Here is a 72,089-nt window from a genome sequence, read left to right as displayed (position 1 = left end):
TGATGTGCCACTGTGGAAACAGGAAGTGATAACCTTGACCATGATGAAAATTGTCACTTGGAATTGACCATGGGATAAAACTTGAGTCACGACAGCTTGAGGTAAATTCCATACCTGTCAACTTCCCTTGTTAGCCAACGACAATGTTACGATTGTCACGGCAAACCAGCAAAAGTAATCATCAGTCGTATATATATATATATATTTTTTTTATCGCTACGTACGGTCGAATTGATAAAAGCAGAATGTGCGCATGCGCGGTAAAATGTTTGCATTTCCGCTGGTAGCGTTTTTTATCATTTCAAAAAACGGACGCCGTATTACAATTTTTATACGGGAATTGTAATAATTTATAAGGGCACGTATTATGTTGAAGTTTACACATTCACCGTGTTAAAACCGTGAGCACCGCTGTGTTTGAATTTGACACAAATCGGCATAATGTTGGCTAATTAGCAATCGTCATTAGCCGCGAACGCTAACACGGCTTTACGTTTGTTTCAAACCAGGACGACGGTAATGGTTGCAGAGAGGCGTGTGAATTTAAAGAAATTTCAAATGAAGAGGGAACATCGACATCTCATCTGACTTTCTTGCAATCCAATCAAGCCAGCGCCATTTGCTAAGCAGTTTTGCCAAAGTCGCATGTAAATGACGTCACACACACACACACACACATGATTGACCATGCCCCCTGCCGTAATGGACACAGAAGGTGAGTACAAAAGACAGCCTATTTTGTATTACTAATGAACTTTCTTCAGTCTATTCTAATTTCCTTTATTGTCACGATTTTAACCTTCCTCCTTTGGTACTGGCAAAAGTGGCGCATTGGTTGTCGTGGAAAGATGTTTTTTTGTTCTACTTAATACAATATCTTGGCTGATGAAGCCCAATAAACTCGCTGCACTATTTCAAAAGATGTTTCCCTGTCTTCCTTTTGACGTGATTCATCTTCTTTTATGTCTTTTATGTCGGTCACAGTTGGGCGGTGTCGTTCTTCACGGTGGCAGGTTGACTTGTTAAAATAATTCTGTCGGATTTCTGAAACAAGAATTACTTCTTTTCCATCTGTTCGCTTGTGCCGCATTGTCCGTGAAAAGCGGGCCTCCGTCTGTTCTCTGGAGAATTGCGCCCTACTAATTGTTTCTTTCAGACATGTTTATCATGCAAGTTGCCCTCCTTCTTCTTCTCCTCACAAAATTACAGAGGCACAACACATAGGAGCAGAGGTGCTTTGTTAATAATAGCCCATCATCGTCAGTTGAAAGATTTTGTGAGTTGGAACAGTCCCTCACGTCTAATTAAGTCTTTTGAAATTGATTGGATCTACAAATGTTTTACCATCCAACTTTTTGTTGTCGTTAGCGATGATGCAATCACTTCTCACGTTTCGATTGTATGCCGGCGTCCTTGAATTTGCAACAAAAGCAGCTCGGCACAGTAACGTATCATGGAGTCAAAAGGAATTGATGAGGTGGATCCGACAGTCAAAGTCAAATCCACAATTTGTCTCTATGAGACAATCTGTCTCTATGAGACATGAACGCATTAACCGCATAATTGTTTTACATTTTTTTTTATTGCAGGACCAATAATGGCAGAGAAGCAACAAATTGTAACCGGTGAACCAGAAATTGGTGCCCAGCAAAATATGAGCAATGCAATTGTTCAATACTGATGACCAACAATGAAGGTAAGTGGAGAACACATCTGTCTCACAGTTTAAAAGTCTGGGTTCCAATATTTTCAATATCTTGGCTTACGAACTTAATTGGTTCCCGGACAGAGTGTGTAAGATGAAAAGGGTGTATCCCAAAAAATAATTTCCCATAAGATACCATTAAAATGAGAATAATCCGTTCCCAGGTCCCCATAAAACATAAGTTTCTACTTTCTAATCCTTAAAACTACACAAAATATACCTTATTTTATGTATAATAAATATGCTATGGCATTATAATTAAATAAATAAACTGTATTGTATAATAAAGTGGTTTTATTGACCTTTGTGGTGGTTGTTGATGGCTTGATGGAATGGTATGGCCAGTTTCATCAGCATTAAACACTTGATGAGGAACATAGCCTTCTTCTTTCACCATCTTGAGGAATGATCCCTTGTAGGTGCTTTCTCAGCTATAATTTTACCTTGTCCCTCATCAATTGTGTTCTGTTTAGCTGGGTTGATAGCTTTTTGCATCAAGTGTGCAGATGGCTTGTGCGGGTTATTTGTGGAGCCTGACGGATGGGTTATTTTAACCTTCCATTCTACACTCTGCTTTTGAACGATCAAAGTTGAAACGAGTCCAAATGTCACTGTTTTCTATCCATTTTATCACTCTCTCGTTGTCGTCTGCCTGTCTCTGTAATGTTTCACCCCCACCCCATCACTGCTGCGTTCTTGACTAATCACGTGGCTTTAACCGAAGACTGGGGGCGGGGAATAGAGGACAAAAACAGTTGGCTGCCATTTTGTTGTTAGGGCTGGTTCGCGAACGACACATCACTCATTGTGGCATCTTCGTGTGTATCTTGAAAAATAGTTCGTATGCCAAGGTAAAATGTTCATAAATGTAACGTTCGTAATACCGAACATTTCGTAAGCCAAGGGGTTCGTAAACCGAGGTATCACTGTATTGTAAACAAAGAAGGAGACAATTGTTATCTGACTGCATACAAAAAAAAAACAAGTCCGGTTCCGATGGGTCGACTTTAATTGCATCCCAACCCAACCCTGGCTCCGGATGTATGCTCGTTTTCTTTCAATGAGTTCCGCCCTATGGTGATCAGTAAGCAGGAAATTACATTAGACTGTCGACTGACCCCTGACACTTGGTGGCAGGTCACTTTTTCATCTCCCGCAATTGCCTCCGAGCGCCAAACACTTAAGCTATTAACCTTGTTTTAGTTTGAACAACCTGGATGGATAACCCTTTTTCTTATAATGGCTTTCCTTTCCTTCATTGTATTTTTTTTTATTTTAAGTTATGACTGTTTAGCCTTTCCTTTAATGGTCTACGTAGAACAGGAGAGAGATTTAAAAGTCCCTCGGAGACAGGTATGTACTGAAAAAGCCAAAGTGGACCAAATGGCTTTATTTGAGTGTCATTCAGTCAAAGATGGCCGATAGCAGTGATTTGGCATATTGAGAAGAAGAAAAAAAAATCAACGTTGCCGTCTTAACTTGGATTGTTTTTATTTGTGGGGACAACTGGAACAAGCGCTGTTGTTAAGCGCCGACTCCAAATATTTACACTCTTTTGACAAATGCTCTCACCGGTATAATTTATAATTGTGGGCTGCTTTATTTAAATTTTTCCCCCTTCATCAAACACAGTACCTGAAAAAAATGAATCATTAGGGATGTTGGAAAAATGACCCCAAGCATTTACGCATTGATGAATGTGTGAATGCCAAATGTCTTGCTTTGTAATTGATATGAAGGTGTAACAATCCCAAGTCGTAAATCAATCTTTGAGGATTGCTACGTCGCGCCCCGTCGGCATGAATAACCAAATCCGTTCGCTCGCATATTGATTGCAATCGGTTTTGCATATGTTTAAAGGACAACCGACATCAGTTTTTTGTCTCCTAACTGACATCAGAAAAACGTTTTATAAAATACCCAAAACACGCAGTATGATATTTTTCCAAAATCTACAAAAAATTGAGCTGCGAATTGGGCATTTTCAGAAAGTCCCGCCCCCAGTTCGTGACATCACGCCAAGACGTCTTGCATTGCTGGAGAATCAAAACAATGGCTTCAGATTTGGAGAATATGCTTTCTTGTTACACATCCAGTTATGAATATGATTCAAATAGTTCTGAAGAAGAAAGCATACATGTTTGAAATCAATTAAAGAATTTGTTCCGTGCCATTTTGAGGCAACATTGGTGGGAAATGTATCACCCAATAAGAGGCAGAAAGTGGCGTCCAAGCTCCTCTGAGGAATGAATCAGCCCATTTCCACTTCCATGGAGCTTGGTCGCCCTCTTCTGCCTCTTTTTGGTGCAACACGAAGTTTTCAGACCAAACAAGTACGCAAAATACATTGACGTGATGGAAGGACTGCTAAAACATGTCTTTTTTTTTCGGTCAGGGACGTTCCTTCAGTGACGTCACGTACGGACTCGTCACCAACTCAAAAACAAGACTTCCTGAATATTTAGCGCGAGTCTTAAAACGTAAAATCTAGCTATATGCGGTGGAATCTTTGTCAAATACGCTCAGCAGAAGTCATTTGAAGCCATTTTTGCAAATTATGGACACAACTTGTCCGGAGACGTCGGTTGTCCTTTAAGCATTGATAAAGCTACCAGAGCAATTCAATTGTTTTGTCCGGTCAATCTTTATTTGCATCCATTTTCTTCAATGTTTCAACCGGTAAAGGCTGTAAGGCAAACGTGTGAATTTGACACTGACAACTGGAGGGAATAGGAAAGAAACATTTTCTGCTCTCGAGAGTGCGGCGAGCCTATTTGGGGAAGCTATTTTGCGCAAATAAAAACTGATGCAGATTTAGTATGAAGGCGGGCATCGGCTGTGTAATTTTTGTTTATTTATTTCTTCACTCATGCATTTATTTAGTTATTTATTTTATTTCCATTTATTTATTTCCATTTATTTATTTATGCATTTATTTATTTATGCATTTATTCACCATTCATTTGTTTATATGTGTGGGCGGTGTCTATTTATGTATGTATTTTTATTTATTTGTTTATTTAGTTTTCATTTATTTATTTATTTGATTTTATTTTGGCGGGGGAGAGGGTGTCGTTAAAGGTCCATGTGGTTTGAGATAATCCGAAACTCTGATTTCCCCCCAAAACGTTATGATAGAGTCAAAAAGGTTCAGTTGTCAAGCAGATTTGTTTCCGTTTTGGCATATCTGACAGTAAGTTAGTTAACACCATATATTTCTCAGTTCCATCCTCACCAAGATGGATGTCTGTAAATTGAGAAAATCAGGTCGCCTGTCAATCAAACGTACAATAAGCGATTCGTATCCATTTTCCGGAAACAGTAAAAACCATATGCAATGAGGTTCTTTCTTTGTGAACCAGCCAATGCAGACAAACGAGGTAAAGTCATCTGGGCCGTTCAAACTATGACCAAACGGCCTCACTCTTTCTCTGTCTGTAACCCGATCCCCCACTGCTGCGTTCTAGACCAATCACGTGGCTTTAACCGACGACTGGGGGTGGGGAATAGAGGACAAAAAAACAGGCTCATTCACAAACGACACATCACTCATTGTGGCAGCTTTGTGTGTATCCCGAAATATAGTTCGTAAGCCAAGGTAAAATTGTACTTCACAATTTGTCTTTTGGTCTGAGAACGCTGTTTTTTTTTGGTCCTTTTAGCGTCTGCTACATGGGAATTGTTGATAGAGCAGGTGTGTGCTTTGTACAATACTAATTCAACTTGGCTACAACAACTATGTGTCCTGATTTCACATGCCGCCTGCGAGCCAAACCGTGTTTACCTCACCGGGGGATTGCAGCGCCGAGGCGAGCCATCTTCACTCTGACTCCTGATGCGTTTACGGTGGAGGGGGCGGGGAGGTGAGCCCGTACATTTTGGTGCATTACTGTCCACTGATTTAAAATGATCCTCGCAGCTTGTGGACCATGCGGTGTGAATACTGATTGGAGGGAATATAGACCCTTTGGATGAGGCTTCTTTATTACTTATTTACTTTTGTGAACATGCCCTTTATTACTTCCTGTCCTTTTTCTGAACCCGGCAATTTAAAGGCAGTCCTACAAAAATACTTTGCGGAGGCTGGATTTATCTAATTCTGAAAAATGCTTGTCATTGAACCAACATCACTTTTGGGGTGAGGATAACCTGTAAATGCATTTCTGGTTTACTCTTTAAGCCTTTTATGCACCAAAAATGATAATTCCAAAAGCTGTAGTGAGAAATTGTTAAAATGTGATTAAATCACAGGGTATGCTTCAATTCTTTTATGCCAAATTTTAAACCGAAAAAGAACATTTTGGGTGTGTATTGAGCAAAAATGCTACATTTTATAATAATAATAATAATTTTCATTTCTAATTGCCTTTAAAAATTCTCAAGGTCACTTTACAATCACAGGATCTGTTTTTTTGTGGGTGAGCAACGGCAGCCACACGGGCCAGCGTTCACTCACGCTGGAAGTTACTCAAATAGATAAAAATCTATATAGCTAATAGATAGGTAACAGCTAGCTAGCTATATAACTAATAGATATACAGATCGATAGCTTGCTAGCCAGCTAGAAAGCTAGCCAGCCGCATTCATTCACCCAAAGTGAGCATAAAACGCTACTCACCCGCAGAAAAAATATCCTGTGACTGTAAAGGCGCTTATAAATAAAATGTATTATTATTATTATTATTATTATTATTACTATTGTTACTGTTGTTATTATTATTATTAATACTATTGTTATTTTTATTTTTATTGTTTTTATCATCATTATTATTATTATTATTATTATTATTTTAAATAGTGTATTTTTGGATTATGGTGTGCTAAACTCATTCACTGCCAGACGATGTACAAAAATGTGTCCACTCCAGTGCCAGGGTTTTTGTCATTGTCACTCGAAATCCAGGACCCACAGAATATTGAGTTTTAGGATGAAATAAAAATGTTCTCAAAGAAAATCAATCGGCAGGTTCAATCCTCACCGATGAAAGACTTTATCTTCCAATAGGAAACATAACATGTCACAGGAAACTGATGCTTGAAATGTGACAGCTGAAGCAATAGGAGACTTGTAATTGACCCCTGTGGTACGCCATATTACATTTTGGCTATCATTTTTTTTCATGAGGTAATTCACAGGATTCATATTCTCACATTCATATTCTCACAGGAGTCTGGGTACAAATTACACATGTCAATCAAAGTGGAGGTGACAGTCGGTGGTGGTCTTTTGGGGGGGGAGGCATTGACTTTGAATTCCATCTATTCTCCTTGTTGTGAAGCGGGTCCATCTTTCTAGAACTAGCACAACATATCTGCTTCACAACATGCAGTACAACAAAAAATATAAATCGCCCATAATGTCCGACAAGAAGAACAAACACAAAAATGCAATGATGTTTTGCATCATGTGATTACTCCCCCCCCTCCAGCAGTCGAGATGGAATAGGAAATGATTCTCCTACCATTAACAGACGTTCTGCCCGAGGCGTCAGGCCGAGACTGTTTGCTCACAGAAAAGCCAAATGCTCTTCTTTGTTTTTTTTTTTCTCCCCCGCATCGCAATTCAGCTGAAGAGCTCACAAAGGAGCAACAAATGCCCCCCTCCCTCATCCCCAGCTCCCGTATTGCCCTCTCTGCGGAGTTACAACCGTATCTACTTGCGCACTTTCACTCCACCGTGATCTCTTTACTTGTCAGTGGCTCAGTAAAGCCCATCTGCAGTATCTTCATCTAGATGGCTGCGGTTGGTCTCGTCGTGCTGTCGCCGATCCTCGTTCGCTCCCCTGCCGACGCGCTGAAAGGAACTTGATGTCGCTCAGAGAAACGACTCGCTTGCGATGGATGTTTCATGTTTTTTTTGTTTTGTTTTTTTTCAGAGAATCAGTGCGCTCCATCATCAGAGGTTTGATCCGCATGTTTGCTTACATAAAAAATACATACATAAATAAATACACAAATAAATGCACAAATAATTACGTAAATACATATGTAAATAAATAAACAAATAAGTAGGTAATTAAATAAATATGTAAATAAATAAATATGTAAGTAAATATGTAAATAAATAAATAAGAAATAAGTAAATAAATAAGAAGTAAGTAATTAAATATGTAAATACATAAGTAAATATGTACGTAAATAAATAAGTAGATAAGTAGGTAAGTAAATAAATAAGTAAGTAAATAAATCAGTAAATAAATAAATACATAAGTAAAAAAGTAAGTAAATAAATAAACAAATTAACAAATAAATAAATAAGTAATTACATAAGTAAATAAGTAAGTAAATAAATATGTAAGTAAATAAGTAAATAATTAAGTAAATAAATACAGTAAAGTCTCGTTATATCGATATCGGATATATCGATAGTCCCGGTTATATCGATACTATTTCTATGCGCACGCACTGAGAAAATTACATGCAAACAGGGTCGGATATATCGATAGTCCCGGTTATATCGATATTTTTTCGGACTCCCTTGAATATCGATATAACGAGACTTTACTGTAAGTAAATAAATATGTAAGTAATTAAATACGTAAGTAAAAATTTATTTTGTTATGCTTAGAATATCTTGTTTTCTATCCTTTCACTCCCACCCCAACCCTCTTCAACCCTCTTTTGCTGTGGACTGCAAATTTCGCCATTGCGGGACGAATAAAGGTATTCTGATTCTGATTAAATAAGTCAGTAAATAAATAAACAAATCAACAAATACATAAGTAAATAAATACGCAAGTAAATAAATAAGTCAGTAAATAAATCAACAAATACATAAATAAATAATAGGTTGAATTCACCTCATAATCAGCAGCCACATGCCAAGAAAAGACAACATGAAATATTGGCCGTCTCCCAACAATTCGCCTTTTGTTGACTTTATCACGTTCCTCTTCAGCTATGGCCATCTGGCCGACATGCCTCCAGCAGTGAAAATGCGAACCAGAACAACGTTTACAATCACAGGCTGAACTTCGGCCGCATCACGAGCCGCAAATGAGCCTTGACTGTCGGATGTTAACGACGTGAACGTAATTTCAAAACAATGAGAGTTTGGAATCGCCTTGCCGGCAATTTACATTAGGCTAATAATAATACATTTCATTTGTTATAGCTAGCTGGCTAGCTAATACGTAGATAGCTAATAGATATCTAGAATAGAGAGCTAGAAAGTACCTAACTCACTTAGATAGCTAGCTGGCCAACCAGATAGCTAATAGATAGCAAATAGCTAGATAGCTAGTGTTCGGGCCATTATTAATAATAATAATACATTTAATTTATAAGCACCTTTAAAAACTCTCAATGTCGCTCTACAGTCACAGGGTACATTTTTTTGCGGGTGAGCAGCGGCAGCCGCACGTCCCAGCATTCACTCAACCCGGAAGTAACTCAAATAGATATAAAGCTAGCTAGCTAATACGTCGATAGCTAATATATATCTAGATAGAAAGCTAGAAAGTCAAATGGCTAATAACTAACTAGTCACTTAGATAGCTAGTTAGCTAGCCAGCCAGATAGCAAACAGATAGCTAATAGATATCTAGATGGAAAGCTAGAAAGTCAAATGGCTAATAACTAACTAGTCACTTAGATAGCTAGTTAGCTAGCCAGCCAGATATCAAACAGCTAGCTAATAGATAGCAACTAGCTAGATAGCTAGTGTTAGGGCCTTTCAAAACTCTCAAGGTCACTTTACAGTCCCAGGATGAAGTTTTTCTGCGGGTGAGCAGTGGCAGCCACACGCGCCAGCGTTCACTCAACACTGAAGTAACTCAAATAGATAGAAAGCTAGCTAATAGATAGCCAATAGCCAGCGAGCTAGATAGTTTTCCAGTGAGCTAGATAGCTATATAGTTTTCCAGTCAGCTAGATAGCTATATAGCTAGCCAGATAGCTAGATAGCTATTAATAAAGCAGGTGACAGCTAGCTAGTTAGCTAACAATTATACATCTAAAAGGAAACACGCTGGATGGCGATATTTGTTTGTTGTGTTGTTTTTTCTTGTAGTTGAACACAGCTATTTTTAGCACAATATTTCTTAATCATAAACAAAAAAGATGTCTTCCAAATCAAAGTTTGAGCTCATCTACTAAAACCCACTTGAGTGTTTTTGCTGATAATTCTCTATATTCTCTTTACAGCAAGGCAGCATTACACATTGTCTTTGTTTTATTACTGAAAATATCCATAACAGCCACTTACAGGCTGAATCTCTTTGCCAGGAATGGCACGTTCAACGATAAAACTAGCGTTAATCTCATGAATGGAAAAAAGCCTTTATTTGCCCATGCCGATAAATGACAGGAGCATCGCACAGTGGTATTAAAAAAGGATTTTTTTTTTCCCTCCCCTTTCTCCCGAGAGACTGTAGTCTTGCCCGGAAATCCCCCGTTATGCTGATGAGAGATTTATAATGCAATAGCTCATATAATGGGCTGATCCTTAGTGACTTATCCGAAATCCTGAATTCATCTTCTTTTATTGCTGGCCACTTTGCAACCCACCCCCCACTTATATATCCCCCCCTTGTGGCTGCTTGCCATCAAGTGTCCTCAAGGTGCCTGCCGCTTGTCAATTCCTCCTCACGTTGTGACCTGCACCATTCAATTGGTATCCACATTTTAATTCATTCACTGCCAGACCATGTGCAAAAATGTTTCCACTCCAGTGCCAGGGTTTTTGTCATTTTCACTTAAATTCCAGGACCCACAGAATACTGAGTCATAGGACGACATAAACATTCACGCGGCGTCCAAAACGTTAGACTCTCTACTTTCATCAGAAAAAATTGATAACTCCTGAATGATATGGGTCTGGAGTTATATGAGCTTGAAATGAGGGCGGCTGCCCAAAATACAATGCAATACATACATACTGTATTATTTTATATATCGCTTTAAAAACAGCTGAAGCTGCAACAAAGCGCTAACAATGAAAATTTGCCAGAGGCCATGACCAACGCTTTATCAGCATCCAAACAACAACAAAAAACGAAACCCGAACAAATTTGGGAATGGCACTCTATGTCATATTTTCAATTCCCAAATAAATTATTGATATAACAATAACAATAATAATAATAATAATAATAATAATAATAAAACATTTCATTTATAAGTGCCTATCAAAACTCTCAAGGTCACTTTGCAGTCACAGGACAAACTTTCCTGTGGCTGAGCAGCGGCAGCCACACACGGCAGTGTTCACTCACGCCGGAAGTAAGTCAAATAGATAGCAAAGTCAGCTTTATTGTCAAATATGCTAATATACATGACATGCAGCACAGATGAAATTACTGTCCTCTCGGACCCAACGTGCAAGGCACTTATAATGACTTTAACAAACATAATAAACACGAAAACGCTAATTTAGCTTGCTAGCAAATAGATAGTTAATAGCTAACGAATAGATAGCTAATACCTAGCGAATAGATAGCTAATAGCTAGCGAATAGATCGCTAAGAGCGAGCTAGCTATATAGCTAATAGATACAGTAGCTAGCTAAATAGCTATATAACCAGCTAGTGAATAGCAGTAAATGAGTTAATTAAGTCCAAGATAAATATGTTGCGGTATCCTTGCCGCCAATCTGTCCTCTGTGACAATGTTTCTCCTCCGAACACTTTTTTTTTTTAAGTTTTAACTTATTATTTTTTTCTTTCTTTCACCTAACATCTCAAATTCGAATTGTATGGATGACATCATCACATGCAGGCGATACGCCGACATACACGTCTACGCGATTCAACATTGACTGGCATTCATGAGCTTGAGATAAAGCCCTTTCAACCTCATTACAAGATGGAATTTCCATGAACTAATCGTTTTTATGCATTCTATCTGCCTGATACAATTTCATAGTTCTTTGCATGACTGGTATTTTTCTCATTTTTCATCATGGCATATCCCTGACTCAACTTTTAAATGAGGCCACGCGCAACTTATTAATGGTGATTCAGCAACTACGTGTGGGATAATTATACATCGTCCGCGATATTAATCTCATTTGTCAGATTTGCCCCTACTTTAGCGAAAGCTAATGCACTTGGGAAGTGTGGAACTTTTCGGACGGCATTCACACCGGTTTGGGGTGGGGGTATTGTTTTATGTATTTATCCATTCATTTATTTATTTGATCATTTATTTATCTATTTATTCATGTACAGTAAAGTCTCGTTATATCGATATCGGATATATCGATAGTCCCGGTTATATCGATACTATTTCTATGCACGCACGGAGAAAATTACATGCAAACAGGGTCGGATATATCGATAGTCCCGGTTATATCGATATTTTTTCGGACTCCCTTGAATATCGATATAACGAGACTTTACTGTATTTGATTATCATTTTTTTAATGTCGCACAAAACCGGGTTAGATGGACGACACTGATTCGCTGTGGCGACCCCTGAATGGAAAAGGCAAACAGAAAATAAGATTTTTTTATTGTAGCGCTTCATATTGCAAAAAAAAAAAAAAAAAACTTATAATGCAAGTGGAACGTATCCGTGAAGTCGAACTTACAATGCTCAAATGTTTTAAAATATTTTTTTTGTGCTGGAACTGGCCAGTTTTCTTATTTACGGTCTTTATTAGCAGTGTCTGAAACTCATGACAAAAAGTTAGCGGACACCCGGGCAGACAACTCTGAAAAGTTGCCTGCCCGGCCATAAAGTGGCCTTGAAACACAATAAGACGACTAATCGCCCCCCAAAAAAAAACATTGTTGCGAAGTACAAAGGATTTTTTTTTAATTAAGGAAGTACCTACCACAAATGCTCCCTTGCTTAATTTATGGTAAATATCCCTTGTCGAAGATTTTGCCCCAGTTTGTTGTTTGTCGTCATGGTGTACAATGCAATGTTCGCGTTGCATTGTCTGCTCAAAGCCACGTGGACTCCTCCTTCTAAGCTCCTTTCAAAACTCTCAAGTACACTTTTCAGTCACGATATAGTCCGAAGCACGAAACAGGCATCTGATTGGCTGCCGTGCAGAGTATGCAAATTGCCAAATGAACGTTCGTTTGGCAATTTGCATCCTCGGCACGAACGTTCGTTTGGCAATTTGCATACTCTGCCCCCAAACTCTGGAACTCACTTCCTGTCAACATTCGTAACATCGCTTCTCTTCCCACCTTCAAATCCCATCTCAAAAGCCACTTATTTAAAATGGCATTTTCTGTGCAGCTCTTTCTCTTGTTTCTATTTATAATTGTATTTTATTTATTATTGTATCTATGCTTGTCTGTGACTGTAAAGTGTCCTTGAGAGCTTTGAAAGGCGCTTGAAATAATATATATTATTATTATTATAATCTGCGAATGGCAGCAGTTCAGGGTGTCCCCTGCCTACTGCCCGAAGACGGCTAGCATAGGCTCTAGCATCTCCCGTGACCTTTGTGAGGATAAACGGACCGGAAAATGGATGGACGTGACTTGTTGCATAATCAGTTTGATCACACCAGCGCATCATGATAAGACACTGCTGACATGTCAATAAAAAAAAATACTTTTATGATATTAAATTCGATGACACTTGGCTTTCGAAGGTGTGCTCAGAAAACAAATCAAAATGATGGCCGGAGTCGCAAGACAGCAAATGTTGTAACAGCGCTAAGTACCTTACGTTCTCTTTAGTCAATTGATTTATTCAAGGCATGGAAATAGGAGCAAAACAGTATTTCATCCGGCTTGATTAGAACTCAATAGACGGATAAAACCGCCACCTTTTTTGCTCTTTTGCATATTCATCCCGATTCCACGTTGAGAGAATAATTCCGCATTGATTATCCATGTCCGCCGCTGAGGGCCAATCGTTAACGGTGAAGGAGTGGAGAGTCTCTCCAAAGCCCGGCGAAATTTGCAGACCCTGAAAGCCAACCGTGCAGTCCAATTGTGTTTTAAAGGACTTGCAATGATGAAATACAAGTTCCGGTCACTAAGTTAATACCTCGTCAGTTGCCATTTTTCAACCGTCTTTTTCCAATGATTCCATTTGCTCGACCGAGCATGAGCTTGACTGATTGCCAACGTGAGATGGTCAAAGGTCATACCTGAGTGTCACAGTCATCTTGTTTACTGTCATTTCATTCCATTGTCTTTTTTTTTTTTCCTGGCAACCATGGCCGCCAATTTTTCTTTGGACGGCAAACTGGCGTGTAGTCCATTGCTTCAAGGCTCTTTTGAGATATCTATTTTGGTCATGCTGTCTTTTGCATGCCTTTTCGCTTGTTATTGGCGCCGCCACCTGCTTTTGAGTTGATGTCTTGTCTATCGTCATCCTTATTTTTTTTGCCACTGGTCTTTTCTTACAAGTCCCATATTTTTTTATTACTTTTGCCGCCATTCGCCGCCCTCCAGGTGCATCTCCATCTTCCTCTTCTCAGTCCTCTATGGACTGTCTGATCACAATAATCCAACCGCAGACATCGCTCACTTTAAGTTTTAGGCGTCTTGTCCATTTTGGAAAAAAAATTAAGACTTTGATGTCTGTCCTATGTTCGTGAAAATATAGGGATTTCCAATTGTCCAGATGCTCAAAATTTTAGCTTCTTAGCGCTTAAGGTTATTTTCTGTACGTTCTCCTTCAAAGCAGATAGATTACATTGGTCAACAATTGTTTTTACTCTTTTTTTTTAGAACAATAATGAAAAAAAGTCCTCAAAATTATCATGTATCATATTTTCCGGTGTATAAGGCTGTCAGAGATGTTCGATCAGACACTGTGGACAAAGGCTCGAACCCAGAAAGATTGTCTTTTACTGCCGGCAGGACACGCAGCCATTCATGACAGACGCCTGAATTTTGCTTATAATGCGGTGCACCTTATGTATGGAAACATTTTAAAATATGTCATTTGTTAGAAGGTGCACCTTATAGTCCAGAAGATACTGTATTTAAAAAAAAATCTCATCCATCAATTTTCCATCCATTATTTTAAACAAAATAATTAGTTGCCGCCCTCATTCTCATTGCATTTTTATTTTATTTTGTTCTATTTTGATTATTTTAGATTTTTGGCGAATATGAAGTAAAATACAATTTCATTCTCATCACATTTTTATTTTATTTTATTTTGACTCCATTTTGGGGGAAAAATCCAAACAAATACGCCAGCCTTGTTTTTGCTTACCCCACAAAATCTCCATTTTTTTTTTCTGAATCGCAACAAGCGCCATCAACAGCTTGTAAACTTTCCCCCGGGAACGTCGAGTTCGAAACTTCTCAGCAAGCACTTTTAAGAGGGTATAAACGTCTGTGCGGGTTTCAAGGAGCCATGATGTATTAATAGCCCTCAAAGTCGGTCACAGCGCCAGTTAGCAAGAGCCAAAACACGGGCCTGGGTCAAGTCATCCATTTTTTTCGGAATGTCCATCTTCTTTACCTCCTTTTTAACCTTATTGCGTCGTTCTTTGGCTCTGTTTTTTTTAATTTGGACAGTGGGTGAGCACGTTGCTTTTGTCATGATTTATTGATGAGGTGGTGACACGGTGAGTCGCAGCGTTTCCATTTCCTTCAGCGAGACATCACAGAGGTGGTGGGGCAAACAGGGACAAACGGCTCTATTAGCCAGCCCTGTTATAAATGGACTGCATCCGTGTTTGCGCATAAGATAGCAAGTGTGTACATGGCAAAACATTTGTTCCACGTCCTTCGTTACTCGAGGGAGGTGCGATTAAAAACAGACCTGCATGTGTCGCGGTTCAAGCTCTTTCATCCACCGGGCCAGAAAACGACAGATGTTGCCATTTTTCCACACGTGCGCATCGTTCCATCCATCGCGCTTTACAGACGCTCCCCAATTTACGAACAAGATACATTCCGAACGGTCGTTCCTAAGGTGAATATGTTCGTAAGTTGCTTCAGTGCTATATTTTGTATGGAATGTATGTTTAAGGCTTATGTAAGTATGTTTAAGATTTATATCAATATGTCGAAGGCTTGTATGTGTAACCTGTATTGGATTGTGCTGAAAAATAAACATTTAATAAAATATATTCTCTATAAAGACTTGTACATGTACAATTGGAGAGAATACTACATATGTTACTACAAAAATGCTTGTATGTACCGTTGTTCGTAACTCGAATGTTCGTAAGTAGGAGAGTGTATGTTTAAGGCTTGTATAAGTAACCTGTATTAGTTTGTACTGAAAAATCAACATTAAATAAAATACTATCTATGCTCTATACCGATATTTACATGTACAACTGGAGAGAATACTACATATGTTCCGAGAAAAATGTTCGTATGAACCGTTGTTTTCAACTTGAATGTTCATAAGTAGGGGAGCGTCTGTAAAATCAACGTCAATCCCCCTTGCGTTGTACGAAGGAAACTTTTGTTCGGGTTCGCTGTTGTCGGTCACAAGCAAAAAGTTGGAAGAGTACAACTCGGAAAATCCGCGTTACTTTTCATCTCGTTCAACTGTAGATGAGATTCGGCCATTCGTTTTGACGACAGCAGATCTTTCTGCAGCTCCCTCAAGTGAGGAAGCAGCCTATGGTCATCATTTATAACCGCCAAGTTTAGATCCTTTGGCCCGTACCTTGTCTTGCGGATGTCTTCGGGGGCGGAATTAAAAAAAAAAAATGTCCACATCGGGAGCCATGCTATTGGTTTACGACTTTCTATGTGTGGCCAGTGGAAACTGTTGATTGACCCGAGCGCCTCGCATGGCGCCTCGCCGCCAACAACAAAAGTGCCTTTTCTCTTTGTAGCATCAGTCAAAAGATGAATCCCCGACTCAAAATTGAATTCATCCCTTTTGTCGAGGGCGGAGAAGGGGGGCGGGGTGTATGAGACCACATTTTATCAAGGCTTTTGCAATACGTTTTTAAATTGTACTTGTCAGCCGGCCTGATGCTACAGAATGAAGTCTATCTGGACTTGGGTGGCGGAGAGATGTGAGATAGGGTCCAGTGTGGTGATAGGAAAAGAAAAAAAATAAGAATAGATGGACTATATGGGATTATGTTGAGACCCCCAGACAACTCAAACATTTGGAGGTGGAAACTTGAACTGAACTGAACGTACTGTCTGTATTCTCGCCGTTTTGAGGAAAAACAACAACAATACTTCATTGTCCTCTCAAATACATAGTGAGTTCTTCTTATTTATCCGTAGACCCATACACACGTCTTATATACAGACGCCTTCAGTCAAAACCGATGCGAAAGACCACTAGGGACGTCGTCCACAACCTCATTTCTGTATGTCTGTGTAAACTCTCAGTCGTACAGGAGTGGTCCATCGATGAAAAGGTTTCTTCAGCCGTCATCTGTACTTCTTTAAAGGTGTCGGACGGTTCGCTTCTTATCCAAGCTGCTTCTTCAGCGAACTAAAGTCTTGCTGGTAGTTTCGGCCGTATATATATATCCCTACTGTCCAGACGTGGCGGTGCCAGCGTCTGCTATGATTGGTCCCTGCTCTCAGGTTGGGGGAAGCAGAGGACTACTCCCTGCGGTTCCACTGATTACTTCTATTGTCCTGACTGATTACTTTTCGGTTTACGAATGTTACATTTATGAAAAATTTACCTTGGCACACGAACTTTACCTTGGCATACAAACTATTTTTCGTGATACACACGAAGCGCCACAATGAGTGATGTGTCATTCACAAACGAGCTCGTTCTCCTAACAAGAAAATTTATTTAATTATAATACCATAGCACATTTATTATACATAAAATAAGGTATATTTTGTGTAGTTAGTTTTAAGACTTAGAAAATAAGAAAGTAGAAAATTATGCTTTATGTGGACCTGGGAACGGATTATTCTCATTTTAATGGTTTCCTATGGGAAATTAATTTTTGGGATACACACTTTTCGCCTTACACACTGTCTAGGAACCAATTAAGTTCGTAAGCCAGGGTATCACTGTATTTGCTTTTCAGCACGTCATAAAGTCCAATAATCCATTGTCGTTAGGATGTTGTGGCATTATTATCGCTTCCTTTTGTTATTATCTGGTAACAGGCGGTAAATATCATTTTCCTCCAGATACTCAAGTCGCCACTTTGTTGAATGGAGTGCGCTGCATCGCAATCGATTGTCGGCGATGTATTTAGCGAACGTCGCAAGCCGCCATTGTGATGCCGCGTCCTTTCTCTCGCGTTGCTACGGTAACTCTGCGCCGGAACTGTTGTCACGTCGTGAAAATAACACCCATTGTGCGAGGATCTCTTTCAAGTTTGCGCCGCTCATTAATCACCACGGCGCATTCAAGTGTCGCTCCGCTGTGTACGCGTCAGGGGATACCGAGCATTTCGTTTCCCGCGGTGACACCGATCGCGCTTGACCTCGGAAACGGACAAAAAAAACCCACCCCGTCTACGGTACGTTTGTTTTAATATGTAAAGTGTGCGCCTCCCCCCGCATGAAAAGATCACGTCTCACGTTGGCGAAAGAAAAGCTATCATCCCTACGAGGATGTGCCAATCGGAAAGGTCAACGCCGCCTGTCGCCAACAAACGCCGGCCGCTAATGGTTTTTCATCCACCGACACAAAAGAACAGGTGCCCGTCAGAATCTTGATGATTCCCCTCCGTGTGAAATCATTAAAGGACAACCGACACCTTCAGACAAGTTGCGTCCTTAATTTGTAAAATCACTTCAAATGACTTTTACTGAGCGCATTTTCCGCCGCATATCGCTATATTTTACCTTTTTATACTTGCGTTGAATATTCAGGAAGTCTTGTTTTCGAGTTGATGACGATTCCTGATGTGACGTCACGGAGGGAACGCCCCTGACCGAGAAAGCGACACATAATGCATTTTGGGTACTTTCTTCTGAAAACTTCGGATTGATGGTGAAATTAGAATGAAAACACAAATAACGCATGGTGAATCGTTGTGTGTTGCACCAAGACTACTATTTGATAATAGTTGACACAAATTCCCAGCAGACAAATCAGCCCTTTTCCGACGGAGCTTGTGCGCCATCTTGTGTATTTTCTGGGCGCTACATTAGGGCGCTACACGGCTCGAATTGACTTACGGAAGGACTGTATTTTGCTTTCTACTTCTTTCTTTCCTTTTCTTCCTTCTGTGAAATGTAAATGTATCCTCTGCGAGACGAATAAAGGTACTTCCAATCCAATGGACAAATCAGCCCATTTCCAATGGAGCTTATGCGCCATCTTGTGCATTTTCTGGGACGCTACGTCAGTGTCCAGACGGCTCGAATTGATGCGGAAAGACTTCTTTAATCGATTGCAAACATTTATGCTTTCCTCTTCAGAACTATTTGAATCATATTCATCACTGGATGAGTAATAAGAAAAGATCTTTTGTGAATCTGAACTCTCTGAGGCCATTGTTTTGATTCTGGAGCAAGGCAGTTTGTGAAGGAGTATCCTGACGTGACGTCACGAACAAAGGGGCGGGACTTTCTGAATCTCCCCATTTTTCGAGCTCATTTTGTGGCCGTTTTGGGGGCGCTAAGTCATTTTTATTGGTGTTTTGCATTTGACTAAAAATATCAGCCTGCCTGTTTTGTTTATTTTAGATGCTATAAAACGTTTTTCTGATGTCAGGAAACAGAAAAATGGTGTCGGTTGTCCTTTAAAGTACTTTGGAAATACATTTTAATTGACTTGAGTTACTTAAGTACATTTTCAGTGACCGATTCATCCCAATTCATGCAAAATGGTAGTAAACTGAAACGACACTTGTCATAAATAAGGAACAAGGGTGACTTTTGCACTCTCCCACGTTCTTTAAATTTCGCTTCCAGCATGTCTCTCCTCCCAAGCCCACGCAGTCGTGCTTTGTTGATTTTTGTTGTGGACGAGCTGCCACCCCGATCAATCACCGCACCATGAACTCAAATGTCGATGGTGAGCTACCGAGATCCCCTTCTTCCGTGTCGGATATCGTTGATGAAAATTCCCAAAGGCACACTCCAGCAACTCAGACGCCGCTTTCGCTACAAAAGTGGGCGTTGCCCACCTCCACTTATTCACTCGCCGCAACCGGAATGTCCAGATGGCCCGTTTGGATTCTGAATGGCGCACTCGCGTGTGAGAAAGCTTCCCGATTACACATCGAAGAAAAATAAATCACCCAAGACTTTCTTTGTATTCCGCCCGGCAACCCGGGATCATGAATTGTTTTGGTGACCAAGGCTCAATGATACTCAATCATTTTCTTATCAACGCTTTCCTGGGCCGAATCCGCCTAAAAAGGGATGACCCGTTGAAAAGAGGAGAAATGAAGGACGGGGGGCGTCTTCTAACACTCGTGCTTTATTCTGCCCCAAATCCCCTCCTGATACCCTCTTTGTTAAGGTTAATGGGGGGGGATGAAGCGATTTGTCATAAAGCTAGCTAGCGGTGGCCTCGCTTGTCGTAGCCTGGCCTGAGAGGCAGCAGGCGGGACACAAAGAGCAAATTTACGCCGCCGCCTACAGCCGCCGCTCAATAACTTTGTCACCCTGGCCCATTTGAGGACAAAACGCATGTCCCCGCGCCGAACCGCTGCGTCAGAGAAAGGACAATTTCCATGTTAAACTACACATGTGGTTGAGGTCACACTGCTGGGGACGCAAGATGAATACATTCTTACTGCATGAATAATAATAATAATAAATTTCATTTGTAAGCACCTTTCAAAACTCTCAAGGTCACTTTACAGTCACAGGATCAGTTTTTCTGTGGGTGAGCAGCGGCAGCCACATGCGCCAGCGTTCACTCAGCAAGGAAGTATACTCAAATAGATAGAAAACTAGCTAGGGAGCTAATAGATAGCCAGCTAACTAGCTAGCGAGCTAATAGATAGCTAGCCAGCTATCCTGAAGCAGTGACAAAGTGCTAACATGGACAAAAGGCAAATGATGCCCCCTTGTGGAAGGGGGGAAAACATTGCCAGACGTCGGACTAGCACTTTATTGGCACCACCCCGCAACAAAAAAAAAAAAAAAAAACAAACAAAACCCAAACAAATTTGGGAATGGTTTCCACATCAACCTTTTCAATTCCAGAATAAATTCAGGGATGGCAGCGAATGAGTTAGTGAATAACCAGTTTTCAAATTGAAAGTAAAAAAATAATGACTGCTATTGTAGTTTTCATGGGACAATTTGAAATTGTCATTCAAATTTGTAGATCCCGTAGATTTATTGTCCCAAAATCGTATGATATGAATGCCCTTCGATTTCTGTGGCTAACATTAATATGGAATTTGGAAGTTGAATAAATTAAAGTGCCCTTCTGTTCACCTACTTTCAGGTTAATTTATGTGAGGTACAACAGTGACCTCTGCTGGTATCCATTGTGCACTGCAGACATTTTTATTTGTTGGGGGTTAACGCTACCATTTTGTTCTCTTATTGTGCGTGCTTTCAATCATTTTATTTCATTTTCATAATCAGCATTTAAAAAAAGCGTTAGGGGGCGTTAATGTGTGTTAATACTTTGTCGTAACACTTAATTGTACCTTTTTGGCAGCTGTTTAATTCCTCTTATCCAGAATAACGTCAGCTCATTACATTGTTTACTTCCTGGAAAGGTCAGAAAAAAATAGAAAATGGCGGTCGTTCTCCCTGAATGATCTTTCTGCATCACTGCAAAATCAATAGATGATACCAAAAGTTTGTGGAGGAAGATTTCAGAGTCGATATTTACCAAGCAATAAAAACCACCCTGTACGACTTCATCTTGATGCTATTCAATGGGTTTTTGGGGACATATTGTAGGCCTGCTTTCAAGTTTGAAGCAAATATATATACAAATAACAAACACACACACCGTTTTGACAGGTGCTTATGAATACATGATATAGATAAATCGCTCAACCAGGAAGTAACTCAAACAGATAGAAAGCTAGCTAGCTAGCTAATATATAGCTATAACAGTTTCCTGAAGACAATTTCTTTCTTTGATACTTATTTTTTTATTGCAAAATTTGCCCAAACTTCCTTTTTAAATCAAATGTGAAGTGTTGAAGTCAAGTTCTTTCAAATATAAGACAAATCAAACCCTGCTTCAAGGTGTGATTTTGCACCACTGTTGCAAACAGATAAATATGAACGTGCTCACCCACAGAAAAACGTATCCTGTGACTGTAAAGTGACCTTGAGAGTTTTGAAAGGCGCTTATAAATGACATTTATTATTATTATTATTATTAAATAGTTAGCTAGCTATCTGTCTAGCTAGATAGCTCGCTAGCTATCTCTATCTTTATCAATAGGTCTACATAAAAAAATATATAACTAGCAAGCTAGCTATATATATATATATATATATATATACAGTAAAGTCTCGTTATATCGACATTGGATATATCGATAGTCCCGGTTATATCGATACTATTTCTATGCACGCACGGAGAAAATTACATGCAAACAGGGTCGGATATATCGATAGTCCTGGTTATATCGATATTTTTTCGGATTCCCTTGAATATCGATATAACGAGACTTTACTGTATATATATATATAGCTTTATATATAAATAGCTAGCTTTATATATAGCTAGCAAGATATATATATATATAATATATATATATATATATATATATATATATATATATATATATATATATATATATATATATATATATATATAAAGCAAGCTCGCTCTATCTTTATCTCTATATATCTATACTGTATATCTACAGCTAGCTAGCAAGCTACCTCAATCAGTCTGTGTCTATCTGCCACATTTCAGCCTGCAAGATCTGATTCATTTCAACTCCAAAGGTCCTTGTTTTATTGTGAAAGGAGTAACATGACCATGATGCTGTGTAAAAAGCAAATTGGACGAGATTCACGAGATTCACGACCTCCACCCCCCCCAAAAAAAAATAAAAAAAAAAATAAAAAAATAATAATAATAATACAAAATTGCAAGACTTGAAGTTGAATGTTTCAAAGATGCTGCTTTGAACCAGCCTGTATGTCGTCCTCGAGCCGGATGCTGGTGGGCGATGGAAGGAGAGGGGTTGGGGGGGGGTCCTCTCGGCTCCGCGCAGGCTGCCATAACGCGGCTAAGCTCGGGCGGCAGGCGCATCCCAACACTCAGACCTGACGCAAATATGAACCGTTGCATGTTTTGACAACGCTCGTCATCGTTTTGCCTGTCTGTTGTCGTCCCCAGCCCCCGTCCCTTCCCCCCCCTGGGATAAAAGCCAGAAGCAGAAAGGCTGATGGAAGCGAGGTCATGTTGTACGGTAAGAGCGACCACGCTGCAAAACAAACCATCGATGATTTTGCTTTTCTTTTTTTTTCTATTTTCTTTTCACCCTTTCCCCCCCTTCCCCTTTTGCTCGTTCGCGTCCTCCATCCGTCCACGTTGCACCGCGAAGCGCACCTCGCGTATCGCCGCGGATGTTGTCATCCACACTGCCTGTCGGCGTGGGGGGCTGAAATAAGGTTAGTGGAGCAAATCCACGGCGATCGGCGTCAATGTTGGAAATAAAACACAATCAATATCTTATGAAGAGGGGTCGGTGGGGGCGTTTTCTGTGTGTGTGTGTGTGTGTGAGAGACGCGCACTGGTCTAGACAGGAATGGATAAGGGAGGGAGGGCGGGTTGCACGTAGTAAAACGTGCATGCCAGTGAGGCCTGCAGGATGCGATCATACGTACGAATAAATAAAGAAACAAACAAACACGAAAGAACAAACAAAAACGAAGTTCTTGTGATTCTTGTTTGTCTAGAGAATGGAGTGAAAATTGCACCGCTTTGCATGTGTCAGCGTCCTTACCGGCTTCTTTGCAAAAAGCTGCAAGGTCGGCAGTGAATGAGTTAAAAACAAATCAAAACAAACCAAAAAATGCACTCCTACTTTACTACGTATTCTAAAAAACAGGACAACGATGCAACTATATCTATCTATCTATCTATCTATCTATCTATCTATCTATCTATCTATCTATCTATCTATCTATCTATCTATCTATCTATCTATCTATCTATCTATCTATCTATCTATCTATCTATCTATCTATCTATCTACTTTATTATATAGTACAGTTAATTTCTTTAATTACATTACAATAGCACATTTATTATACATAAAATAAGGTATATTTTGTGTAGTTTTAAGTCTTATTTAGTAGAAAATTATGTTTTATGGGAACCAGGGAACGGATTATTCTCATTATAATGGTTTCTTATGGGAAATAAATGTTTGGAAGACGAAACTTTTCACCTGACACACACTTTCTGGGAACCAATTAAGTTCGTAAGCTGAGGTATCACTATATCTATTTTAATGATTGCAAGTGTCACTGAAGCACTTTGCAAGAAGCTAACCCTCCACCATCTTTGCTGCTTATATTTGCCATAAATTAATGATGATGTCACCATCTAACTTTAATGTGCTGCATGTTTGGACTCATCGTCAGTGGGCACGTGTTGTACGTTGAAGTGGACGCATGCACGCCCGGCGCCCCATTAATGCGAGCAGGTGGGCGTGTCTGGACGGAGAACAAGATGGCTTCACGCAAGCGTCCCAACGGACTTTTTGGTGAAGCGTAATATGAATAAGTTAGAGCTTCTGCATTATTTATCGCCATTATCATTCAACAGAGGAGTTTCATCATTCGCGATAATACACACGTTGCATGTATACATTGCGTAACCTCTTTTTAACCTTTCATGTGCCCTGTAACCTGATAATATGCTCCACTTCTGTCCCCGAATGGGTTAATCTAGCTTCATATTTCGTCCGACATTACTTTTTTGTTTCCTAACTGACATCAGAAAAATGTTTTATAGCATCGAAAATACCCAAAACACGCAGTATAATATTTTTTGTCAAATGCAAAACACCAATAAAAAATGACTTAAAGTGTCCAAAATCCGCAAAGAAAATGAACCAGGAAGTGGCCAGTTTCAGGAGGTCCCGCCCCCTTGTTCGTGGTGTCACCCCAAGACGTCTTGCCTTGCTGGAGAATCAAAACAATGGCTTCAGATTTGGAGAAGATGCTTTCTTGTTACTCATCCAGTTATGAATATGATTCAAATAGTTCTGAAGAGGAAAGCATACATGTTTGCAATCAATTAAAGAATTTATTCCGTGCCATTTTGAGGCACCGTTGGGGGGAAATGTATCACCCAAAAAGAGGCAGAAAATGCCGACAAAACTCAGTGTAAGAAATTAATCTGCCCGTTTCCACAGGCTGATTAATTCCTTACACGGAGCTTTGTCCCCCTCTTCTGGCTCTTTTTTGGTGCAACACAAAGTTTTCAGACCAAACAAGTACAGCAAACTACATTGACGTGATGGAAGGACTGCTACAATGTGTCCTTTTTTTCGGTCAGGGGCGTTCCTTCAGTGATGTAGGATGAGAACTCAAAAACAAGACTTCCTGAATATTCAGCGCGAGTCTTAAAAGGTAAAATAAAGCTATATGCGGTGTAATCTTTGTAAAATGCGCTCAGAAGAAGTCATTTAAAGCAATTTTACAAATTATGGACACAAGTTGTCCGGAGACGTCGGTTGTCCTTGGACGTCCTAGTTTTCTGTCCTCTTCATTTTGGATTCACGGAATGGCTAAAAGGATTTGTATTATGCGGGCCGGGGCAAAGTTCACGTGAGCTTTGCGGCCGGAACATGATTGTGTTGTGACCTTCATGTGTCACTCAGTAGTACATTATATATTATACATGCTCAAGGAGAATCGTAATGTATCACAGCCGCATGAATGACCCGATTTGTACAAATGCGCTCTTAAAGGAGCCTCGCACCAGATTTTTTTTTTTTTTTTTTTTTTTACTGTATAAAAGCACGACTGTACGTTGATTATATTTTATGTATTTATTCATTTTCCAGGTTCTCGCGACTCCACGTGCCTTGACCCCAATCTGAAACTCTGACCCATCAACAAGCCTTGGGAAAAGTTGGCTAGCTTTGCTGCGATGGACGCACGGCTCCGCCGATAACCAGGACTGCGCCGGCCGGCTGGCTCGATTTGGGCTTGTAAGTTGATGGAAAAATCCTGATCTTAGTTGTCATGTCGAGTGAAGTTTATTTTCCCGTGGTGAAAGCTTTGAACAAGGATGTCTACTTAAAGGACAACCGACACCTCCGAACAAGTTGTGTCCATAATTTGTAAAATCACTTCAAATGACTTCTACAGAGCGGATTTTACAAAGATTCCACGGCATATAGCTATATTTTACCTTTTAAGACTCGCGCTGAATATTCAGGAAGTCTTGTTTTCGAGTTGATGACGATTCCCTGAGTGACGTCACGTAGGGAACGCCCCTGCCCGACAAAGCACTTGGGTACTTTGTTTGGTCTGAAAACTTCGTGTTGATCTGTGTTGATGGCGAAATTAGAAGGAAAACACATAAATAACGCGATGGTGAATCGTTGTGTATTGCACCAAGACTACTATTTGATACTAGTTGACACAAATTCCCAGCAGACAAATCAGCCCATTTCCAACGGAGCTTGGACGCCATCTTGTGCATTTTCTGGGACGCTACATTGGAGTCCAGATGCCTCAAAATGACCCGGAAGGACTTCTTTAATCGATTGCAAACATGTATGCTTTCCTCTTCAGAACTATTTGAATCATATTCATAACTGGATGAGTAACAAGAAAGCATCTTCTCCGAATCTGAAGCCATTGTTTTGATTCTGTAGTTTGTGGAGGAGTATCCTGGTGTGACGTCACGAACAAGGGGGCGGGACTTTCTGAAAATGCCCAATTCGCAGCTCCATTTTTTTGCAGATTTTGGACACTTTAAGTCATTTTTATTAGTGTTTTGCATTTGACTAAAAATATCAGCCTGCGTGTTTTGGGTATTTTCGATGCTATCAAACGTTTTTCTGATGTCAGTTAGGAAAGCAAAAAAATGGTGTCGCCTGTCCTTTAAGTGTGAACCAACAATCAAGACATTGACTCCTTTGACACCCCCCCCCCCCACCCACCACCTGACCTCCCGACCTCCCACTCCCTTGCTGCCACACTTCACTGGCATGTTTGTACTCCAGCTCAATCTTTTTTTTTCTTTTATTCTCATAAACACATCTTTGTTGCCCCTCCCGCTGATGAAACGAGAAGAAGAACCTCTTTATGAAGAGGCAGCAACTTGTTTGTGAGAAGGTATTGATCGGTGCACAATGTGTGACGGCAATACCGCTCAACCCGAATCCTCTCAAAGACGCTTTTGATTCGGAAAGTTAGGACGGCGGCCATGTTTTTTTTTTTTTTAATTGGCCCGCAAAGCGAATGCATTGTTGTTTTGTTACGACGCGATTCCATGAATTTTCATCACAAATTGAACCTCAAGTTGAGAACAGCTCCAGCCTGAGTGGGTTGGATTTCAAGTTTACGTGCCAATAGCGCAATCAATTAGAGTGGAAAAAAAAGATGGCTACAATGCAGATTATCCCTAATTCGTACTATTTAGCATCCCGATTTATATTGAGGTGATGAATGCATCATTGTAAAAATTTGCAACATGCTTGGGGTTAATAATAATAATAATAATAATAATAATAATAATAATAATAATAATAATAATAATAATAATAACAATAACAATAATAACAACAACAATAATAATAATAATAATAATGATAATCATCATCATCATAATAGTAATAATCATAGTAATAATCATAATAATAATCAGTCATAATCATAGTCATAATCCTAGTAATAATAATAGTAATAATAATAAAAATAATAATAATACTAGTAAGAACAATGACAACAGTAATAACAGTAATAACAACAATAATAACAATAACAATAATAACAATAATAACAATAATAATAACAATAACAATAATAACACTAATCCTAATCATAATAATAATAATCATAATAATCATACTAATAATCATCATAGTAATAATCATAGTATTAATCACAGTAATAATAGTAATAATCATAATAATAATAATGGTAATAATAATCATAGTCATAATCATAGTCATAATCATAGTAATAATAAAATAATAATAATACTAATTATTATTATTATTAATTGGATTGGATGTACCTTCATTAGTATCGCAGTGGAGACATTGATTTTTCACAGCAGCAACGTTATGAAAGGAAGAGGAAAGGAACGAAAGAAGTAGAAAAAACAAATAGAAGCTGCTGGAAAGGCAGCCACTCTCGCGGCGCCATCTTGAAGTAAAAATATGTTTATTAATAATAATAATAATACATTTAATTTATAATCGCCTTTCAAATCACCTAAGGGCACTTTACAATAAAGAACAATAAACACCAGAACAATAAAACCGTAAATAAAATAATAAATAATAAAAAAGCTGATTAAACTAAACTGTAAATGTTAAACATTACTTTCACAGAACAGCCAAACCACACCTTCCACGCATGATTAAAAGTTCAGTGACATTGATCCAAATCAATATTTAACTTTATTCATGAGATTAAAATTCCAGCACACACATTAGAATAACGAATAGCTTGTATCAGCATGTTTCTTATATGGAAATGACATCATTATGTATCCCCTCCCACCCCCTTACCTCCACCTCCCCGTTTTCTTTTCCATCCTATTGCTCCATTATTTATAAGAGCTCTTTAAATGAGGTCCAGGGGTCAACGCAAAGTCAATTTCATCATGCTTCGTTTTAAATATTGAGATTCTACGCGCCGGTCTTTGCATAAAGATATACAATAAATCGCTGTTAAATTCCGAATTTTTTTCTTTTTCTCAATAATGAGCTTTGGGCTTGTTTTACGGACAGTTGAATGTAAGAAAAAAATAATTAAGCATAGTTTTGCTTCACTCATTCACTGCGAGATGATATGCAAAAATGTGTCCAATCCGGTGCCAGGGTTTTTGTCATTGTCACTTAAATTGCAGGACCCACAGAATATTTATTTTTTGGACTACATAAATATTCAATTAAAGGACAACCGACGTCACTTTTTTGGTTCCTAAATGACATCAGAAAAACGTTTTATAGCATTTAAAATACCCAAAACACGCGGGCTGTTATTTTTAGTCAAATGCAAAACACCAATAAAAATGACTTCAAAATCTGCAAAAAATTGAGCTGCGAATTGGGCATTTTCAGAAAGTCCCGCCCCCAGTTCGTGACGTCACGCCAAGACGTCTTGCATTGCTAGTGAATCAAAACAATGGCTTCAGATTCGGAGAATATGCTTTCTTGTTACACATCCACTTATGAATATGATCCAAATAGTTCTGAAGAGGAAAGCATACATGTTTGCAATCGATTAAATAATTTATTCCGTGTCATTTTGAGGCATCTGGACTGCAATGTAGCGTACCAGAAAAGAAGCAGAAAATGGCAACCTCTTGTAGACATGAGAGTGTATTGCGTTTCCACAGGCTGATAAATTCCTTATATGGAGCTTGGACGCCCTCTTCTGGCGCAACACGAGGTTTTCAGACCAAACAAGCATTGACGTGATGGAAGGACTGCTACAATGTGTCCTTTTTTTCGGGTCAGGGGCGTTCCTTCAGTGACGTCACGTACGGACTTGTCACCAACTCAAAAACAAGACTTCCTGAATATTCAGCACGAGTCTTAAAAGGTAAAATAAAGCTATATGCGGTGGAATCTTTGTAAAATACGCTCAGTAGAAGTCATTTGAAGCCATTTTACAAATTATGGACACAACTTGTCTGATGACGTCGGTTGTCCTTTAAATCTATATTTTATGTTTTAAGACTTTCGCGGAATATTCAAGAAGTCTTGTTTTCGAGTTAGTGACGATTCCTGACGTGACGTCACGTCAGGAACGCCCCTGACCGAGAAAGCGACACACAATGCATTTTGGGTACTTTGTTTGGTCTGAAAACTTCATGTTAATCCGAAATTAGAAGGAAAACACATAAATAACGCAATGGTGAATCGTTGTGTGTTGCACCAAGACACTAACTCATTTTTATTGGTGTTTTTCATTTGACTAAAAATATCAGCCTGCATTATTTTGAGTATTTTAGATGCTATAAAACGTTTTTCTGATGTTAGGAAACAAAAAAGTCATGTCGGTTGTCCTTTAAGGGGACTGTGGTTATTTTTGCAATTCTAATTAAACCTCATATTATATGTTCTGATGTTCTAGTTGGCTTTTCATGACATCTCATGCTTTTTCACCCGGTGGAAGGCTGACCGATTTATGTATTTATGTCATTTTTTTTATGTGCCCGTCTCCTTCTTTCTGCAATGTGTGTCATCTCCGCATCACTGCCTCCTAACACTGGAACTCTGGCACCCCCCCCTCCCTCTCCTTGCTCTGTCCTCATTTGTCGTCTCATAACACTTTTGACATGCGGCTGACTTTCCTTTAAGGGGTCTGGCAAGTGCATTTCTGTAAAAAAAAGCCTCCCCTCAGGCTTGTTCGCGAGGCGCTTCCTCAAACATCACAAATTAGGCCCCTGGATGACCCACCCCCGAAGAAGTAAATGGGCACAATGAGTGATTTCATCCCTTCATAACAAGAAAGGGGGTTCTTATTCTTATAAAGGAAGACGAATTAGGATGCCGAGATGTCGCTTCAAAGCCGTTTCGGTAGATTGGGGTCCAATTTATTCCGCAGCTCAGGTTCGTCAGACGACAAGATGAAGAAATGGCATCACAAAGTGTCGACATTTTGCCCGGTAATAAGACGCATCAACCATCTGGTCAAGATTCTAACCGAGATACATTGCATGTGCGAGGTTTAACACTCCTCCGCTGTTCTCAAATCGTCATATTTATGTCCTTAATAAGGAATTTTTGACACGTTCAATTTTGCTGCACAACAACAAACAGTGTTTATTAACAAAAATGATCATAATAAATGATCATTATGATATTACATAATACATACAATTGTATTTTTTAATTTGTATTTTTAATAGTGTTTTTCAATTGTGTTTTTTAATTGTATTTGTAATTTTTATTTATTGAATTTTTTTTATTTATATTTTTTTTATGTATTCAGATTTTATATAAATATTTTATATTAATATAAATAGCACAACCACTTGAGAAGTGTTGAAGAACAATAATGATAATAATAAATGACTTTACTGTGTTGTCCCTGATATTAGTTCAGATTTTATATTTTAATTTTTACATTTCTAGATTTTTACATTTTAAAATGTCGAAATTTCTACATTTTTAAATTGTATTTTTTTATTTTTATGATTATTTTTATATTGAACATTGTAATTTTATTTTTTAATTGTATTGTTTAATCGTATGTTTCAATTTTATATTTTAATTTTTAAAATGTTAAATGTTGAAATGTTTACATTTATAGATGTTGAAATTTTTACATTTTTAAATTATATTTTTTATTGTTACTTTTAATTTTTAATTGTTTATTGTTTATTTTTTAGGTTGTAGTTTTTTAGTTTTGTTATTGTTGTTTTGTTATTTGTTATGTTAATGTTATTTTTTGTTTTTCATATTCTTCATATGAATACGGCTAGATTTTATACATATATTTTATACAAATATAAATAACACAGCCACTTTATGCAGCATGTGTACAGTTAGTATCAATATTTTATATTGCATTCTGTATATTTTATATCGCACCCTCCCCTTTTTGTATTTTTGCTGCTGTAGATTGCAAATGTCTCCATTGTTCGACAAAAAAAATCTTATCTTATTTTGACCCTTTTATGGACAGCACTTACTCCATCATGTGATCAGGTTGCAGGGTGCACAAAAGGCTTCATTTTAACGATTTTTCTAAGACGGGAGAAGTCGCAATTAAGGACGCTCAGGGAAAGAAAATGGGAGTCTTTCTATGGGAATTATGATTATTAATAGGCAGCCTGCAAATGGCTCACAGTGTGTTCCCCTTGCCTCTTGAAAAGTCACCTTGAGAACATTGGATGGATTGAGCATGAGTAGGAATTAACTGCAAGCACCCCAATGAATTATATTCAATATATATTTCGGTGTAATATCCTCAAAGTATTTGAATATTGTTGTTGCAGTAGCTGAACTGATCTATAGGAGAAAAGTGGACGATTGAAAGTGTTTTCTGTGTTTACATTGTATGTAAACGCAGCGTGGGTGAAAAGAAACCAGTCATTGAAAAGAAAAAAGAGTGAATAAAATCCATATACATATATCATTCTTGAAATCATTTTTTTTAAGTATAACAGCATAATTAAAGACTTACATAGTTGTGAATGTGACCTCACGGCTTCACTTCCGTTTCATGTCGATTCATCGCCCTCAAGCGGCCATACTGTGAAACTGCAGCGCCTCTATCATTATTATATAATAATAATACGGTTCATTTAGAAGCGCCTTTCAAAACTTTCAAGGTCACTTTACAGTCACAGGTTACGTTTTTCTGTGGGTGAGCAGCGGCAGCCACAACATTCACTCAACTCAAATAGATAGAAAGCTAGCTAATAGATAGCTAATGGATAGCTGGCTATTATTTTTTTTTTAGATGCGATAGGTAACCTTGATTCGTCTCACAGTAGAGAAATTAAACCCTCCCTGTTTTGTTTGTTCCCGCAGAGACGATGGTGTTGTTTGTGATCGGGATCTCTGCAGCCGTGAATATTTCATCTCATGACAACCAAACTGCAGGTAAAAGGAAATGAAGATTCCTGTGGAATGTGGAAACAATTCATATTCTTTTTATTATTATTATTCTTATTTTTGGATGGTGTGAAGGGAACTTCACCCACCGGGGTGCTCACGTGCTGCCTTCCACGTTGATCTTGTCCCTTGTGCTCATCTTTGTCGTCCTGCTGACCATTTACTGCCTCAGGTGAGCTCATCAGCGCAAAGCAAATTATGACGAAAATCTCGCATGCAAATGCCAAAACAATTCTGACCATAAAAAAAAGCACATTTCTTTTATTTATTAGGTTTAATAACCACAGGAAAGCGCTGGTTACTTCTGTGGATAAAAAACTTCCAAATGGCTTCATGGAAGAACAAGGTAATCAATATAATACTGCCCCATGAAAGCATCATGCGTTATTATTATTATTATTATTATTATTATTATTATTATTATTATTGTTAATCTTATTAGGAATAGTAGTTGTAGTATCGCTGTTATGAATATCACTTATTATTGTCAATGTTATTATTCTTATTCTGATTCGTCTTCTTCGTATTATTATTATTATTATTTTATTATTATTATCATTATCATTGCTGTTATTATTATCGCTGTCACTATTATTGCTGTTATTATTATTATTATTATCATCACTGTTATTATTTTTTCTGTTAATGTTGTTATTGCTGTTATTATTTTTAGTATTATTCTTATTATTGCTGTTATTATTATTATTAGTAATAGTATTAGTAGTAATAGTAGTATTAGTATGAGTATTAGTAGTATTGGTGGTAGTGGTAGTAGTATTATTATGTTATTATTATTATCGCAGTTATTATTATTATTATTATTATTATTGTTATTGTTATTATTATTGTTTTATAGCTGATATTATTGTCATCATTGCTGTTATTATTATAGCTGTCATTATTCTTATTGCTGTTATCATTATCATTATTATTATTATTATTATTATTGTTTTATAGCTGATATTATTGTCATCATTGCTGTTATTATTATAGCTGTCATTATTCTTATTATTGCTGTTATCATTATCATTATTATTATTATTATTGCTGCCATTATTATTATTATTATTATTATTATTATTATTATTATTATTATTATTCTTCTTCTTCTTCTTCTTCTTCTTCTTCTTCTTCTTCTTATTATTATTATTATTATTAATATTATTATTAATAGTAGTAGTATTATTAGTATTATTATTTTGCTATTTTATTCACACGTTTACATTATATATATATATATAAACTTTAATTTTAACTAGGTTGGGGGAGTATATATATATATATAAATACCCGGAAATTCCGAGCCCGTTTCACACGGTTCGAGGCGTTGCTCGTATTTTTTTTTACGACTTCCAGAAATGATTTGTGTCGCGAATGGGCAGAAGTGTGGGAACTGTTAATGTCCGCCGGACATGTTGTTACAGGTGCAACGCCGGCTCGTAATGGCGCCTACTGGGAATCGTTAGCCCTCCTGACCGCTACGTATGCCTTTTGAAACACAGGAGAGCAAAGAGTGGTCCTCCTGCCTAGATCCCCTTCGCCGTCCAAGAGGTACTTCCCCATCCCGCTGGACGCTCTGGAAGAGGAGTATCGCGCCCGCTCGGCCGACGACGGCAAACTCTTCCGAGAGGAGTTCAGTGTAGGTTGATCTGCGCCAACCCTTTGTCCTCTTGGAATTTTGCACAACTCCTGAAAATCCCATGAAAAAAATAACACGGACCAGCGTTGTTTAAGTATTTTTTTTTAATCATGTTTCATCTTCTCGCTCTCATGAGATTTTCTTTTTCTAGTCGCTGCCCTGTTACTACCACCATGGGTCCTTTGAGGAGGCCAGCAAGGAGCACAACAGAGACAAAAACAGATACCCCAACATTTTGCCATGTGAGTGAGGCCCCCCAACAACCCCTCCCCTCACTTCACTCTAAAGACCAGACTTCCTTCATAATAATAATAATAATAATAATAATAATAATAATAATAATGATAGATAGAAAGCTAGCTAGCTACCCAATTGATAGCCAACAGATACCTAGCTAGATAGCCAGCCAGCTAAAATAGTGAATAGATAGCTAGCAAGCCCGCCAGATAGCTAGATAGCCACCCAGATAGCTAATACATAGCAAATGATAATAATAATAATAATAATAATAACAATTAGTAATAGTCGTAATAATAAAAAAAATAGTAATAATAAAAATAATAAAAATGATAAAAATGATGATAATAATTAAAATAATAATAAGAACAACAGTAACAATAATAATAATGATAATAAAAATGATACAATAATAATAATAATGATAATAATAATAATAATAATAATAATAGTAATAGTAATAATAATAATAGTAATAATAAAAATTAGTAATAGTAATAATAATAATAATAATAATAATAATAATAATAATAATAATAAATAATAGTATTAATATAAATAATAATAATAATACTAAACAAAAGTGATATAAATAATAATAATAATAATAATGGATGGATTGGATTTGCCTTTGTTAGTCTCGCAGTGGAGAAATTTTTATTTCATAATAATAATAAACATACATGTCAGCACTGAGAGCTATGCTAAACGCTAATTTACACATTTCTCAACGGATTACGGCGCTAAAAATTCACAGACGACACTACTGGGAAAGAAATGTTCCTAAACAAAAAGGAAATATCTGTGTTGTTGATGGTAGACATCTTGTTGTCACTCTCATAACTCCAATGCCAACTGCTAGCACATTAGCATTCAATTAGTTTACATAAACAAATAGTTTCCACCAACAGCGCAAGACTGCAACTTGTACACGAATACCGGGTGTTTTCTTGATTGACATTTGATTTATTCATCTCTCTCTCTCTCACCCGCAGATGACCATTCCAGAGTGCTTTTGAGCAGTCACATGGGTCATATGTGTTCAGACTACATCAACGCCTCTTACATAGATGTGAGTCATAATTGCTTCCGAGCCACGTGAGTGACGGCGACAAGCGAATCGCCGGTAATACTGTTTTTTTTTGTTTTGTTTTTTTTTTTCGCAGGGTTTTAAGCAAAAGAAGAAATTCATTGCCGCTCAAGGTAAATTAAAATGAAATGTCGAGTTACTTGCTGTTTTGGGTTTTAACCAATCAGAATTTTATATAATAATACATTTCATTTTAAGCGCCTTTCAAAGCTCTCAAGGACACTTTACAGTCACAGACAAGCATAGGTACCATAATAAATAAAATACAATCACAAATAGAATAGAATAAATAAAATACAGTATTTTGGAGTGCATCGGTGAGTGAAAAAAACTACAACAACAAAACAGAGAACTAAAATGCAATAAGGAAACAAGAATAAGTGGATCTAAACTACGTTGATAACAGTTCTGGCTTGAGTTTGACGCGAGTGTACGTCTCATGACACTTCTTTTTTTTAGTTATCAAAATCACTTTTGATATCAAGTGATGAACAAATCAATGTTTATAATATCTTTGAGGTAAACACTGGTTGCCTTGTAAGCTCTGGCACCCTCTAGTGGCCATCATAGTAAACAACACCGTTGATGATTAGTTTCACTGATTGCTCTCGGTCATTTTTTTAAATGTAGTTTTGGTCAAATATACCTCACTTTTCACTCACTTCATTTCAAATATATTTTTTTTATGTTTCAGGTCCAAAGTTGGAGACGGTGGCCGACTTTTGGCGGATGATTTGGGAACAGAAGACGGCAACTATCGTCATGCTGACCAATTTGAAAGAAAGGAAAGAGGTCTAAAAACAAACCTTGATTATTATTACCTACAGTTAGTTATTAATGCAAAAGTTTATACACCACTGTGAAAATAATAATAATAATGATAATAATGATGAGGATAAAGATAATAATAATGTTAACAATAGTCGTAATAGTCGTAATAATAATCAATTTAATTTATAAGTGCTTTTGAAAACTCTCAAGGTCACTTTACAGTTTACAGTCATAGGATCAGTTTTTCTGTGGGTGAGTAGCGGCAGCCACATGTGCCAGTGTTCACTCACCCGAAAGTATAGTAATAGTAATAGTAATAGTAATAATCATAGTAATAATAAAAATAGTAAAAATAACAATAATAAAAATAACAATAATAAAAATAATACAATTAACAACAGCAATAATAATAATAAAAATAGTAAAAATAAAAATAAAAAAAACAATATAATTAACAATAATAAAATAACACAATTAACAATAGCAATAATAATAATAATAAAAATACTGTCATATTTAATCATAAAATAGTAAAAATAATCATACAAATAATACAAAATAATAAAAATAATTAAAAATTAGAATAAAAATAATAATCAAAAAATAGAATTAATAATAATAATAATAACATTTATAATATAATGAGCTCCCCCAATTGCCTGGCGTTAAAACGCATGAGCTGACCTTCAGAGGGCCGATCAACCGGGAGTTTGAGCAGCAGGTTAGATGTATCACAAGAAGGAAAAGAAGCGTTCTGGAATCAATGATGCAATAATTGTTGATAAGACCTTGAGAGGCTTCACGATAATTAGTCGGAGATGCTCGCTAATGGCTTAAAGCGTGCATTACGGACATTGTATTGATGTGAAAAAAAAAATATATATATATATAAATGCAACATACTGTATTTGCATATTTGTTTTTGACTACTATATACATTTATTTTTAAATAATTTTTTTCACATGTAATTAAATGTTACTTTTTTTTTTAACCAGGATAAATGTTTCCAGTATTGGCCAGAAAAGGGCTGCTGGTTATACGGCAACATAAGGGTGGCCATGGAGGACGTCACCGTTCTAGTGGACTACACCATTAGAAAATTCTGCCTTCAGTATGTAAGTCCAAAAAAAAAATCTACACATTCACATATCATTTCTTTTTATTGAACCCCTGGGAACAGAAAAAAACCTGTTGGTTTATTTAAAACAAAAAAAGTGCCATGTATGGAATTCCAGAGCACACTAGTAAAATTTAATTATACTGCAGCATACCTTCCCAGCGATATTTTTTAAGCGAGCATTGTCTCTAATTAGGCACACAGTAAAAAAAAAATAATATTTCAGCCCACTGTAGTTATCAAATAACATTAAAAATACATCATTCTAATCGCAATCTCTTATTAAAAATTAAGCATCTAATAAAGCTGCATGGAGAAGACGTAAAAAGTAATGCTCCCTGAAGGGGCTTTCAAACAGTTTAGTCGACGCTAAAAGGAAAGAAAATAGAATAAATAAAGGAGAGGAAACAATTGGGAGATATTAAAAGAGGGTCGTAGTCGTGATTAAAAAATCATAATATCCATATACTTATGTGTTGAATGTCGTCGGAGAGTCAACATGGCGTGTGTTGCGGGCTTTTTCCTTCCTCGCAGCAATCATTTTTGCCGCAAAGGCTTTTCTCTTTTGGCGTGAGGCTTTTCTTTTACTTACTCAAACAACCTTCGGAGACATTCAGCCAAAAAGAAAACGGATGCTTATAAATATATGAACATGTTTTACTGCCCAAAAAACTACAATACAGTGATACGTCATCTTACAAACTTAATTGGTTCCCAGAAAGTGTGCGTAAGGTGAAAAGTTCGTCTTCCAAACATTTATTTCCCATAAGAAACCATTGAAATGAGAATAATCCGTTCCCAGGTCCCCATAAAACATCATTTTCTCCTAAATAAGCCTTAAAACTACACAAAATAAACCTTATTGTATGTATAATAAATGTCTTACTGTATAGTAATTAAAGAAATAAACTGTACTGTATAATAAAGGCAATTTATTTACCTTTGTGATGGTCATTAATGTAATTTCCTCTTGATGATATCCGAGTAAAGTTGCCGTGCTTTCTCGGCGATAATACCCTCACTCACACTGTCCCCTGCTAGCTGCTTTTCGTTCATCCAAATCAACAGAAGTTTTTATAATAATAATAATAATAATAATAATAATAATAATAATAATAATAATACATGATATTTTAAGCGCCTTTCAAAGCTCTCAAGGACATTTTACAGTCACAGACAAGCATAGGTACTATAAGAAATAAAATACAAACACAAGATAGAATACAATAAATAAAATACAATTATAAATAGAAACAAGAGAAAGAGCTACACAGAAAATGCAATTTTAAATAGGTGGCTTTTGAGATGGGATTTGAGACGGTCGCTTAGACAACACAGAAACACCCTTAGCCACTCGTAGCAATGGTGGACTTAGCATACTGGTACTGGGTCGCTAAGTCACACAAACGCACACCTCGTTCGTGTTTTTCGACGATCTCCTTCTTCCATAATTTTCTTTTGTGTCGTCTTTGGCTTAAAACGAGCCTGTGGTGGGGTCCTTTTTGGTCCCAAAAAAGCAAAAGTACTCCGCTCGATAACAAACCATGTCTGCACTGAGTGAACTGAAAGAACATGGGTGTGGAAAACTAGTCCGCCCGCTACAGTGGCGCCGGTCAACCGTGTGGTTTGGTGTTCTTCCGCCGAAAACTAGTCTGCCAGCCATTGTGGCGCTGTGTGTGTTTCCCAAAAACTAGTTCGTATGCCAAGATTATATTCAAAGTCAGCTTTATTGTCAAATATGCTAATATGCATGACATACAGCACAGATGAAATTACTGTCCTCTCGGACCTAGCGTACAAGGCACTTATAATGACTTTAACAAACATAATAAACACGAAAATGGCAATTTGCCGGGAGAAGGGAGCCGCTGCGTGTTCACGCGCCGCCATCTTAAGAGGAAAAAAATAAAAATATAATCATATTTTCGCAAATTTAATGTTTGTAATCTAAAGCGTTCTTAAACTGAGGGATCACTGAACTTCCTAATGTCCATTTTATTGACTTTTTTGGGGGGGGAATTGTATCCCAATTTGAATGAGGCAGCGTGAGTTCACCCGTCGTCATTGCCGGCGCATGCGTGCGTTGACAGTGAACATTACTCACGCGCAGGCATTAACTGGGCCCGTCTGTTCTTCACAGCAGGACAGTGATGGAGCCCGGGCCCCACGCCTGGTCACTCAACTCCATTTTACCAGCTGGCCGGACTTCGGGGTGCCGTTCTCGCCGATAGGCATGCTGAAATTCCTCAAGAAGGTCAAGGCTGTCAACCCGTCCTGCGCCGGACCCGTTGCGGTGCACTGCAGGTAAGAAGAACATAATTAGGACTTTTTTTCCTTCTTTTTTCTCCCTCTCTTGCGTCATCTGTTTTTGCAAAGTTATTAAAGAGTGGCAGATTGTTGTAATTATGAAGCCCAGGTTAACATAACGCAGAAAAAAAGTGAGCATTGGAGTCCTTAAGGGATAATATCGGCTGTTTAATTATATCGTAGGTGCATACGTGCACCTTTGTTTGACTGGTCAAGTCGACGGCCGCAACAGGTGCTCACGGTTGTTTTCGCAACACTCCTCTGTTGAAATGGGCCTTGTAAATTTCTTCCAATAATAGACGTAATAGGGGCAAAAATAGTGTGGAGGTATATTTTATTTTGTTATGCTTAGAATATCTTGTTTTCTATCCTTTCACTCCCACCCCAACCCCATCCCTCTTCAATTGCTGCTGTGGACTGCAAATTTCCCCATTGCGGGACGAATAAAGGTATTCTGATTCTGATTCTGATTTATTGAAAAACAGGGAGGTATATTTATGTATATACATATTGTATATATTATACAATACAATACATATACAGTAAAGTCTCGTTATATCGATATTCAAGGGAGTCCAAAAAAATATCGATATAACCGGGACTATCGATATATCCGACCCTGTTTGCATGTAATTTTCTCCGTGCGTGCATAGAAATAGTATCAATATAACCGGGACTATCGATATATCCGATATCGATATAACGAGACTTTACTGTATTATACAATACAATACATATAATATATATATATATATATAAATACAATACATTATATACATAGATAAATTGAAGACGATATCAAGCCAGCCAGCTAGCTAGATAGATAGCTATATAGCTACCTAGCAAGATCGATAGATAGCTATCTAGCTACCCAGCTAGCTAGATAGCTATCTAGATCACAGGTGTCAAAGTCAAGGCCCGCGGGCCAAATCCGGCCCTCCACATCATTTTTTTCGGCCCGCGAAAGCAAATCAAACTTGTTAAATTCCATGACGATTGCTAAAATCTGAGCCAAAATTTCATATTTTTGGATGTCAACCACAATAAAAGTCATTATTCTTGACTTCAGATTTGAAAACGAGTTATTCCTTAATTTGCTGTGTGCTCTATATGTAATATTTGAAGGGATTTAAACATTCTAATGGCTTCCCCAAATTCATAACGGCCCTCGAGAGGAAACCATAACTACAATGTGGCCCGCGGCAAAAAATGACTTTGACACCCCTGATCTAGATGGATGGATAGATGGATAGCTAGCTAGCTAGAGAGATAGATGGATAGCTAGCTATCTAGAGAGATAGATGGATAGCTATCTACCTAGCTAGAGAGATAGGTGGATAGCTAGCTAGACGGATAGGTAGATAGCTAGCTAGATATGGATGGACAGCTAGCTAGATATGGATGGATTGCTAGCGAGCTAGCTAGATGGATCTCTCTATCTCGCTAGCTACATAGCTAGCCAGCTGTCTCTATCTCGCAATATATATAAATATATTTCTTGATTGTCTTACTTGAATATGAATATTTTGAAAACAAGGATAAACCATCAGGAAGTCATCTTTTGGTGACTCAAGATCTTTACACGGTGTGTGTTGTTGCTGTTCTTGCAGGCAGTGATGTTCTGTCCACCCGTCTTCCAAGTTGTCTGACAAGTGTTGTTTTCTCGTCTCTGTCCGTGTGTGCGTATGCGAGCAGCGCCGGCGTGGGGAGGACAGGCACCTTCATTGTCATTGACAGCATGATCGACATGATGCACACGGAGCAGAGGGTGGACATCTTTGGCTTTGTGAGCAGAATACGAGAGCAGCGCTGTCAACTCATCCAAACCGATGTAAGCCTTGACCTCTGCTGACCCGCCTTGTCTGCCCACTGACAGTTGCCGTCGCGGTGCAAGGCAAACAAACAAACAAACAAACAAACAAACAAAAGAGAAAAAAAGACGGCCAAGCAAACTGTCAGTGATACAGTGATACCTTGGCTTACGAACTTAATTGGTTCCCTGACAGAGTGTGTAAGGCGAAGTGTGTATCCCAAAAAATAATCTCCCATAGGAAACCATTAAAATGAGAATAATCAGTTCCCAGGTACCCATAAAACATAATTTCCTACGCCTTAAAAATCCACAAACTATACCTTATTTTATGTGTAATAAATGTTATGGTATTATAATCAAAGAAATACACTGTACCGGATAATAAAGTCGTTTTATTTACCTTTGTGATGGTCGTTGATGGCTTGATGGGATGGAGTGACCGGTTTCATCAGCATTAAACACTTGATGAGGAACGTAGTCTTCTTCTTTCACCGTCTTGAGAATGATCCCTTGGAGGTGCTTTCTCTGCCATAATTTTACCTAGTTCCTCATCAATTGTGTTCTGTTTAGCTGGGTTGATAGCTTTTTGCATCAAGTGTACAGATGGCTTGTGTGGGTTATTTGTGGAGCCTGATTGATGGGATATTTTAACCTTCCAGTCTACACTCTGCTTTTGAACTATCAAAGTTGAAACAAGTCACAATGTCACTGTTTTTTATCCATTTTCTCACCATTTCACTTATGTTTTTTTGTTTCAAGCTCTGTCATCTCCCTTTCGTGTGTGTTTTTTCTCATTCTCTCTCTGTCGTCTGCCTGTCTCTTTAATGTTATGCGTTCTTCACCAATCACACGGCTTTAAATGAAGACTGGGGGTGGGGAATAGAGGACAAAAACAGTCAGTTGCCATTTTCTTGTTAGGAGAACGGGCTCGTTCGCGAACGACACAGCTCCGTGTGTATCCCAAAAATAGTTCGTATGCCAAGGTAAAATATTCATAAATTTAACATTCGTTAACCGAAAAGTTCGTAAACCGAGGTATCACTGTACTAGAAGACAACAGAGAAGAGAGAGAAAAAAAATGGTGGTTCTGACTTCCATTGTGTTCACAGATGCAGTACTCCTTCATCTATCAGGCTCTGTTGGAGTACTACCTGTACGGAGACACCGAGCTGGATGTGTCCTCTCTGGAGGGACATCTGCACAGGCTTCACAACACCAGGGCCCCCCACGACAAACTGGGCCTGGAGGAGGAGTTCCGGGTATGCCGACAGAAAGAAAGAGAGAGAGAGAGCGTTTGAAACATTTTCAGTAATGTATCGTCCCAACATGGCGGTATTTTTCCTGAGATCAGGCCCAGGGTGACGCTCTGAGCGGCGGCGACATTCAAAACAATGCTTTATAAGGGGGCCTCCCATCTGTCATGCGCCGAATTAACGGGAGCTGGGTGGGAAGTTTTCATGTTTTACTCATCGCCGTTCCGCCCGCACCGACACTCGACATCCCTCTGCTGATTAGAACTTTGTTGTTGCACTTGTTTATTCCAGGCAGTAAATGTTTTAGCACTTTGGAAATAGACTCGGGGGGGTCAAAACATTAGGTATGCCCTCGCGATAATGCCTCCCCCCACCCACACCAAAACTTGAATGGTATTTAAACCGTGATGGATTGCTTTAATCAACATAAACATGTAACCGAAGATCTTTAGACATTCTAGTTTGCAAATAATGGATGACTTTATTCAAAAGTTTATGTAAAGTGTCCTTGAAAGTTTTGAAAGGTGCTTAGTAATAAAAGTATTATTATTATTATTATTATTATTATTATTATTATTATTATGTACTCCAGCAGATTTAAAAAAATATATATACATTTATTGTGTGTAGTTTTTAAGGCTTATTTCGTTGAAAATTATGTTTTATGGAGACATGGGAACGGATTATTCTGATTTTAATGGTTTCCTATGGGAAATTAAAGTTTGGAATACACACTTTTCATCTTGCACACACTTTCTGGGAAGCAATTAAGTTCGTAAGACAAGGTATCTCTGTATATATATTATAAATATTGTACATTTCTCCACTGCGAGACGAATAAAGGCAAATCCAATCCAATAATTTAGAAAAGCCAGAAATCAATTGTGAATGTAAAATTAATTTCTATTTATTTTTATTTATCTATCTGTTTTTTTTAAATTTATTTTTAATTTAGCACTAAATGTATGCCCCCCCCAAACAGAAGCTGACCAATGTCCGCATCATGAAAGAAAACATGAGAATGGGGAACCTTCCAGCCAACATGAAGAAGAACCGCGTACTTCAAATCATCCCGTGTAAGTTATTTGCATTATTTTTTTTCAGTGATCAGTATAAATCACTGTCAAAGATTGAAGACAGAAAGATTGTCTTTTACTGTCGGTAGGAGACGCAGCCATTCATGACAGACGCCTGAATTCTGCAGCCTCTCTGCCAAGCTATTTATGGAGAGAATATGCAAATTTAAGTGATACATTAGTAAAACATTGTTTTCTTGATTAGAATACCACACCGTTTGAGTTCTAAGCACGAACAACTGTAAGCAAGAAAACATTATCCTTTCCATGAACTGATAAATTTGTAACCCGGCTAATGAGCTCTTCCTGTGAAGGACTTTCAAGTCGTAAATTACTTCTTTGATAAAGGAGTTTCCCAAGTCGTAAATTCTGTCCAAGGCCAGATCTCCTCGATGAAGATGACAGTTTAACAAACTGAGTCTGCTGACCTCAGATTGACCCCAGGTTGTCTGTGTTTCAATTGTGTATTTGAGTCACACATGTTGACTAAGCATATAACAGCATGAAACTTTTAAATATGATAACGTCTTATTCTCCATTAATCACACAAATTAAAAATACATAAATCAATAAAAATCAATATTTTTATAATAGATTACGCCACACTAAAATGATAAAATGCCTCATTCTATAGTCATTTTATTCCGGTTATATCACACGGAATTTCTTTTGTATGAGTTGCAAAATTCACAGTTTTAGACCCATGTGATACTTTTTTTTCTTCTTCTTTTCTACTTTTGAAGCAAAAAAAAAAATCCTTTTTTTGTTGTTGTTGTTTTTGTTCCTGGCACAGATGATTTCAACCGAGTCATCCTTTCAGTGAAACGAGGCCAAGAGTTCACCGACTACATCAATGCCTCTTTTATCGACGTAAGCAAGCGCCGCGACCTCCTCGATGGATTTTCCCATACAAGTATAAATATCAAGCTCATGGTTTCTTTGTGAAACCATGCAAAACATCATCATGTTGCGTCATGCCCTGCAGGGCTACAGGCAGAAGGACTATTTCATCGCAACCCAAGCCCCCCTGTCTCATACGGCGGAAGATTTCTGGAGGATGGTGTGGGAGTGGAGGTGCCACTCGATCGTTATGCTGACTGAACTAAAGGAGAGGGAGCAGGTGCAGCACGCCGCATGAATTTTCTTACCTTTTGTTTTTAAACCTGTTTTACTCCTTTTTGTATTGCTTTTTTTTGTGTAAAAAAATGACATAAAATCCCAACAGGAAAAGTGTTTCCAGTATTGGCCATCAGAGGGCAGTGTGACATTTGGAGACTACACCGTGGAGCTGAGCGGAGATTCACAGGGCGAAACCTTCACTTTGAAAGATTTGGTGCTCAAGCGCAAGGCAGTACGTGGATCTCTACTCATAAAAAATGTCTCTAAATACGACAATATTAAACACTTGTTACAAAAGAAATTTCAATAATAATAATACTACATTTCATTTCTAAGCACCTTTCAAAACTCTCAAGGTCACTTTACCAGCGTTCACTCAACCCGGAAGTAAGTCAAATAGATAGAAAGCTAGCTAACTAGCTAATAGATAGCCAACAGATACCTAGCTAGATAGCCAGCCAGTCAGATAGTGAATAGCTAGCTAGATAGCAAATAGCGAGCCAGATAGCTAATAGATAGCAAATATGTAGCAAATAATAATAATAATAATAATAATAATAATAATAAAGCTAACTAGCTAGCTAATCCGTACATACTCTCAAGGTCACTTTACAGTCACAGGATAAGTTTTTCTGTGGGTGAGTAGCGGCAGCCACACGCGCCAGCGTTCACTTGACCCAGAAGTAACTCAGATAGAATAATAATAATAATACATTTCATTTTAAGCACCTTTCAAAACTCTCAAGGACACTTTACAGTCACAGATAAGCATAGAATAGTAAGACAAAGAGATAGAAAGCTAGCTAGCAAGCCAATAGATAGCTAATAGCCAGCCAGATAGCGATTGTATGGTACCATAATAATAATAATAATAATAATAATAATAATAATAATAATAATAAACATTTTGAAGTTGCGGCTCAATAAAAAATTTTGCCTCTTGTTCCAAAAGAAATTTAGAAATATGAAAAGTAAAAATATAGTATGTCGCAGTTACGCCTCTATAGGAAAATAGTTGAGTGAACGCTGGCGTGTGTGGCTGCCGCTGCTCACCCGCAGAAGAAAATATCCTGTAACTGTAGTGTCCTTGAGTGTTTTGAAAGGCGCTTATAAATGCAAATTATTATTATTATTATTATTATTATTATTATTGTCTGGCTGTCAATGAGTTAAGAAATTTCATCCTGAACCAATTATTTTCATAAGCATTTTGTCCACTTGCGTCTTGCTAATCACGAACACATAGGCGCCGGCTAACCATTAGCATCTAGAAAATGGTATTATAACCCTCGAAGCTAACTCTAATATTTTGTATGCTAGCTATCTTTTAACTTCTTTTCAACTTGTGCAATTGTGAAAATCACTGCTCCACCATGCCCCCCCCCGCCCCTGCCAGGAGAACCAATCTCAACACGTGCGTCATTTCCACTTTCACGGATGGCCCGAGATCGGAATACCGACGGAGGGCCGGGGGATGATTGACATCATCGCCTCGGTGCAAAGGCAGCAGCAACAGTCTGGAAACCGTCCCATCGTGGTGCACTGCAGGTGAGACCGCTCGCTATATACAGTGATACCTCGGTTTATGAACCCCTTGGCTTACAAACTTGTCGGTTTACGAACGTTAAATTTATGAAACTTTTACCTTGGCATACGAACTATTTTTCGGGATACACACGGAGCTGCCACAATGAGTGATGTGTCGTTGCGAACGAGCCCGTTGTTCTAACAAGAAAATGGCAGCCGACTCATTTTTGTCCTCTAATCCCCGCCCCAGTGTTTGGTTAAAGCCATGTGATTGGTCAAGAACGAAGCAGTGAGGGGGAGGTGGTTTAAACATTAAAGAGACAGGCAGACAACAGAGAGAGAGGGTGAGAAAATGGATAGAAGACAGTGAAATTTGGACTCGTTTCAACTTTGATAGTTCAAAGGCAGAGTGCAGACTGCAAGGTTAAAATATTCCATCAATCAGGCTCCACAAATAACCCGCACAAGCCATCTGTGCACTTGATGCAAAAAGCCAGCTAAACAGAACACAATTGATGAGGAACAAGGTAAAATTATCGCAGAGAAAGCACCTACAAGGGTTCATTCCTCAAGATGGTGAAAGAAGAAGGCTACATTTCTCTTCAAGTGTTTAATGCTGATGAAACCGGTCACTCCATTCCATCAAGCCATCAACAACCATCACAAAGGTCAATAAAACGCCTTTATTATACAGTACAGTTTATTTCTTTCATTATAATACCATAGCACATTTATTATACATGAAATAAGGTATATTTTGTGTAGTTTTAAGGCTTAGAAAGTATGAAAATGATGTTTTATGTGGACCTGGGAACGGATTATTCTCATTTTAATGGTTTCCTATGTGAAATTAATTTTTGGGATACACACTTTTTACCTTACGCACTATGTCTGGAAACCAATTAAGTTCATAAGCTAAGGTATCACTGTACCGCCTAGCTGCCGACGGCCATTTTTTTTGGGCCGTGAGTTGTGGCCTTTTCTTTTGAAACAATCCATTTTTTTTTCCTTTCTCGAACCGTTATCAGAAAGTCGCCGCGTTGCCTCAACGGAGCGTCTTTTCTAAACCGCCGAAACGGTTTATGTGATCTTTTATAAAGACTTCTCAGCGGATGCTTTGATCAGAAGCTAGCTTCAGGTGAAGTGATTCTAAAGCCCGGTGGGATCGATCCAATCCACTCGTTCGCAGTCAATTAAAACCTCTCAAAGTGAAATATCCTCCGACTCCCCACTACGATTAATCTGATAAAATGAGCTAACGACAGGAAATGGTGTCATCACTTCGCTCTTTGCCTTCATCACCGCTTGTCTAAAAGGGGCTTTTTAAAACCCCCTCCCACCTACCTACCACTATTCTACCGCCTCCCGGGAGCGACGCTAACCCTGGGCGATCCCCCGGCGTCTCGCCGCATTCGTCCAAATTGCACATCACTCCGCCGTGGCGAGTAAACATCAGCTCAGTCAAACACTCAAGCTTCCGCGCTGATTAGTGTTAGCGTTCGGCTTAGGCTTTCTTTAAGTGAGGGGGTTTGGGATTATTAGCAACCATTAGCCGAACGCACAGGTCACCTTTACTCTCAACCGACCGTCACATTCAAATGAAAGGCGTACATGCTCAAGGATAAGTCACACCCCGTATTTGTCAATTTAATTCATTCACTGCCACAAAAATGTATCCACTTCAGTGCCAGGGTTTTTGTCATTGTCACTCAAATTCTAGGATATTAAGTTTAAGGACCACATAAACATTCAATGCAGCGTAAGAAACCTTACTCTCTTCTTTCATCATAAAAAAAAACAGTTAATTCCTAAATGATATGGGTCTTGAGTTATCTGAGCTTGAAATGAGGGTGACTGTCCAAAATACAATGCAATGCATGCATATTGGTTTATATAGCGCTTTAAAAACAGCTGAAACTGGAACAAAGTGCAAAGAGTTAATTCCTAAGTTATATGGGTCTGGCGTTATCTGAGTTTGAAATGGGGGTGACTGTCCAAAATACAATGCAATGCATGCATATTGGTTTATATAGCGCTTTAAAAACAGCTGAAACTGGAACAAAGTGCAAAGAGTTAATTCCTAAGTTATATGGGTCTGGAGTTATCTGAGTTTGAAATGGGGGCGGCTGTCCAAAATACATTTCAATAAATACATATTGGTTTATATAGCGCTTTAACAACAGCTGAAGCTGGAACAAAGCCCTAATAGTTAATTCCTAAGTTATATGGGTCTGGAGTTATCTGAGTTTGAAATGAGGGTGACTGTTCAAAATACATTGCAATACATACATATTGCTTCATATAGCGCTTTAACACAGCTGAAACTGGAACAAAGCCCTAACATGGAAGGAAAGAGAAATGCTGCCCTCTTGAGGAAAAAAACTGCCAGAGGCCATGGCCAGCGCTTTATTGGCACCCAAACAAGGAAAAACAAAACCCAAACAAATTCAGGAATGGCACTGTCATATTTTCAATTCCATAATAAATCCATGAATGGCAAGAAATGAGTTAAGTGGCTGCTTAAAATGGACCTCACGACCTTCACGATGATCCAACTAATTGGTGAAAAAAATGTTATTTTTAAAGGCAAAACGTTTCAAGATTAATGATGTTACTTTCGACAGCCTCTCGAAATGACACGAAAATCGCGTTTTGGTGTTTCAGCGCCGGTGCCGGTCGGACGGGAACCTTCATCGCCCTCAGTAACATTCTGGAACGCGTCAAGGCGGAAGGCCTGCTGGACGTCTTCCAAACCGTCAAGAGTTTACGCATGCAGAGGCCGCATATGGTGCAGACCGTGGTAATGTTTGCAACTCAGACACTAAAAAAAAAACTAGTATACAGTGATACCTCGGCTTACGAATGCTTTAGTTTACGAACTTTTCGCCTTATGAACATTAAATTCGCCAGAACTCGTTTTCGGGAAACACACGGAGTGCCACAATAGCTGGCGGACTACTTTTCGGCGGAAGAACACCACGGTCGAAAAGCGGCACTGTGGCTGCCGGACTAGTTTTCCACACCCACTTTCTTTCAGTGCACACTCTGTGCAGACATGGTTTGTTATCGTGTGGAGTACTTTTGCTTTTTTTTTGGTCCTGAAAAAGCCTCCACCACAGGCTAGTTTTACGCCAAAGAGGACACAAAAGAAAATTACAGTCGAGGAGAAGAAGGAGATCGTAAACAAACACAAACGAGGTGTGCATTTGTGTGACTTAGCGTCCCAGTACCAGTATGCTAAGTCGACCATTGCTACGTGTGGCTAAGGGTGTTTCTGTGTTCTCTAAGCAACGGTCTCAGGCATTAGAAGAGGTTGAAAAACTTCTGTTGATTTAGATGAACGAAAAGGAGCTAGCAGGGAACAGTGTGAGTGAGGGTATTATCGGCGAGAAAGCACGGCAACTTTACTTGGATATCATCAAGAGGCAACTACATCAACGACCATCACAAAGGTAAATAAAACAACTTTATTATACGGTACAGTTTATTTCTTTCATTACAATACAATAGAACATTTATTATACATACAATAACATATATTTTATGTAGTTTAAGGCTTTTTTAGTCGAAAATTATGTTTTATGGGGACCTGGGAACGGATTATGTTCATTTTTAATGGTTTCTTATGGCAAGTAAATGTTTGGCAGACTAACATTTCGCCTTACACACACTTTCTGGGAACCAATTCAAATCGTAAGCCGAGGTATTACTGTACTTGCGTTATGTTGTCGCGTCTGAATTCGATTTTTGTGTTTTTTTTTTTTTTGTTTGTTCTTTTGTTTGTTTTTTTGGGGTGGTTTGTTTTCCAGGAGCAATACGACTTCTGCTACCGAGTGGTGCAGGATTTTGTCGACATCTTCTCGGACTACGCCAACTTTAAATAACACACATTTTACACCGTCCTGCTTTCCAATCAACTTATGCAATCGACATTTTAATTTATTGATTTATTTATTTATTTGGGGGAGTTTATTGAATGTTCCATTTTTCTAAAGTTTGACATTTTGTATCATACCCGCAAACATATCTCGTCTTTTTGCGCTAGTCTTTTTTAGCGGGTGACATTTAACTTGAAAAGAGTTCATACATAAAATAGGTAACATGAGTAAATACGGTGGTGCCTTGAGATAGCGGTGAAACTAGAAAGTACACATTGTCGTACATAAAAAAAAGTTTGCTAGCTTAATGCTAACGTGTAATGGAAAAAGCCATAGCCAGGCTAGCGAATAGCATTTTATGTGGCGTTGGTCACACTTTAAAGAACTGATATTTCGATCCTTTCCGGGGGGCGGAGGGGGGGGGGGGGAGTGGACCATCACTCACAGGCATAGATTCTTTATCCTCTACGAGACGCTACTGCTGTTTAGGGAGTCGCGGTCGTGATGCTTTTATGTTTGTGTTAGGATTTAAATCGAGGTGGGCTGGTTTCCCTTTCTGGATATCTTCGGCGGATACAGGTTTCAATTTGTCGTAAAAGGATGCCGTTGCTAGCCACCAGTATTATACATTAAAAACAAACAAAATAGACATAGAATAAGGCTTTTTTTGGCAATAGTTGGCGAAATATTGTTTAGAATGATCCATTTTTGTGTTTATTGAAAATGTTTGTATCTTAAACACTCTTGGTATCAGTACTTGGTATCGCTATTGGTGGGGTCTTCAAAGAGTGAATACTTGTATTGGTGTAGAGGTCTGTAAAGAAAAAAAAGTGGAATTAAACATACTTGGTTATGATATTTATATGAACTATAATATTCCTAAGTGCTTTTTTTTCCTGCCTGATGTCGTTTTTAACCTTTAAGGAACCGATTATTATATACAGGTAGTTATTAAAATGGTCAATTGAAATAAACAAAAGACCGTGTATAATACATATAATATTAAGAATAAAGTAGGTACATTTAAACGTGTTTAAGCATAAATAAATGAAAACACAAATGAATGAAGACATTAACAAATAGATTTAAAATAGATCAAAATACATTTGAAAAATAGATTTAAAAATATTGATTAAGACATTTATTTAAAAAATATGTATATATATATATATATATATATATATATATATATATATATATATATATATATATATATATATATATATGTATTATATATATATATATATATATATATATATATTGCTTAAAACATGAAAAATATTTTTTTAAAATTAGATTTAAAATACATTTAAAAATATTAATTAAAGCAATAATTACAAATTATTATCAACAATTGATTTAAAAACCTTAATTTAAAAAAATGGTTTAAAAATAGATTTAAAAATTGATTTAAACTAGACATTTAAAAATATTGATTAAAACATTTATTTAAAAATATTTTTAAAAATTGATTAACAAAATATATTAAAAAATAAATTTAAAAAAATTGATTTAAAAAATAGATTAAAATAGATCAGATGAAAAAATGAAATAAAATAAAAGAACAATTCCAAGACATCCCTCTCCAACGACGGAAGCAATTCTGTCACTAAGGGTCTTCACTGGGTTTGGTATAAATAAGTGAGCAGCCGCTGTCTGTTGTGCTTTGAGTCAACGTGGCCAACTTGGCTTTCTTGCCCGTGGCCATCTTACTTAGCGCTGGCGTGCCTGACACTGCAAAAACGCCATTAAGCCATTTTGAAAATACCGTCTAATCACCCCCCCCCCCCGAAAAACATGTCATTCAGACATGTTTTCTCTTTCCTGTCATGGATCACATTCCGCTTGTTTTTTTCCCCCCTTCTCGACACGCGTGCCATTTCTCCGCCATGCATGATTGATTCGAGGCGCTGAAACCCAACCCCACTTCTAATCGTAAAATATTTGTCAGCTGGTGACAGTTTTTTATGACAACCCGGAGACATTTTGAACTTTTAACGGCATCTTAAACAACAGTTTCATGGCTACGCTCTTCTCTGTGAATAATTTAGTCGCCGCCATGATGGATGGACAAAACAAGGTTTTTCACTCCTCTGAGAAGATTTCCAAGGAGCTGGTTGTGCGGCATATTAATATGCAGATTTAAATGACATCTGAAAAAAAATATTGTGATAGGCGTGGGTAACTTATTACAATTTAAATCAGTGCTAATTTGAGGGAAGTTGTTAACATAATAAGCTGCCCACTGTTGTAACCGCTGTACATAATAATATTAAAAAATAATTACATCTAATATATATATATATATATATCGATCGGGAAAAAAATCCAAATCTAACATAGAAATATAGAAAAGTCTTCCAAATTTAATGTAAAAATATAGAAACGTTTTCCAAATATAATATATCAATATAGAAGTTTCCCAAATATGATATATAAATATAGAAGTGTTCTAAATATAATATATAATTATAGAAGTTTTCCAAATATAATATATAAATACATAAAAGTTTTCCAAATATAATAAATAAATATAGAAGTGTTGTAAATATAATATATAATTATAGAATTTTTCCAAATATAATATATAAATACATAAAAGTTTTCCAAATATAATAAATAAATATAGAAGTGTTCTAAATATAATATATAATTATAGAAGTTTTCCAAATATAGAATATAAATAGATAAAAGTTTTCCAATTATAATATATAAATATGGAAGTGTTCCAAATATTACATATAAATATAGAAAAGTTTTCCAAATATAATATAAATATGGAAGTGTTCCAAATATAATACATACGTATAGAAGTTTCCCAAATATAATATACATAATAATATATAGAAAAGTTCTCCAAATATATATAGAAACCTTTCTCAATAGAATATATAAATATACAAGTTGTCCAAATATAATATATAACTATAGAAAAGTCCTCCAAATATATATAGAAAAGTTTTCGAAATATAATATATAAATGGTCCAAATATAATATATAAATATCGAAATGTTTTCCTAATACAGTATAATATATGAATATATGTTTTCCAAATATGATATATAAATATATTAAAGTTTCCCAAGTAGAATTTAGAAATATAGAAAGGTTTTCCAAATATATGTTGAAACGTTTTCTAAATATAAAATAAAATCCATAAGTTTTCCAAATATATTATATAAATATAGAAAGTTTCTCCATATATATATTATATATATATATATATATATATATATATATATATATATATATATATATATATATATATATAATATATATATATATATATATATTTTTTTTCAAATATAATATAAAAATATAGAAATATTTTCCCAAGATGATATGTAAATATAGAACATTTTCTTAATATAATATATAAATACATAAGTTGTCCAAATATAATATAGAAATATAAAACAGTATTCCAAATATAATACAGTAAAGTCTCGTTATATCGATATTCAAGGGAGTCCGAAAAAATATCGATATAACCGGGACTATCGATATATCCGATATCGATATAACGAGACTTTACTGTATATTAATCGGTAAATGTTCCAAATATAATATATAAATATAGAAAGGTTTTACAAATATAATATATAAATATAGCAGCGTTTTGTATCTTTGCATTTCCATCTTGGTCATTTTTTGGTGTTTTTGTCGTCCCCAATCTAATGCTTCCAGTTGGACGTGATTGTCATCGCTTTTAGGCCTTGTAAAATACCCCCCAAAAAAACCCCCAACATGGTTTCCATGGAACTTTTTGCCTTGTTGTTGCAAAATTGATATGACTAAATAATCCACGGGCGAGAAATTTTGCCTTACTTCCCAACAGGTGGGACGCCCAACGTCAGTGTGTTACAGGTCTCACGCCGCTTAAATCCTCACGGCGACGACGTCGGCGGCGCTCCGGAGCACTTAGGCGCCTCCATTAGCGACGTCGGCTGCACCATTAGCGCGTCCACGTGTCACACCTGCAGAGACGAACGAGGATTATAATCCTCGCACTTTATAAAAGACCACCGGAAAAAAAAAATCTGCTTTCCTGACACGCTAACGGGGCCGATCGAGGAGGTGAGCGGCGCTCCGGTGGCGGTCGCCGACGCCAATTTGACGACGTTGACTCTCTTTTTGTGCAGAAATCGGCAAAGCTGTGATGGAGGTCGCTTGCAAAATGGCGGTGGTGCGCGTGTTGCTGTTGATCTTGCTTGTGCAGGCGGTCTATGGGCAGCACTGGTCATACGGGTGGTTGCCGGGCGGCAAGAGGAGCGTGGGCGAGTTGGAGGCCGCCATCAGGGTGAGTTGCGCTTTGAACAAACGCTTTTTTTTAAAATACCGTATTTACCGAAAACTTTTATATATTTATATCATATATTTGGAAAACATTTGTCATTCATTGAAGTTGTGCCTTATAATCCAGTGCACCCCATACATGGAAAAAATAGTTATTTATTAATTTATGTGTTAATTTATTTGTTTGTTTGTGTGTTTATGTATTTATGTATTTATTTCTTTACTTACTTGCTTACTCACTTATTGGTGTATTTATTTATGTTTTTAAATTTATTTATCCTTCATTCTATCTCGCACAATTGAAATGACTATATTTTGGGATTCAAACATCTCCTTTTTAATTATTTTGGGATAAAAAAAAATATATGTCACCAAAGTTTATTTATTTACGCATTTAATTTTTATTTATTTAATAATTTATATACATTATGTATTTATTTATTTCGACTTCATTCTATATCTTGCACGATTGAATTGACTATTTGTCATTATTTTGGGATTTATTTATTTTTTATGTCACCAAATGTTATTTATTTAAACATTTAATTTTTACTTATTTAAGCATTCAAATACATTATTTATTCATTCATTTATATATTTATTTATTTAATATTTAGACTTTATTCTATCTCTTGCACTCTTGAAATGACTGTAATTATTTTTGGATTTTTTTTTTGCCACTAAATTTTATTTATTTAACAATTATTTATTTATTTATTCAAGCATTTTAATGAATTATTCATTCATTCATTCATTCATTCATTCATGTATTTATTTATTTATTTATTTATTTATTAAGCATATTTGGCTATTTTCCTTTTTTTTTTAAACCTCCATCCATACATCCATCCATCCATCCATCCATCCATCCATCCATCCATCCATCCATCCATCCATCTATCCATCTATCCATCCATTCATCCATTCATCCGTAAGTAGCGTGGTATTTGTGTCGAGGTTTCACCCTTGTCTCTTTGCGTTGCACATTTAGATGCTGGCTACGGAGGGCGTGGTGCCTCTTCCCGAAGAGGCGAGTGCCCCAACCCATGAGAGACGTCGACCATACAATGTAGTAAGTGTTTATGATACATAATTAATGACGGATGTCTCCCTCAATTGTGCAATATTAATGTACACCACAGAAGCAGAGTTGCGCCGCCGTGCTTCTCGAGCAGCTGCGACAGCATACAAAATGCTCAATTACCTTGTTTTTTAAATGTCATTTTTCCTTGTCTCCTTCTTTTTTTGTGCATCGTTAAATTCATGCGTCGCTTTTTTTTCAACCCCCCCCCCCCCCCCAACGTTGACTTTTGCAAATATAGTGATACCTTGGCTTACGAACTTAATTGGTTCCCAGACAGAGTGTGTAAGGCGAAAAGTGTGTATCACAAAAAATAATTTCCCATAGGATACCTTTAAAATAAGAATAATCCGTTCCCAGGTTCCCATAAAACATCATTTTCTACTTTCTAATCCTTAAAAACTACACAAAATATACATTATTTTATGTATAATAAATATGCTATGGTATTATAATGAAAGAAATAAACTGTACTGTATCATAAAGTCATTTTATTTACCTTTGTGATGGTCGTTGATGGCTTGATGGAATGGAGTGGCCGCGTTCATCAGCATTAAACACTTGATGAGGAACGTAGCCTTCTTCTTTCGCCATCTTAAGGAATGATCACTTGTAGGTGCTTTGTCTGCGATAATTTTACCTAGTTCCTCATCAATTGTGTTGTGTTGATCAATTCTGTAGCTGGGTTGATAGCTTTTTGCATCAAGTGTACAGATGACTTGTGCGGGTTATTCGTGGAGCCTGATTGATGGGATATTTTAACCTTCCCGTCTACACTTTGCTTATGAACTATCAAAGTTCAAACGAGTCCAAATTTCATTGTTTTATATCCATTTTCTCACCATTTCACTTTTGTTTTTTTTCACTTTTGTTTTTTTTTGTTTCATGCTCTGTCGTCTCCCTTTCGTGTGTGTGTGTGTGTGGTTTCTCTCTCGCTGTCGTCTTCCAGTCTCGTTAATGTTTAACCCCACCCCTTCACTGCTGCGTTCTTGACCAATCAAATGGCTTTAACCGAAGACTGGGGGCGGGAATAGAGGATCAAAACAAGCCGGCTGCCATTTTCTTGTTTGGAGAACGGGCTGGTTCGCGAACGACACATCACTCATTGTGGCAGATCCGTTTGTATCCCGAAAAATAGTTTGTATGCCAAGGTAAAATTGTCCTCAATTTAACGTTCGTAAACCGAAAAGTTCGTAAGCCAAGGGGTTCGTAACCGAGGTCCCACTGTACGCCCCGTTTGAAGTGCTTGCGTCAAATTAAGTGAAATATTAAAACGCTCTCATTCCAATCTCTGCAGATGGATGATGATGATGATGATGATGATGATGATTCCCATCATTTTGAGCGAAAGAAAACCTTCTATTACAAATGAAAAGGGGGGTGTTGGAGACAATTTACGTGATTATCTACAGCGATGGTGGATCCCCCTCCCCCCCTTCTCCCCGAGGGCAGCGCATTTATTGCACCAGTGTCATTGAGAGTATGTCTGTGGCATTCAAACTCATATGAAATTGTAATAAACTCTTTTTGAAGCCTCATCAACTTATCGATTTGATTTAAGATGCGAAAGGCGAGCCCGACCGACTATCATGCGTTTGTCGCCGATCTGTAATAAAAGGAGAGGAAGGAAAAAAAAAATCTTTGACACCTCTTCAAGTAGATGAAATTGCCTTTGTTTTCCTCCCACCGACAAGGATGATGAAGCCGCAACGACGGCGATGCTAGCGTGACAGCAGCTGCCGATTACGGCAATTTATCGCAAAATCAGTGACATCATTCTACCTGTTCCATTTTATGACATTGCGTTGTCATTGACTCCATTTGAGTGATGTGCTAACGTTAAAATGTGCTGCGCTTCCGGGAGAGCGGAGAGAAAATATCTTTTTTTTTCCCACGCCCCCAAAAAATGGAAATTATCGATTATCGAAAAGATTTATCTATCTAGATAGCTATCTCGCTAGCTAGCTAGCTATCACTATCCTATTACCTATTTTAAAAATAGAGTCTGGAGGTCGTGGTCGTAAGTATGGGTGGTCGTAAGTCGAGCCGGTCGTAAGTCGGATGTTACCTGTAGTTGAATGGTTCTCATGACATCATGTGTATGCTAGCTTTCTAGCTATTTGGCTGGCTACCTAGCTGGCTACCTAGATTGCTATCTATTTTTTGTCCAATAGCGATCTAGCTAGCTAGCTGGATATCTGGATGTCTATCTATTAGCTAGCTACCTAGCTATTAGCCTTACCGAGCTAGCTATCTGGCTGGCTATCTATGAGCTGACTAGCTTTCAAACTATTTGAGTTATTCCAGGTTGAGTGAACGCTGGCGCCTGTGGCTGCCACTGCTCACCCACAGAAAAAAAACTGATCCTATGACTGTAAAGTGACCTTGAGAGTTTTGAAAGGCGATTAGAAATCACATGTATTATTATCTATCTAGCTCGCTATCTAGCTAGCTATCACTATCTATCTAGCTAGCTAGCTTTCACTATCTATCTATCTAGCTAGCTCGCTAGGTATCACTATCTATCCAGATATTTAGCTGTCATATCTAGCTAACTCGCTATCTCTAACTATTTAGCTATCCAGCTATCTAGCTATCATATCTAGATAACTAGCTAGCTCACTAGCTAGCTCTCTATCTCTAGCTAGCTAGCTCCTGACCAGCTGTGATTGAAAAATGGACTTTTTAAAACTAATCCTATCGCATATTTGCACACGAACGTCCACGACGCTTTGCGACCATTAAAGTTCATGATGCCAAGAACTGATTTTTGGTATGCTAGTCAGTTTTTGACCATAATCTGTTCCAGAAACAGATTTGGACGAAAACCGAAACATTTCCGATTATAATCAATCAATGTAATCAATGTCTGTTTTTTTTTTTTGTAGTCGTGATTGAACGATACAAACACGCCTGCTCACAATGGAACGCCGCATGAGGATAATGCATCGGTGACAATGAGACGTGACACAAGGAAGTGACTTATAAGGTTATAAGGAAGCGAAGTGGAGTCGAGTGGTGCATTCAGGTACACTCAGTTTGGTTGTGAACCCATTTTCGAGGCATAAAATTTTGGTTAAAAACCAAGACGTTTGAAAACTGAGGTTCGATTGTACCTTCTACTCAAATCCAATGTTGAACTATTGGTCGAACTATATACGACTCTTTTGAAAATCCCCCTTTTTCCCCATCGAGCAAATTTCCAGGCTTCATTACCAAAAAAAAACGTGAAATTTTCATATCAGGAGAGGAAGGCTATCAGCAAGGGGGCATCCATTTTTTTTTTTTCAATTCGCCGGCAAAACCCCCGCTGACATAGCCCCCTGCGCTAATCGCTAATCGCTAAGCGCACAAGGGCCGTTCATTGTCGTAAGGCACACCAATGAAAAGTCAACGTTGTGGATAGGGAAAAGTAGAAACCAGAGGAATTAAGACACATTGCATAGAACTTTCCGGAACAATGCGTTTTACTCTTTGGTTTACGTTGTCGACCCGCTTTTAATATTCATGCCGGCGATTTGCATAGAAACTTCTGTGACAAAAAAAGTTCCAGTAGGAAATTACGTTCCAGGGCTTTTTTCCATTCAACTTTACAATGAGACTTTTTGAAAAGGTACTTTGACAATACAGTGATACCTCGGTTTACGAACCCCTTGGCTTACGAACTTTTTGGTTTACGAATGTTAAATTGATGAACATTTTACCTTGGCATACAAACTATTTTTCGGGATACACACATACAATGAGTGATGTGTCGTTCGCGAACCAGCCCGTTCTTCTAACAACAAAATGGCAGCCGACTGTTTTTGTCCTCTATTCCCCGCCCCCAGTCTTCAGTTAAAGCCACGTGATTGGTCAAGAACGCAGCAGTTACATGAGGTGGTTTAAACATTAAAGAGACAGGTAGACGACAGTGAGAGTTTCGACTTTGATAGTTCAGAGGCAGGGTGTAGACTGCAAGGTTAAAATATCCCATCAATCAGGCTCCACAAACAACCCGCACAGGCCATCTGTACACTTGATGCAAAAAGCTATCAACCCAGCTAAACAGAACACAATTGATGATGAACAAGGTAAAATGATCGTAGAGAAAGCACCTACAAGGGATCATTCATCAAGATGGTGAAAGAAGAAGGCTACGTTCCTCATCAAGTGTTTAATGCTGATGAAAGCGGCCACTCCATTCCATTAAGCCATCAACGACCATCACAAAGGTCAATAAAACGCCTTTATTATACGGTACAGTTTATTTCTTTAATTATAATACCATAGCACATTTATTATACATAGAATAAGGTATAGTTTGTGTTGTTTTAAGGCTAGGAAAATTAGAAAATTATGTTTGTTGGGGACCTTGGAACGGATTATTCTCATTTTAATGGTTTCCTATGGGAAATTAATTTTTGGGATACACAGTTTTCGTCTTACACACTCTGTCTGGGAACCAATTAAGTTCGTAAGCCAAGGTATCACTGTAATTTGTAGTTTTATTTTGTGTGTGTGGAATGATTGCAATTTGACGCACGTTGAGTGAGGTTCATTCCTGTTTACAGATAAGCCCGACATTCTTTTCAAGGTTCTGTTTAATTGCTTAAAAAAAACCTGCTGCTATCTCTGTTTCCAAATTTGATTTAACCTCACTTTCTCCTTCGCCCGGACCCCCCCCCCTCCCCCCTAGTGGATATTCACTTTGTTTACCTCAAATTAAACTTCATATTGTTTACAACCCGGCGGTCCCTGAACATTTTACAGCGTTTTCGACCCGCGTTTTCTTTATTTATATTTTTTCTAATGATTGTAGGGTTGGGATTCATTTGAATACCCCCCCCATCGCCCGCCGCCCCTCATCTGCATGAAAATTATATAATTAACTTTTGATTAACCAGCTCAGTTGAGTTGCACACCGGTGAATACTTACCCGCCGCATTTTAATGACTGTTTTCCAATTGAGCGGGGCGACCTTTTTCATCAAAGCGCCGCAACTGGGGCCAAAAAACGGCGGCGGGGAATAATCGCGGCGAAGACAATGGCGAGCTCGCGTGTCATCCTTAAATATAACAACAAAGCGGCAAGTGGCGGGAAGCCAAAACGCACCGGGTTCGCTTCCATTGTTTGGCGACGCAGAGGTCACGTCCATTGGCGGACGCCAATGGAAAAGGGACAAGGAAACGGAGAATGCTCCATTGTTGCGTGTCCTTTGCTCAAAGGGAATTCCGTTTATGAAGGGCAAGGTGTTTGTTTTCTTTCTTTATTTTTTTTATTTATTATTTGACATGTTGAAAGCTGGCACCCCCCCCCCATTCTGCAAATTATGTATTTATGTATTTCATGTAAAAGTTTTAGGTGGAGCTAAATGTCGGGATGTGATGACAAAAATTCTATAATAATTCATCACACATTTTCTCATTCCATATTAAAGTGCATTTAAAGGACAACCGACACCATTTTTTTTTGTTTCCTAACTGACATCAGAAAAACGTTATATAGAATGTTTATATGACTGCATGAATAGATAATTTATTTACATGATTAAATAAAGAAACATTAAATGTTTCAATAAATAACATTTAGTGACAATTTTTTAAACTCCCCCAAAAATTAAAAATATAGTAATTTTAATAGTGCAAGAGATAGAATGAAGTAGAAATAAATGAATGAATGAATACATCATTTATTTAAAGGACAACCGACACCATTTTTTTGTTTGCTAACTGACATCAGAAAAACGTTTTATAGCATCTAAAATACCCAAAACACGCAGGCTGATATTTTTAGTCAAATGCAAAACACCAATAAAAATGACTTAAAGTGTCTCAAAACTACATCAAAATGACCTCAAAAAGTTTCCGTTTCAGAAGGTCCCGCCCCCTTTTTCGTGACGTCACGCTAGGACGTCCTGCCTTGTTCTAGAATCAAAACAATGGCTTCAGATTGGGAGAAGATGCTTTCTTGTTACTCATCCAGTTATGAATATGATTCAAATAATAGTTGTGAAGAGGAAAGCATAAATGTTTGCAATTGATTAAAGAATTTCTTCGTGTGGACTCCAATGTAGCTCCCCGAAAATGCACAAGATGGCGCCCGAGCTCCGTTGGAAATGGGCTGATTTGTCTGCTGGGAATTTGTGTCAACTAGTATCAAATAGTAGTCTTGGTGCAACACACAACAATTCACCATCGAGTTATTTGTGTTTTCCTTCTAATTTTGCCGTCAACACGAAGTTTTCAGACCAAACAAAGTACCCAAAGTGCATTGGGTGTCGCTTTCTCGGTCAAGGGCCGTTCCCTCCGTGACGTCACGTCAGGCATCATCATCAACTCGAAAACAAGACTTCCTGAATATTCAGCACGAGTCTTAAAAGGTAAAATATAGAAATATGCGGTGGAATCTTTGTAAAATACGCTCAGTACAAGTAATTTGAAGCCATTTTTGCAAATTATGGACGCAACTTGTCCAGAGGCGTCGGTTGTCATTTAAATAGCTTTCAAATGATGTATAGATTATTTTTCTATGATAAATAATAAGGAAATAATGAAGTGTTTAATTTTCGAAATATGAGGGGATCTTCTGCCTCTAATTACACATTTAAAACAATGAAAATCTGTCATCACGTTTTTTTTTAAATATTTGTTCTGAAAACAGTACCTTACTTTTGTATCAACGTTTTTTTTTTCTCAGAACAATTAACGTTATTACCGTAGAGTTTGGACACTACTTTCATAACGTCGCAACGTCAATGCGTTTCTTTTTTTCTCCCTGTTTTTCTCGCGACACTATTGTTGCATGCGCGTTTATCTACTTCCGGGTCAGTTTGGCGAATGGACTTTTAATTCGAGGGCGTTCGAAGGACAAAAGTAGACTAGATAATTTTAACTTGCTTATGGTTAAAATCAATAATATATTTTATTTTTGTGTTTCAAGGCAATTTCAAAGTAGAATTTGATTAATCTCGTCCAAGAGTGAAAACTGCAACACTTGCTTTCGATCACCCGGAAATAACCCGGAAGTACATAAATGAGCGTTTGAAAACAAAAAGTATATCTGGCTGGAAATACAAACGTGTTTTTTTCCCCTTCGTCTTTCATTTTCTTTCCTTCATTTTTCTTTTATTTTTTTATTAAACTTTTTATTTAATAAAAAAAAACGGCGAGACCTAAATGCTAACATATTTGAAAGTTCTTTTCTACATCATGACTTAGTTTTTGGATCACTGATTTATTTCGTCAGCTGCAAAGGGAATTCCTTTTATTCTCATGACAATGGTTTTCTTTCAACGTATTTTTTGCCACAGTTATATGCATCTCAATGTGCCCGACAGATTCATCAAAACGAATACGCACATGCTAACATTTGAAAGAACGACAGAATAAGTTTTGTAATATTACAACTTTTCTTGGAATTCATGTATTTATTTATTTTTTTTTTACTTTTGGTGCCTTTGGATTTATTCGCTCCATCCAAGGCCACGTTTGCTCAGCTGTCAATCAACACTGCATCCTCTCATCTGGCGAACTTTGAAACGGTAATATTACAAACTTTTATTAAAATGCAGCAAGTAATAAAGACATTTTCCAGGTGTCTTGTTGTTGCTCCCGTTACGGACGGAATGATAATTACCCCCCCCCCGGAGGGGTCGTATCCGCTGCATATCAATAGCAGCTGAATGTGAGTCTTACTACATTCCCCCAGGCTACGCACAATCGTCGAAGGCAAAGTCATCTTCTGAGAGCGTGCCAAAGTGTCGGGGAGGTCTTCAAGAGACTTGAGAAGGTACCGTTGTACATCTTGGAACTTGTTGTTCGTGGAGGAATTTTAATTAACATGAAAAAAAGAAATGCGTGAAGCTACGAATTAGTAAAAATCCCGCCATAGTTAGATACCACTTGTCTCCACATGGTGTCACTCTTGAGCTTTTCATGAATAAATGGCTGCCTTCTCATCCATTCCATCACTTGCAGCCAACATGGGCGGCATCTCCTCCACACACACACACACACACCAGAAACCCCTTCCAAATTCAACAAAGACTTCAGTCAATCACCTCAAGAGTCGCATTGCTGCTATGAAAAAAGTATTTGATACATTTTGGTGATCACAAAAAAAGGCATCACCAAGTATTTGATTTTTTTTTTCCCCACCAGCATGTACAGTAGGCCTCGTTGCTTCTTGGTGATGGCGGCGAAGTTTCCTGTTATGCATCGCTTTGATCGAAAAAAAAAAAATGCCGTTAAAGCAGCAGGGAAATGAGGAGGTGTTAAATATGAATGAATACAGCTGCGTTTTGATGGATACGTCTCCCCCCAAAAAAAAGTTACGAGAGAAGAGCTCGCCAAAGGGCCCCGGAAGTGTGTTTATGTTTTGGAAAGCGGCGTTTCTGCTCGCTTCTTCATTGTCGTCGTCGCACACGCTTTTTGTAAGATGAAGTCGTCCGCTTCCCGGCAATAATGACACCATTTCCATTCGTTTGGTCTTTTTTGAACAATTCACCCAGTGCCAAGTATGTACAGTATGTATTCTTTTTCTAGGTGATGGAAGCCAATATCTTTCTTCCATTGGTGGCGATGTAGACTTTGTTGTCGCTTAAGTCTACCATTGCGTTGACTTTAGGGAGTCGAGACTCGCTTTTGAAGTTGAGGGGAAACAGCCTGACGTTTTTAGAGTCACATTTAAAAACAATAAAAGAGTACAGAACATGGCACATTATACTTTAAAAAATAAAAAAGAGATGCTCATCAAAGTACAAATGTAAATATGTGTGACGGTAATCATAGTGTGGTTATTGTAATCTATTTGTATTTTATTTATTGTATTCTATTTGTGATTGTATCTTATTTATTGTCGTACTTTTGCTTGTCTGTGACTGTAAAGTGTCCTTTAGAGCTTTGAAAGGTGCTTTAAATCAAATGTATTATGATTATTATTGTTGCCTATAATAATAATATCAGAGGTAGTCCATTTTTTTGGATACACTTAATTTTGACCCTTGTGAGGATAAGCGTTTAAGAAAATGATATAAAATTGCAATTTCACATTCGATTCAAACAAAAGACAACTTCAACAGGGTTTGATGGAAACAATCACAGCGGACAGTTTCAACCATATTTTGGTTTCACTCCCTGGTGCTTTCTACTATCTTTGTGACCGCTTTATTTTTTCCTGTACAGTATATGATAGCTGTCAATGTTAAACGCTTTGCTACTAGTGATGTGTCATTCGCGAACGAGACGCATCTCTGAAGTGAACGAAGAGAGCCAGTTCCTAAAAACGAGCCGGAAATGCGAGACATTTTTTTGTCCTCTATTCCCCGCCCCCAGTCTTCGGTTAAAGCCGCACGTGATTGGTCAATATCCGTGGTAGCGGAAGGAGGGGAGAATTACAGACATACACACACAGCAGTGAGGAGAACGGTAAGGGGGGTTAAGGTAGACAGGTGTACAAATGTTATTACATGATGCTGTTATTATTATTCAGTTAAGATATTTTTTACTAGTTGGTATAATAGCATTATTAATATGAAAAGCAAATTAGTGACAGCTGATCATTAGACCAGAGTAACCACAGGGAAAGTGAAAGTTCGTGGATGCTCTCTATACACATATAAATACAAATATTTGATATAGTGTATTTTTTTACATGAGTAATTCGTTTTTCACATGCGTTTACATGATTTTTAGTAGTTAATTAATTTAAGCAACAAAAAAAAACTGAGGAGCCATTTGGGAGCCGAAAGAGTCGGATTTTTTAATGAGCAGAGCCAAAAAACGGATCTTTGAAAAGAGCCGCAATTACCATCACTATTTGCTACAGCTTCAGCTGTTGTTAAAGTGCTATATAAATCAATCTGTGTTGGACTGAATGTTAAACGTTATTAAATAATCTAACTAGCACACAAAGATATATACAACATATAAAACGACACGTGTTATTTTTAAAGATCGTAAACAAATTTTTCAACTTTACGGCAGACTTTTTGTCCATTACAAGCCACCATACTTCTTCACACACAGCTGTGTCAAATAAGCTACCATCTTACCTTCCCCTACTTTAATAAACAAAGACTATAAAAAAAGATAATAAAAGTTGAAATATTAAGATGAAGGTTCCTTCACAGCGTTGCTGTCTTATTAAGAATCATTTTAAATACCCTCGCCGCTCATTTCGGAGCATATTAACTAGCAAACCGGCTTTTGATTCGCAGCTAGCACCGAGCCTGTGAACATTATTAGCCTCGCTAATGGGCGGCTTGTCCCCGCGCGAGGGTCCGCCTCTGCTGGGATGGCAGGCTCAGATCGTAGTCGGAGAGGGGCCGTGGCTCGCCCACTGTAATCTTCAGGGTCCTCCACTCCCGCTGACCTCCATCTGACTGTAGACCCCTGCGATACGGACCGCCCGCGCGAACTGCCGCCAAGCCGTCTTTGGCGCTCCCCCTCTCCGCCACCACTCGCGCGACGCCGCGGCCCCGCGTTTGAGGCTCCTCCGGCCGGCCGGCCGGCCATGGAAGCCCGCCTCGCCCCCCCTCCACGCTAATAGCAATTAGCGGCTAAGGAAAGTGCCAGTCTGCGCCATGCGAACGGCGAGCGGCATGGCAATTAGCCGCAATCACCATAATGCCTTGTTGGGGTAACAAACAGACTGGCGGTTCGACGGGGAGCGGCACATTTGAACAGAAAAGATGATCAAATGGCCAAAGAATTACAGTATTCTCCCTCATTCCCTCTAATTACCCGAAGCTTTCATGTGACAACCGACGGAGGGAGTTTTGAATTCAAGTCAACTCCAGTCAGCGGTCTTTGGGCCTCACACTGAGGTGAGCGCTTTTATTTCCTCAAAGAAGACGAAAAAGCACGCAAGGAGATAAGTCATGCAGAATTGCACGCAAACTTTTATTGATTGGATACAAATGTTTGTCCATTCCCCGATATGGACTTTGGTTATGAGCGTATTTAACTGGAATGTCTGGGTTAAAGTCCAGACTTGCACTGAGGGTGAACTGTATGAAAAACATTTTTTTTTGGTGTGCAGGGTCTCCTCGGTTAAAAAGAGTCGCAACACAGCATATTCTTAAAAATGTGGGATATTAATGCAGAGATTCAATTAAATTCACCAGGAACGGTTCCTGGACAATTTAGGTTCGTACCTAAATTACATGCGGAGGCCTGTTATTCCAAATTTAGCAAAATATCGAAGCTACAAACTGTTTATATCAAATTTAACACAACACGTTATTTTCAACACTCAATATTTCATATCATTATTTAAAAAAACTAATTCATAAAAGTGCTTACTGTAATTATGAAATATGGATTATGTTAGTGGGTTAGAATCAATACTAGTTGGGCCTTAATACAGTGATTTATATATTTATTTTCCCTTTTATTTGCTATTGATTGACCATGTTAAAAATAAGAAGTTAATAATCGCTTAAGGAGTCCTGACGCACATGTCAAAAGTCCAGTTTTGTCACCACTGTAGGAAAGCAAACTACTTTGGATGCAACCGCCGTGTTAGCTAGCAAGCTACTTCCTGGTCGACAGAAGCAGATGAATTCATCAACAGTAAATGGTAAGAAAACACCCCCCCCCCCCTTCAAATCTTTGTCAATTCTTGGGCCTTAATAAAGTGATTTTTATTCACTATTGATTGATCATATTGAAATAAGATATGAAACTTCTGCTTGTGATAGTTAAGTTATAAGGTCTGCTTTTCTTTTTGACCCAATGAAGCTGCCGTACTTCTTGATACTGCGAACAAATTAGCTTGTGATTGTGTTTTTTAAACTTTAACAGACTGGGCGCCCCCTCCAATTTAAAAAAAACATTTTTTTTTTAAATTCTGTTTTTGTACTTTCTGAGTTATGTATAAATATAGAGGAGTAAATATTAATGTGACAGAGAGAGTGAAAAAAATGGAGAGAAAACAGTGAAATTTGGACTCCTTTCAACTTTGATAGTTCAAAGGCAGAGTGTTGACTGCAAGGTTAAAATTCCCCTCAATCAGGCTCCACAAATAACCCGCACAAGCTATCTGTACACTTAATGCAAAGAGCTATTAACCCAGCTAAACAGAACACAATTGATGAGGAACAAGGTAAATGCAGCGTGTTCTACCGGAAACAAATTCCTTGTGTGTTCTACATACTTGGCAATAAAGATGATTCTGATTCTGATTCTGATTCTGATTATTGCAGAGAAAGCACCGACAAGGGATCATTCCTCAAGATGGTGAAAGTAGAAGGCTCTGTTCCTCATCAAGTGTTTAATGCTGATGAAACCGGTCACTCCATTCCATCAAGCCATCAACGACCATCACAAAGGTAAATAAAACAACTTTACTATATAGTACAGTTTATTTCTTTAATTATAATACCATAGGGCATTTATTATACATAAAATAAGGTATATTTTGTGTAGTTTTAAGGCGTATTTAGTAGAAAATTATGTTTTATGGGAACCTTGGAACAGATTATTCTCATTTTAATGGTTTTCTATGGGAAATACATTTTTGGGATACACACTTTTCACCTTACACACTCTGTCTGGGAACCAATTAAGTTCGTAAGCCAAGCTATCACTGTATGTCCTTCCTCGCTGTAAAATGTAGCACTGCTTTCCCAAATGTTAATATGGATCGAATACAACTTCGTAATGTCCTTTCGGTCTTATGCTTTTATAATGCTATTTTTTGGTAATCGTTCCTTTTTAGTTACTCCCCTTTGAAATCATTTTGTGTACGACCGCGTTTTGAATAAATAACCACCTCAGGACAAATGTTCCGACATCTAAAGGCAAACAAATCCACCAAACTAATCCTTCGAACGGTATGTGTCCTATTTACTGTTTTACCGTGTCAACATGACTGCTGTGAAAAAGGCCATTAAAAGAACAAAGTTGGCTGTGGCTGACCAAAATGAGTCGTGTAATATGCTGCTCGCAAGCCCAATCAATACATTTTGTCGGATCCCGGTGACAAGGAATGAGGATCAAAATCATCCTCATTAGTCTGTTGTGTGAGGTAGAGGGGAAGAATCAATGCGCTTCATTCTAGTTGGGCCATAATAGTGATTTTTATATTTATTTTTTGCTTTATTGTTAACTATTGATTGATCATGTTAAAATAAGAGATGACATTTCTGCATGGGATGATTCAGTAATAAGTTCTACTTTTGTTTTTCACACAATGAAGCTGCCAAACGTGGCTACTACGTGCTAACACATTAGCCTGTGATTGACTTTTATTTATTTTTAACTACCATACTGGGTGCTCCCTCCAATAAAAACATAAATAAAACAACAGCAGTTTAATTTTTTTATTCTGTTTTTGTACTTTTAGAGTTTTTTTAATATAGAGTAGTAAATAATAAAAAAAAAAATGCAATTCCTCAGCTACTCTTTCAATATCGTTGTATGCTAATACCAAAATGTATACATTTATCATTAATCAATAAAAGACTATGCATAAAATTTAAATTTCCACTACAATTACAACTGTCCTTTATTTTCCAAATTTAAAATGTTGCTTGAATTTTTATTATTAAAACATTCACTGCCAAACAATGTGCAAAAATGGCTCCACTCCAGTGCCAGGGTTTTTGTCATTTTCACTCAAATTGCAGGACCCACAGAATGTTGAGTTTTCGGACTACGTAAGCATTCAATGCAGCGTGAGGAAGTTAATTCCGAAGTTATATGGATCTGGAGTTATCTGAGCTTGAAATGGGACCAGATGTACAAAATACATTACAATACATACATATTGATTTAGATAGCGCTTTAACAATAGCTGAAGCTGGAACAAAGCGCTAACATGGAAAAAACAGAAATGCTTCCCCCTTGTGGAAGGGAAGAACATTGCTAGAGGCCATGCCCAGCGCTTTATCGGCACCCAGGCAAGAAAATTATGGCAGGGAAAGCACCTACAAGGGATCATTCCTCAAGATGGTGAAAGTAGAAGGCTATGTTCCTCATCAAGTGTTTAATGCTGATGAAACCGGTCACTGCATTGCATCAAGGCATCAACGACCATCACAAAGGTAAATAAAACAACTTTATTATAAAGTACAGTTTATTTCTTTAATTATAATACCATAGGGCAATCATTATACATAAAATAAGGTACATTTTGTGTAGTTTTAAGGCGTATTTAGTAGAAAATTATGTTTTATCGGAACCTTGGAACGGATTATTCTCATTTTAATGGTTTCCTATGGCAAATTAATTTTTGGGATACGCACTTTTCGCCTTACACACACTCTGGGAACCAATTAATTTTGTAAGCCAAGGTATCACTGTATAATACATTATGAATTCTACTTTCTTTTTATTATTATTATATTTTTTTGTTGGTGTTCTCCACGGCTCTCTCTCTCTCTCAAAACATCATCGAAGACAGTTAAAAAAAAAAGTAGGAGGCAAAACCGCAGCAGGCCGAGTAACAACCAGAACTTTTCAAGTCAAGGCTGTGAGTAGACGTCCAATCGGGAGTACATGTCTTCTCTGACTGCTTTTGCTTTTACCTGCTTATACACCCCCCCGCCCCCCCCAAAAAAAACATTCCTCCAGTCTCACATGCAGAGGTTTACACAAGATAGTTTGTTGGGTGTTGTGTGCAAGGAAAGAAACAAAAAAAATATACACCAAAAAAAAAAAGCGAACGGTGTCCCCAGAGCAGCAGCCGACTTCACCTTGGCGGAGTAATGCTGTGATATTCTGTTTATTCTTCACTCACTTCATTTTACTCCGAGGAAATCCTCTGGAGATGGCTTATCTTGGAGCTGGAACAGGTGCACTCTAATTTACTCCTATTGCTTGGGGAGCCCACGGGCCCCCGTGGAGAAGAAAGTAGCGATGTAGCGCACTCCGACTGTAGAGCGCAAAACAGCGAGAGAAAGAGCATTTAATCGAAAAGGAGGGGGAAAAAAAGCTCTTTTTTTTTTGCCGTTTGGACATCTTGGAAGAAAAAAAAAGGAGCTGTCATTGAAGTGAACTTTCATTGGTTCCGCACTTGTTTACTTGGCGGGGAGGCGTCGTGCTACACTTGACAGAGCAGTGGATGAGGTTAAAGGACAACCGACGTCTCCGGACAAGTTGTGTCCATAATTTGTAAAATGGCTTCAAATGACTTTTACTAAGCGTATTTTACAAAGATTCCACCGCATATAGTTGTATTTTACGTTTTAAGACTCGCGCTGAATATTCAGGAAGTCTTGTTTTTGAGTTGGTGACGAGTCCGTACGTGACGTCACTGAAGCAACGCCCCTAACCGAAAAAAAGGACACATTGTAGCAGTCCTTCCATCACGTCAATATATTTTGCTGTACTTGTTTGGTCTGAAAACGTCATGTTGCAGCAAAAAGAGCCAGAAGAGGGCGACAAAGCTCCATGTAAGGAATTTTTCAGCCTGTGGAAACGGGCTGATTAATTCCTCACACGGAGCTTGGTCGCCATTTTCTGCCTCTTTTTGGGTGATCCATTTCCCCCCAACGTTGCCTCAAAATTGCACGGAATAAATTCTTTAATCGATTGCAAACATGTATGCTTTCCTCTTCAGAACTATTTGAATCATATTCATAACTGGATGTGTAACAAGAAAGCATATTCTCTGAATCTGAAACCATTGTTTTGATTCTCCAGCAATGCAAGACGTCTTGTCATGTCACAAAGAGGGTACAGCACGTGCTGAAGAATGAATGTCTGTCTATTTGTCATATTATTTGTGATTTCGTTTTTTGGTTTTTTTTTTTTTAATTCAAGATGGCGCCACGGGAGTGGCTGCCTTTTCAACAGCTCCTGTTTTTGTTTTTCTACTTCTTTCTTTCCTATCCTCTTCCTTTCATAACTTTGCTGCTGTGAAATGCAAAATTTTGCCACTGCCAGACGAATAAGGGTATAATCCAATCATGACTTCACATATAAGGCGCAGGGTCATCTTTGGAAGAAAATCAAGGCTTTTGGGTGCGCTTTATACACCGAAAAATATGATTTTTATTTCTTTAAAAAAAATGTGCTAATGGTAATCTTTTAACTGACACACCATTTTCCCGCCCACTAACCTTCCCCCATTCTAACATTACACTGTGAATTTTCACCATTTTATTTGATTGTTTTCACGATGTTTCCTTGTTTCCTTCACACTCTCCAGCTTGCATCTGTGAATTTACTCCCCAATTCCTTTACTTGCGCGTACGTGTGTGTGTGTGTGTGTGTGTGTGTGTGTGTGTTTTGAAGAGTGGAGCTGCTATGTTATTTGTTCGCTATATTATAAGTCTGAATTCAGTCAGTATTTTTGTTTTGTGTTGTTACTCCCCCGAGAGTTACGCAATCAAAGCAGATGCCTGGAGCGGTCTGGAAAAGCGTCCCATGTGAATAGGAGAAAATCTTGTACACAGCAATTTTTGTGTGTGTGTGTGTGTGTGTGTTATGGGGAAGGCGGGGCATGACAACAAAGCAACTCTAAGGCATTGTTCTCCTCACTCGGCACCTTTTTGAAAAGATGCGCTGCGGCATGTGACACGCCACTTGACTGTGTTCACCACGGTGGGAAAGGAGAGCACTTTTAAATAATAACCCTGACTCGTATTTATGTCGACAAAGTGGCAATTTCATAACCTTGATCAAATACCGTCGATTCAGAAGCGA

The 72,089-nt window shown here is 37.9% G+C and overlaps 2 protein-coding genes and 1 long non-coding RNA gene across 5 annotated transcripts in view; all 3 read left to right on the top strand.

The window, feature by feature from the left end:
- The first annotated feature begins 22,648 nt into the window (after positions 1–22,648).
- LOC148889699 (receptor-type tyrosine-protein phosphatase epsilon-like) lies at positions 22,649–51,103 on the top strand. 3 transcript variants are annotated; one of them, XM_089011682.1, is made up of 21 exons: positions 22,649–22,889; positions 25,500–25,646; positions 32,166–32,237; positions 32,325–32,421; positions 32,522–32,595; positions 33,752–33,888; positions 34,040–34,130; positions 35,121–35,197; positions 35,292–35,328; positions 35,910–36,007; positions 36,983–37,102; positions 39,248–39,408; positions 41,107–41,242; positions 42,334–42,483; positions 43,460–43,553; positions 44,347–44,423; positions 44,539–44,673; positions 44,779–44,904; positions 46,069–46,220; positions 48,864–48,999; positions 50,009–51,103. In XM_089011682.1, exons 3-21 carry the CDS (start codon positions 32,171–32,173, stop codon positions 50,081–50,083), a joined length of 2,040 nt encoding a protein of 679 aa, XP_088867808.1. In that variant the 5' UTR covers positions 22,649–22,889; positions 25,500–25,646; positions 32,166–32,170; the 3' UTR covers positions 50,084–51,103. The 3 variants fall into 3 exon arrangements, with proteins under 3 accessions (XP_088867808.1, XP_088867806.1, XP_088867807.1); XM_089011680.1 differs by having other exon boundaries at positions 39,245–39,408; positions 50,009–51,102; XM_089011681.1 differs by lacking the exon at positions 22,649–22,889 and adding an exon at positions 22,900–23,091 and having other exon boundaries at positions 39,245–39,408; positions 50,009–51,102.
- A 2,469-nt stretch (positions 51,104–53,572) lies between these two features.
- On the top strand, positions 53,573–57,022 carry gnrh3 (gonadotropin-releasing hormone 3). The gene is made up of 4 exons (XM_089011697.1): positions 53,573–54,155; positions 54,221–54,378; positions 55,366–55,446; positions 56,753–57,022. The coding sequence occupies exons 2-4, from the start codon at positions 54,238–54,240 to the stop codon at positions 56,825–56,827; spliced, it is 297 nt and encodes a 98-aa protein (XP_088867823.1). The 5' UTR covers positions 53,573–54,155; positions 54,221–54,237; the 3' UTR covers positions 56,828–57,022.
- A 9,908-nt stretch (positions 57,023–66,930) lies between these two features.
- The window catches only part of LOC148889697 (uncharacterized), a 17,551-nt gene continuing 12,392 nt past the window's right edge, over positions 66,931–72,089 (top strand). Inside the window, exons 1-2 of the long non-coding RNA XR_016116837.1 lie at positions 66,931–67,017; positions 67,643–67,768. This is a non-coding gene — a long non-coding RNA (uncharacterized LOC148889697). The remainder of the gene's footprint in view (positions 67,018–67,642; positions 67,769–72,089) is intronic.

This window comes from Hippocampus bargibanti, linkage group LG13 (assembly GCF_051943395.1).
Source record: "Hippocampus bargibanti isolate YZ-2025 linkage group LG13, ASM5194339v1, whole genome shotgun sequence".
NCBI classification, from domain to species: domain Eukaryota; kingdom Metazoa; phylum Chordata; class Actinopteri; order Syngnathiformes; family Syngnathidae; genus Hippocampus; species Hippocampus bargibanti.
The sequence above is the reverse complement of the archived record's forward strand: the minus strand, read 5'-3'. Positions and strand labels throughout refer to the sequence as shown.

Excerpts from the sequence above, each read along its gene's own strand:
- LOC148889699 (XM_089011680.1), top strand. The coding sequence starts at position 32,171 with ATGGTGTTGTTTGTGATCGGGATCTCTGCAGCCGTGAATATTTCATCT. Across the intron at positions 32,238-32,324 it reads TCATGACAACCAAACTGCAG|GGAACTTCACCCACCGGGGT; the intron begins GTAAAAGGAAAT and ends GATGGTGTGAAG. Across the intron at positions 32,422-32,521 it reads CTGACCATTTACTGCCTCAG|GTTTAATAACCACAGGAAAG; the intron begins GTGAGCTCATCA and ends TTTATTTATTAG.
- gnrh3 (XM_089011697.1), top strand. The coding sequence starts at position 54,238 with ATGGAGGTCGCTTGCAAAATGGCGGTGGTGCGCGTGTTGCTGTTGATC. Across the intron at positions 54,379-55,365 it reads AGTTGGAGGCCGCCATCAGG|ATGCTGGCTACGGAGGGCGT; the intron begins GTGAGTTGCGCT and ends TTGCACATTTAG. Across the intron at positions 55,447-56,752 it reads GACGTCGACCATACAATGTA|ATGGATGATGATGATGATGA; the intron begins GTAAGTGTTTAT and ends CAATCTCTGCAG.